Source organism: Pristiophorus japonicus, chromosome 10 (genome assembly GCF_044704955.1).
Source record: "Pristiophorus japonicus isolate sPriJap1 chromosome 10, sPriJap1.hap1, whole genome shotgun sequence".
Taxonomy (NCBI): Eukaryota; Metazoa; Chordata; class Chondrichthyes; family Pristiophoridae; genus Pristiophorus; species Pristiophorus japonicus.
In genome coordinates this window covers 220,169,335-220,241,155 of record NC_091986.1, presented here as the reverse complement: position 1 = coordinate 220,241,155, position 71,821 = coordinate 220,169,335, and the positions used below count along the sequence as shown (strand labels likewise).

Sequence of the window (71,821 nt, the reverse complement as noted above, 5' to 3'; positions counted from 1 at the left end):
GGACTTCCTCCAGGTTTTGTAGGTGCTCGACGGTGTCCCGACCCGTGACCAATATGTCGTCCTGAAAAACCACCGGGCGTGGTATCGACTTGAGTAGGCTCTCCATGTTTCTCTGGAAGATCGCTGCAGCCGACCGAATTCCAAACGGGCATCTGTGGTAGATGAACAGTCCCTTGTGCGTGTTGATTCAGGTGAGGTCCTTCGAAGACTCCTCCAGCTCCTGCGTCATGTAGGCTGAAGTCAGGTCTAGCTTGGTGAACGTCTTGCCTCCTGCCAGCATCGCAAATAGGTCGTCTGTCTTAGGTAGCGGGTATTGGTCCTGTAGTGAGAAACGATTAATAGTTACTTTATAATCGCCGCAAATCCTGACCGTGCCATCCCTTTTGAGTACTGAAACAATCGGGCTGACCCACTCGCTGAGTTCCACTGGGGAGATGATGCCCTCGCGTTGCAGCCTGTCCAGCTCGATTTCCACTCTCTCACTCATCATGTGAGGTACCACTCGCGCCTTGTGGTGAATGGATCGTGCCTCTGGGACCAAGTGGATCCACACCTTCGCCCCGGAAAAGTTTCCAATGCCTGGCTCATAAAGGGAAGGAAATTTGTTAAGAACCTGGGTACATGAGGTCTCATCGACATGTGATAGTGCTCTGATGTCATCCCAGTTCCAGCGGATTTTGCCCAGCCAGCTCCTTCCAAGCAGTGTGGGGCCATCACCCGAGACAATCCAGAGTGGCAGTTTGTGCACCGTGCCCTTGTAGGTGACCTTGACCATGGCTCTGTCCAGGACAGTGATGAACTCTTTGGTGTATGTCCTCAGTTTCGTGTGGATGGGGCTCAGGGCTGGTCTGAGTGCCTTGTTGCACCACAGTCTCTCAATCATCTTTTTACTCATGATGGATTGACTAGCGCCAGTGTCCAGTTCCATGGCTATGGGTAAGCCATTCAATTTTACATTTAGCATTATAGGTAGACATTTCGTCGGAAATGTGTGCACCCCGTGTACTTCAGCATCTGCCTCCTCTCTCTGAGGCTCGAAATTGCTTTGATACACCATGGACCGATCTTCCTCTGCCACGTGTTGGTTAGCAGGTTTTGCAGAGCTTGCAGCTCATCTGCAAGCTCGTTGGAGGTGCCCCATTGTTCCACAGCTCTTGGAAACATACCCTTTGAAGCGGCATGAATAAGCCTCCACAACGCCAACAAGGTGTGAATTGCCTTGCATTCATCCTTTGTTGGGAGCTCTGAGTCATCTGGGTCACCTGAGACCTGCTGGCAGTTGCAGACTCGTGGTTTCTGCCCTGTACATTTCTGCTTGCAAATACAGTTCCAGTTAATGTATGAACATTGCTAGCATTTGTGTGCTAAGAGATTTGTTTGGTATTATCACTGATGGATCGCAATGGCCTTACTGAGGGTCGGTGTCTCTACAGTCAAAAGTTTTCGTCGGATGGTCTCGTGGCCAATGCCCAGTACAAAAAAGTCTCTGAGCATTTGCTCCAGGTAGCCACCAAACTCACATTGTCCTGCAAGTCGCCTTAGCTCGGCGACGTAGCTCGCCACTTCCTGACCTTCAGATCGCTGACACGTGTAGAACCGATACCTCGCCATCAGCACGCTCTCCCTCCAGTTAAGATGCTCCCGAACCGGTGTACACAGCTTCTCATACGACTTATCTGTGGGTTTCACCGGAGCCAGAATATTCTTCATGAGGCTGTAGGTCGGTGCCCCGCAGACCATGAGGAGGACCGCTCTCCTTTTTGCAGCGCTTCCTTCTCCGTCCAGCTCGTTGGCTACAAAGTACTGGTCTAGCCATTCGACATAGGCTTCCCAGTCCTCACCCTCCGAGAACTTCTCCAGGATGCCCACAGTTTGCTGCATCTTTGCGTTGGATTCGTATACTCGTCGCCAGTTATTGTGTTCCTAACACAGATGAGACTGCACACAGGGAGGTTAAAGTAACAGTGACCTCAGTCTTTATTAAGACACTCCAGAGTGAGGAACAGGCCATAGGGGCCAGCTTATATACAGTGCTCCCAAGGGATGCTGGGACTTCAGGGGATGCACTCCCTAGTGGCGGAACATGGGAGTGCATGCTTTACAGATACACAACACCCATCACCCGCAGCAGCCCAGCAGGACTCACCACCACCAGGCAGCCCAGCAAGGCCAGCTGCACAGTAGCCCAGCGAGAGCCCAACAAACTATTCACCAAAACCAGCATTTGCACCGAGTCGATTAACCAGGGAAAGAAAGGTGCCAGATCGACTCACCTTGTAAATAGTTACACCATTGACTTCGTATTTCGTATGCGGACAACCTGAGCGCGCATCTTTGGATGCGGGCCGATGCATTCGTATTCATCCCCTTACTTTGAGAAAAAAGGGATATCGGCGGCTTATGGTTGGTTTCCAATTAAAATTTGAGCCCAAACAGATATTGATGCATTTTCTTTACCCCATAAACACACGCTAACGCTTCTTTATCGATCATACTGTAGGCCCTCTCGGCCTTAGACAGACTTCTGGATGCATAAGCAACCGGTTGCAATTTCCCAAATTCATTAGCTTGTTGCAATACACATCCGACCCCATACGACAACGCATCACATGCTATTATCAAACGTTTACATGGATCGTACAACCCAAGCAATTTGTTTGAACATGACAGCTTCCTAGCTTTCTCAAAGGCATTTTCTTGGCTTTTACCCCATACCCATTCATCTCCTTTACGCAGGACAGAGTGCAGGGGTTCTCACAATGTGCTAAGACCCAGTAAGAAGTTACCAAAATAGTTCAGGAGACCTCGAAACGACCGCAGCTCCGTCACGTGCTGTGGTCTCGGTGCGTTTTTGATTGCCTCCGTCTTCGAATCCGTGGGCCTGATGCCTTCCGTCGCGATTCTTCTCCCCAGGAACTCCACTTCAGCTGCCAGGAAGACGTACTTCGAGCGTTTTAGCCAGAGCCCCACACGATTAAGCCGACTAAGAACCTCTTCCGTTCTGCAGGTGCTCGACGGTGTCCCGACCTGTAACCAAGATGTCGTCCTGGAAGACCATGGTGCGCAGGACCGACTTCAGCAAGCTTTCCATGTTCCTCTGGAATATCGCCGTGGCCGATCGAATCCCAAACGGGCATCTGTTGTAAATGAAGAGACCTTTGTGCGTGTTGATGCAGGTGAGGCCTTTCGATGATTCCTCCAGCTCCTTCGCCATGTAGGCCGAGGTCAAGTCCTGCTTTGTGAACGTTTTCCCTCCCGCCAGTGTCGCAAATAGGTCGTCTGCCTTTGGTAGCGGATATTGATCCTGTCGTGAGAAACGATTGATAGTTACTTTGTAATCACCACAGATTCTGACGGTGCCATCTCCCTTGAGGACTGGAACTATCGGACTGGCCCACTCATTGAATTCGATCGGCAAAATGATGCCCTCTCGTTGCAGCCTGTCCAGCTCGATCTCCACCCTCTCTCTCATCATGTAAGGTATTCCCCTTGCCCTGTGATGGATAGGTCGCGCCCCTGGAATCAAATGGATCTGCACTTTTGCTCCTTGGAACTTCCCGATGCCTGGTTCGAACAGCGAGGGGAACTTGTTTAGGACCTGGGCACATGAGGTGTCGTTGACAGACGACAGCGCTCGGATGTCGTCCCAGGTCCACCGTATCTTTCCCAGCCAGCTCCTGCCGAACAGCGTGGGGCCATCGCCCTGTACCACCCAGAGTGGTAAATCGTGCACCTTTACAGTAGCACTGCCAATTACAGGAATCAGTTCCTTTGTGTATGTTCTAAGTTTGGTACGAATGGGAGTCAGGACTGGCCTTGAAGCCTTGTTGCACCACAACTTATCGAAAGTTTTTTTACTCATTATGGACTGGCTTGCCCCCGTGTCTAGCTCCATGGACACCGGGAGTCCATTTAATTCAACCTTCAGCATTATCGGGGGACACTTGTGTTAAACGTGTGCACCCCATATACCTCTGCCTCCTCGGTCTGAGGCTCTGGTTCGTCATGATCCACCATGGATCTGTCCTCATCTGCAACATGATGGTTTGCAGGATTAGCAGGGTTTGCAGCTCGCCTGCACATAAGTTGGAGGTGTCCACAGCCCTTGCAAATGTATCCTTTGAAACGGCATGAATGGAATCGATGATCACCACCGCAGTGCGAACAAGGTGTTAATTGCCTTGTATTCACCGCCCTTGATGGCGCACTCTGAGTCATCTGCGGACATGCAGCTACAGGCCATGTAAGTCCTGCCCTGTACATTTCAATTAAAAAACAACGTTACTTTGTTCACAGTACTTGCAGCAGCACTAGTGTGCTGGGAAATTTGTTTGGTATTGTCACTGGTGGAGATAAACGCCTGGGCTATCGCTATGGCTTTACTCAAGGTTGGGGTCTCTACAGTCAAAAGTTTGCGAAATATTACTTCATGGCCAATGCCAAGTAAAAAAAGTCCCTGAGCATGTACTTCAAGTGTCCTTAGAATTCGGGTTTAGATGCTCCCAGACCAGTGTGCACAACTCATCGTACGACTTGTCTGTGGGTTTCGCTGGAGCGAGCAGGTTTTTCATGTGGCCATACGTTGGTGCCCCGTAAGCAGTGAGGAGGATCGCCTTTCGTTTGGCAGTGTTGCCTTCTCCTTCCAGCTCGTTGGCCACGAAGTATTGGTCGAGTCGCTCCACGAAGGTTTCCCAATCATCTCCCTCCGAAAATTTCTCCAGGATGCCCACAGTTCTCTGCATTGTTCCGTTAGGGTTCATCATCTGTATCTTGTCGGCAGTTGTTATGTGTTGGATAAGGAGTCAGACTAGATACTGCAAGGTGAAAATAAGGTGTGACCGCAGTCCTTTATTACAGATCTCAGAGTGCCTCTCCAGCCTGTGAGGCCTCCTTATATACAGGTGCTCCCAAGGGATTGTGGGATACCTTGGGACTCCAGGGGATAAGCCCTCTGGTGGTTAGACATGGTATTTACAGGTTTACATACATAACAACATGCCCCCTCCTGCCCCCACCCCTCCACCCCACCCCCAAAGTCAATAGTGTAACTATTTACAATGTGAGTCGATGTGTGGGGCCTTCCTTTCCCTGGTTGATCGTCTCGGTGCAAATGCTGGTGTTGGTGAGTCGTTTGTTGGGCCTTCGCTGGGCTGCTGTGCAGCTGGCCTTGCTGGGCTGCTGGGGGTGGTGAGTCCTGCTGGGCTGCTGGGGGTGATGGGTTCTGCTTTGTGGTCAACCGCTGGGCCGGTTGACACTTGTGTGTGTGTGTTGCAGGGTCGAAAAAGGTAGAGTCTATTGTGGGTTGTTCTGGATAGTCTGTAAATCCGAGTTTGGTTTGGTCCAAGTGTTTCCTGCAGGTGAGTCCATTTGCAAGTTTGACCACAAACACCCTACTCCCCTCTTTGACCAAAACAGTGGCAGCAATCCACTTGGGACCTTGTCCATAGTTCAACACAAATACAGGATCATTTATTTCAATTTCGCGTGACAAATTTGCGCGATCATGATATGTATTCTGTTGAAGCCACCTGCTCTCTACCTGTTCGTGTAGATCGGGCTGGACTAACGAGAGCCTTGTCTTAAGTTCCCTTTTCATGAGCAGTTCAGCGGGAGGGACCCCGGTGAGTAAGTGGGGTCTTGTGCGGTAACTAAGCAGGTCTCGGGATAAGCAAGTCTGCAGTGAGCCTTCAGTTACCCGTTTCAAGCTCTGCTTGATTGTTTGAACTGCTCGTTCTGCCTGACCGTTGGACGCTGGCTTAAACGGGGCAGATGTGACATGTTTGACCCCATTGCGGGTCATGAATTCCTTGAATTCGGCACTGGTAAAGCACAGCCCATTGTCACTCACAAGGACATCAGGCAGGCCGTACATGGCAAACATGGCCCGCAGGCTTTCAATGGTGGCAGCGGACGTGCTTGCCGACATTATCACATATTCAATCCACTTGGAGTACACATCTACAACCACTAAAAACATTTTTCCCAAGAATGGGCCTGCATAGTCGACATGAACCCTAGACCACAGTTTGGAGGGCCAGGACCATAAACTTAGTGGCACCTCCAAGGGTGCATTCCTTAACTGGGAACATGTATTACATTTGTGCACACAGGTCTGCATCGATACCGAGCCACCACACGTGGGATCTGGCTCTCGCTTTCATCATTACAATGCTTGGGTGGGTGCTATGGAGATCACTAATGAAAGTGTCCCTGCCCTTTTTTTGGCACAACTGCCCGATTACCCCATAGGAGGCAGTCTGCCTGTATGGACATTTCATCTATGCGCCGCTGATACGGCTTTATTTCTTCCTGCATCTCTAACGGGACACTAGACCAACTCCCGTGGAGTACACAGTTTTTTACTAAGGACAGTAAGGGGTCCTGGGTCGTCCAGGTTCTAATCTGTCGGGCGGTAACAGGTGATTGCTCACTCTCGAATGCTTCCATTACCATAACTAAATCTGCGGGCTGTGCCATCTCCACCCCAATGGCCTTCTGAGAGCATTGGCACAGTTTTCTGTGCCTGGCCTGTGGAGGATGGCGTAGTTGTATGTGGACAACTTGAGCGCCCATCTCTGGATGCGATACCCGATGCATTCGTATTTCTCCCCTTATTTTCAGAAAAGAGGGATATAAGTGGCTTATGGTCAGTTTCCAATTCAAATTTGAGCCCAAACAGATATTGATGCATTTTCCTTACCCTGTAAACAAACGCTAACGCTTCTTTTTCGATCATACTATAGGCCCTCTCGGCCTTAGACAGACTTCTGTATGCATAAGCAACCGGTTGCAATTTCCCAAATTCATTAGCTTGTTGCAACACACACCCAACGCCATACGACGATACATAACATGCTAGTACCAAACGTTTACATGGATCATACAACACAAGCAATTTGTTTGAACATAACAGCTTCCTAGCTTTCTTAAAGGCATTTTCTTGGCTTTTACCCCATACCCATTCATCTCCTTTACGCAGGACAGAGTGCAGGGGTTCTAACAATGTGCTAAGACCCAGTAAGAAGTTACCAAAGTAGTTCTGGAGTCCTAGAAATGACCGCAGCTCCATCACGTTCTGTGGTCTTGGTGCATTTTTGATTGCCTCCGTCTTCGAATCGGTGGGCCTGATGCCGTCCGTCGCGATTCTTCTCCCCAGGAACTCCAGTTCAGGCGCCAGGAAATCGCACTTTGAGTGTTTTAGCCAGAGCCCCACATGATTAAGCCGACTAAGAACCTCCTCCAGGTTCTGCAGGTGCTTGATGGTTTTCTGACCTGTAACCAAGATGTCGTCCTGGAAGACCATGGTGTGCGTAACCAACTTCAGTAAGCTTTCCATGTTCCTTTGGAATATCGCCGCGGCTGATTGAATCCCAAACAGGCATCTGTTGTAAACGAAAAGACCTTTGTGCGTGATGATGCAGGTGAGGCCTTTCGAAGATTCCTCCAGCTCCTGCGTCATGTAGGCCGAGGTCAAGTCCAGCTTCGTGAACATTTTCCCTCCCGCCAGCGTCGCAAATAGGTCGTCTGCCTTTGGTAGCGGGTATTGATCCTGCAGTGAGAAATGATTGATAGTTACTTTATAATCACCACAGATTCTGACGGTGCCGTCTCCCTTGGGGACTGGAACAATCGGACTGGCCCACTCATTGAATTCGATCGGCGAAATGATGCCCTCTCGTTGCAGCCTGTCCAGCTCGATCTCCACCCTTTCTCTCATCATATACAGTACCGCTCTCGCCTTGTGATGGATGGGTCGTGCCCCTGGAATCAAGTGGATCTGCACTTTTGCTCCTTGGAACTTCCCGATGCCTGGTTTGAATAGTGCGGGGAACTTGCTTAGGACCTGGGCACATGAGGTGTCGTCGACGGATGTCGTCCCAGTTCCAGCCAGCTCCTGCCGAACAGCGTGGGGCCATCGCCTGGTACCACTCAGAGTGGTAACTCGTGCACCACTTCATCGTAGGAGACCTTTACGGTAGCACTGCCACTTATGGGAATCAGTTCCTTTGTGTTCGTTTTAAGTTTGGTACGAATGGGAGTCAGGACTGGCCTTGAAGCCTTGCTGCACTACAACTTATCGAAAGTTTTTTTACTCATTATGGACTGGCTTGCCCCCGTGTCTAGCTCCATGGACACCGGGAGTCCATTTAATTCAACCTTCAGCATTATCGGGGGACATTTTGTGTTAAACGTGTGCACCCCATATACCTCTGCCTCCTCGGTCTGAGGCTCTGGTTCATCATGATCCACCATGGATCTGTCCTCCTCTGCTACATGGAGGTTTACAGGATTAGCAGGGTTTGCAGCTCGCCTGCACATGCGCTGGAAGTGTCCCATTGTTCCACAGCCCTTGCAAACGTTTCCTTTGAAGCGGCATGAATGGAATCGATGATCACCCCCGCAGCGCCAACAAGGTTTTAATTGCCTTGTATTCACCACCCTTGATGGTGGATTCTGAGTCATCTGCAGACATGCAGCTACAGGCCGTGTAAGTCCTGCCCTGTACATTTCGATTCGAAAACAGCGATACTTTGTTCACAGTACTTGCAGCAGTACTAGTGTGCTGGGAAATTTGTTTGGTATTGTCACTGGTGGCAATGAACCCCTTGGGCTATCGTTATGGCTTTACTCAAGGTTGGGGTCTCTACAGTCAAAAGTTTGAGAAGTATTACTTCATGGCCAATGCCAAATACAAAGAAGTCCCTGAGCATATGCTCCAACTGTCCTTCAAATTCGCAATGTCCTGCAAGGCACTTTAGCTCGGTGATGTAGCTCGCCTTCAGACCTCTTGTACGCGTAGAAACGATACCTCACCATCAGAACGCTTTCCTTAGGGTTTAGATGCTCCCGGACAGTGTGCAGAACTCATCGTACGACTTGTCTGTGGGTTTTGCTGGAGCGAACAGGTTTTTCATGAGGCCATACGTTGGTACCCCGCAAACGGTGAGGAGAATCGGCCTTCGTTTGGCAGCGTTCCCTTCTCCTTCCAGCTCGTTGGCCACGAGGTATTGGTCAAGTCGCTCCACGAAGGTTTCCCAATCATCTCTCTCCAAATATTTCTCCAGGATGCCCACAGTTCTCTGCATTGTTGTGTTAGGGTTCGTCATCTGTATCTTGTCGGCAGTTGTTATGTCTTGAATAAAGAGTCAGATCTCAGAGAGCCTCTCCACCCTGTGAGGCCTCCTTATATACAGGTGCTCCCAAGGGATTGTGGGATCCCTTGGGACTCCAGGGTATAAGCCCTCTGGTGGTTAGACATGGTAATTACAGGTTTACATACATAACACTGTGTAAGTCACGTATGAACGTTTCTCTGCCTTTCTTGGCGAGGACTACGCGATTACCCCACAAAAGACAGTCCGCCTGTAAGGACATTTCGTCTTTGCACCTGTGGAACGGCCTAATCTCTTCCTGCATCTCTGCTGGGACGCTGGACCAGCTCCCATGGAGGACACAATTTTCTTTTACCAGGGACAGTAAAGGATCCTGGCTGGTCCAGGTCCTGATCTGGCGGGCTGTAACGGGTGACTTTTCGTTTTCGAACACATCCATCACCATGAGCAAGTCTGCCGGCTGTGCCATTTTCACCCCGGTGGTGGGCAATGGTAGCCGACTGAGAGCATCAGCAAAGTCCTCTGTGCCCGGTCTGTGGCGGATTACATAGTTGTATGTCGAGCGCCCATTTTTGGATGCAGGCAGAGGCATTGGTGTTAATCCCTTAGCTCTCTGAGAATAGCGATATGAGCGGCTTATGGTCAGTTTCAAGCTTAAACTTGAGACCAAACAAATACTGGTGCATTTTTTTCACCCCGTAAACGCACGCCAGAGCTTCTTTTTCAATCATGCTGTAGGCCCTTTCGGCCTTGGACAGACTCCTGGACGCATAAGCGACCGGTTGCAAAATTCACGATTTGTTTGCCTGTTGTAACACACACCCGACCCCGCATGAAGACGCATCGCAAGCTAACACTTATCGTTTACATGGGTTATACAGAACAAACAGTTTGTTTGAACATAACAGATTTCTGGCTTTCTCAAAGGCAGCCTCTTGTGAATTCCCCCACAGCCAGTCATCTCCCTTGTGCAGTAGCACGTGCAGGGTTCTAGCAAGGTGCTTAAACTGGGTAGGAAATTACCCAAATAGTTGAGGAGTCCCAGGAACGACTGCAGCTCCGTCATGTTCTGTGGTCTCGGCACGTTCTTGATGGCCTCCGTCTTGGCATCGGTGGATCTGATGCCGTCTGCCGCGATTCTTCTTCCCAAGAACTCAACCTCTGGCGCCAGGAAAACACACTTCGAGCATTTCAACCTGAGTCCCACGCGATCTAGCCGACTTAGAACCTCTTCCAGATTCTTCGAGTGTTCGATGGTGTTCCGACCTGTGACCAGTATGTCGTCCTGGAAAACCACGGTGTGTGGAACCGACTTTAGCAGGCTCTCCATATTCCGTTGGAAAACTGCTGGGGCCAAACGGACATCTGTTGTAGATGAACAGACCTTTGTGCGTGTTGATGCAGGTGAGGCCTTTCAAAGATTCCTCCAGCTCCTACGTCATGTAGGCCAAGGTCAGGTCCAACTTGGTGAATGTCTTCCCTCCAGCCAGGGTCGTAAATAGGCCGTCGGTCTTGGGTAGAGGGTACTGGTCCTGTAGCGAAAAACGGTTAATCGTTACTTTATAGTCCCCACAAATTCTGACCGTGCCATCACCTTTGAGTACCGGGGCAATCGGACTGGCCCACTTGTTGAATTCCGATGATGCCTTCTCGCTGCAGCCTGTCCAGCTCAATTTCCACTTTCTCTCGCATCATGTACGATATCACCCGTGCCTTGTGGTGGATGGGTCATGTAGCAGGAACCAAGTGGATCTGCACTTTCGCCCCGGAAAAACTTCCAATGCCCGGCTCGAACAAGGATGGAAATCTGCTCAGAATCTGGGCACATGAGGCGTCGTCAACGGACGAAAGCGCTCGGATGTCGTCCCAGTTCCAGCGGATTTTTCCCAGCCAGTTTCTGCCGAACAATGTGGGGCCATCCCCTGGCACGATCCATAGTGAGAGTTCGTGCACTGCTCCACCATAGGAGACTTTTACTGCTGCACTGCCAATTACTGGGATCAGCTCTTTAGTGTAAGTTCTCAGCTTGGTGTGAATGGGGCTGAGCTTGGGCCTGTGGGCCTTGAAGCACCACAGCCTGTCGAAGGCCTTTTTGCTCATTATTGACTGACTCGCACCCGTGTCCAGTTCCATGGATACTGGAATTCCGTTCAGTTCAACTTTTAACATTATTCCCTTCAGTACTCGAGTCTCTAGTTCAGCCTGATCCACCATGGATCAATCTTTCCTCTAAAACGTGGTGGTTTGCAGGGTTTGCAGCTCGCCTGCACATTCGCTGGAGGTGTCCCATTGTTCTGCAGCTGTTGCACGCATAGAAACATAGAAACATTGAAAATAGGTGCAGAAGTAGGCCATTCGGCCCTTCGAGCCTGCACCTCCATTCAATAAGATCATGGCTGGTCATTCAACCTCAGTACCCCTTTCCTGCTTTCCCTCCATACCCCTTGATCCCTTTGGCCTTAAGCACCATATCTAACTCCCTTTTGAATATATCTACGAACTGGCCTCAACAACTCTCTGCGGTAGGGAATTCCACAGGTTAACCACTCTCTGAGTGAAGAAGTTTCTCTTCATCTCAGCCCTAAATGGCTTACCCCTTATTCTTAGACTGTGACCCCTGGTTCTGGAACTCCCCAGCAACAGGAACATTCTTCCTGCCTCTAACCTGTCCAATCCCATCAGAATTTTATATGTTTGTGTGAGATCCCCTCTCATTCTTCTAAATTCCAGTGGATACAAGCCAAGTTGATCCAGTCTCTCCTCATATGTCAGTCCTGCCATCCTGGGAATCAGTCTGGTGAACCTTCGCTGCACTCCCTCAATAGCAAGAACGTCCTTCCTCAGATTAGGAGACCAAAACTGAACACAATATTCCAGGTGTGGCCTCACCAAGGCTCTGTACAACTGCAGTAAGGGCTCCCTGCTCCTATATTCAAATCCTCTCGCTATGAAGGCCAACATGCCATTTGCCTTCTTCACCGCCTGCTGTACCTGCATGCCAACCTTCAATGACTGATGTACCATGACGCCCAGGTCTCGTTGCACCTCCCCTTTTCCTAATCTGTCACCATTCAGATAATATTCTGTCTTCCTGTTTTTGCCACCAAAGTGGATAGCCTCACATTTATCCAAATTATACTGCATCTGCCATGCATTTGCCCACTCACCTAACCTGTCCAGTCACCCTGCAGCGTCTTAGCGTCCTCCTCACAGCTCACACTGCCACCCAGCTTAGTGTCATCTGAAAACTTGGAGATATTACACTCAATTTCTTCATCTAAATCATTGATGTATCTTGCAAATATCTGTGGTCCCAGCACTGAGCCCTGCGGCATCCCACTAGTCACTGCCTGCCATTCTGAAAAGGACCCGTTTATACCAACTCTCCGCTTCCTGTCTGCCAACCAGTTCTCTATCCACATCAATACATTACCCCCAATACCATGTGCTTTAATTTTGCACACCAATCTCTTGTGTGTGACCTTGTCAAAATCCTTTTGAAAGTCCAAATACACCACATCCACTGGTTCTCCCTTGTCCACTCTATTAGTTACATCCTCAAAGAATTCTAGAAGATTTGTCAAGCATGATTTGCCTTTCATAAATCCATGCTGACTTGGATCGATTCTGTCACTGCTTTTCAAATGCGCTGCTATTTCATCTTTAATAATTGATTCCAACATTTTCCTCAACTGATGTCAGGCTAACTGGTCTATAATTCCCCGTTTTCTCCCTCCTTCCTTTTTCTAAAAGTGGTGTTACATTAGCTACCCTCCAGTCCATAGGAACTGATCCAGAGTCAATAGAATGTTGGAAAATGATCACCACTATTTCTAGGGCCACTTGCTTAAGTATTCTGGGATGCAGCCTATCAGGCCCTGAGGATTTATTGGCCCTCAATCCCATCAATTACCCAAACATAATTTCCTGATTAATAAGGATTTCCTTCAGTTCCTCCTTTTCGCTAGATCCTCGAATCCCTAGTATTTCCGGAAGGTTATTTGTGTCTTCCTTAATGAAGACAGAGCCAAAGTATTTGTTCAATTGGTCTGCCATTTCTTTGTTCCCCATTATAAATTCACCTGATTCTGACTGCATTGTCTTCACTAATCTTTTTCTCTTCACATATCTATAGAAGCTTTTGCAGTCAGTTTTTACGTTCCCTGCAAGCTTCCTCTCGTACTCTATTTTCCCCCTCCTAATTAAACCCTTTGTCCTCCTCGACTGAATTCTAAATTTCTCCCAGTCCTCAGGTTTGCTGCTTTTTCTGGCCAATTTATATGTCTCTTCCTTGGATTTAACACTATCCCTAATTTCCCTTGTTAGCCACGGTTGAGCCACCTTTCCTGTTTTATTTTTACTCCAGACAGGGATGTACAATTGTTGAAGTTCATCCATGTAATCTATAAATGTCTGCCATTGCCTATCCACTGTCAACCCTTTAAGTATCATTTGCCAATCTATCCGAGAAGTTACCTCATACCATCGAAGTTACCTTTCCTTAAGTTCAGGACCCTAGTCTCTGAATTAACTGTGTCACTCTCCATCTTAATAAAGAATTCTACCATATTATGGTCACTCTTCCCCAGGGAGCCTCGCACAACAAGATTGCTAATTAGTCCTCTCTCAGTACATAACACCCAGTCTAAGATGGCCAGCTCTCTAGTTGGTTCCTCGACATATTGGTCTAGAAAGCCATCCCTAATACACTCCAAAAAATCCTCCTCCACTGCATTGCTACCAGTTTGGTTAGCCCAATCTATATGTAGATTAAAGTCGCCCATGATAACTGCTGTACCTTTATTGCACACATCCCTAATTTCTTGTTTGATGCTATCCCCAACCTCACTACTACTGTTTGGTGGTCTGTACACAATTCCACTAGCGTTTTCTGCAGCTCTACCATACAGATTCCACATCATCTAAGCTAATGTCCTTTCTTAATATTGTGTTCATTTCCTCTTTAACCAGCAATGCTACCCCACCTCCTTTTCCTTTCTGTCTATCCTTCCTGAATGTTGAATAACCCTGGATGTTGAGTTCCCAGCCTTGGCCACCCTAGAACCATGTCTCCGTAATCCCAATTATATCATAATCGTTAATAGCTGCCTGTGCAGTTGATTCATCCACCTTATTATGAATACTCCTCGCATTGAGGCACAGAGCCTTCAGGCTTGTCTTTTTAACACTCTTTGTCCCTTTAGAATTTTGCTGTAATGTGGCCCTTTTTGATTTTTGTCTTGGGTTTCTCTGCCCTCCACTTTTACTATTCACCTTTCTATCTTTTGCTTCTGCCCCCATTTTATTTCCCTCTGTCTCCCTGCATCGGTTTCCATCCCCCTGCCATATTAGTTTAACCCCTCCACAACAGCACTAGCAAACACTCCCCCTAGGACATTGGTTCCTGTCCTGCCCAGGTGCAGACTGTCCGGTTTGTACTGGTCCCACCTCCTCTAGAACTAGTTCCAATGTCCCAGGAATTTGAATCCCTCCCTGCTGCACCACTCCTCAAGCCACGTATTCATCTGAGCTATTCTGCGATTCCTACTCTGACTAGCATGTGGCACTGGTAGCAATTCTGAGATTACTACCTTTGAGGTCCTACTTTTTAATTTAACTCCTAGCTCCCTAAATTCAGCTTGTAGGACCTCATCCCGCTTTTTACCTATATCATTGGTATCTATATGCACCACGATAACTGGCTGTTCACCCTCCCCCTCAAGAATGCCCTGCAGCCGCTCCGAGACATCCTTGACCCTTGCACCAGGGAGGCAACATATCATCCTGGAGTCTTGGTTGCTACCGCAGAAACGCCTATCTATTCCCCTTACAATAGAATCCCCTATCACTACAGCTCTCCCACTCTTTTTCCTGCCCTCCTGTGCAGCAGAGTCACCCACGGTGCCATGAACTTGGCTGCTGCTGCCCTCCCCTGGTGAGCCATCTCCCCCAACAATATCCAAAGCGGTGTATCTGTTTTGGAGGGAGATGACCGCAGGGGACTCCTGCACTACCTTCCTACTCCTGCTCTGCCTGATGGTCACCCATCCTCTATCTGCCTTTGTAACCTTTACCTGCGGTGTGAACAACTCACTGAACGTGCTATCCGCGACATCCTCAGCATCGCGCATGCTCCAGAGTGAATCCATCCGCAGCTCCAGTGCCGTCATGCGGTCTAACAGGAGCTGCAGCTGGATACACTTCCTGTGCACATAGTCTTCAGGGACACTGGAAGCATCCCTGATTTCCCACATGGCACAGGAGGAGCATGACACGAGTCTAGGCTCTGCTGCCATGACTTAACCCTTAAAATAACCTAATTTGGCAACAATGCCAAATGTTTCTTACTGACAAGATAAGGAAAAAAGAAAAACTAGTGCATAGTGCTTGAAGCGGCATTGATGGACCCGATGATCACCTCCACAACGCCAACAAAGTGTTAACTGCCTCGCATTAACAATTGATGGCGGACTCTGGGTCATCTGAGGTCGTTCAGCAGCCGGCATGTACGTTCTGCCATGCATATTCCTGCTCAAAAACGATGTTACTTTGTGCATAGTATTGATCGAAACCTCTTTATGCTGCAAAATTTGTTTGGTGTTATCGCTGGTGGACATAAATGGCTGGGCTATCGTTATGGCTTTGCTCAGGTTCGGTGTTTAAACAGTCAATAGTTTGCGAAGGATAACCTCATGGCCAATGCCAAGCACAAAAATGTCTCTCAGCATTTGTTCAAGAAATCCATCAAATTCGCAATGTCCTGCAAGGCGCCTTAGTTCGGCGACGTAGCTCGCCACTTCCTGGCCCTCCGACTGTTAACACGTGTAGAACCGATAACTCGCCGTCAAACCGCTTTCCTTAGGATTTAGGCATTCCCGGACCAGCGTACACAATTCTTCATAGGATTTGGTTGTTGGTTTTACTGGAGCTCGAAGATTCTTCATAAGGCCATAGGTTGTTGCCCCACAGACGGTGAGGAAGATCGCCCTTCGTTTGGCAGCGTTCTCGTCCCCTTCCAGCTCGTTGGCCACGAAGTATTGGTCGAGTCTCTCCACGAAGTCCTCCCAATCATCCCCCTCTGAGAACTTCTCCAGAATACCAACTGTTCTTTGCATTTTCACGCGGTTGTTCGTTACCTCGTCGCCAATTATTACGCTTATAATAAAGAATGAAACTGAGTACTGTGAGCAATGAGTAAGTATGACCTTACCTCCTTTTATTAGACTTCAGAGTGCAGGTACCGCGTGGGAGGCCTGCTTATATACAGTGCTCCCAAGGGATGCTGGGATCCCTTGGGACTCCAACAGGTAGGCCCTCTGGTGGTGATTTGATGGTGGTGGTGCCGAGAGTTAAATACATAACAGAAGTCATGTTTGACAAATTTGCTGGAATTATTTGAGGATGTAACGAACAGGGTGGATAAAAGGGAACCAGTGGATGTGGTGTATTTGGATTTCCAGAAGGCATTTGACAAGGTGCCACATAAAAGATTACTGCACAAGATAAATGTTCACGGGATTGGGGGTAATATATTAGCATGGATAGAGGATTGACTAACTAACAGAAAACAGAGAGTTGGGATAAATGGTTCATTCTCGGGTTGGTAATCAGTAACTAGTGGGGTGTCGCAGGGATCAGTGCTGGGACCCCAACTATTTACAATCTATATTAATGACTTGGGGGAAGGGACTGAGTGTAATGTAGCCAAGTTTGCTGATGATACAAAGATGGGAGGAAAAGCAATGTGTGAGGAGGACACAAAAAATCTGCAAAGGGACACAGACAGGCTAAGTGAGTGGGCAAAAATTTGGCAGATGGAGTATAGCGTTAGAAAGTGTGAGGTCATGCACTTTGGCAGAAAAAAAATCAAAGAGCAAGTTATTATTTAAATGGCGAAAAATTGCAAAGTGCTGCAGTACAGCAGGATCTGGGTACCTGTGCATGAAACACAAAAGGTTAGTATGCAGGTACAGCAAGTGATCAGGAAGGCCAATGGAATCTTGGCCTTTATTGCAAAGGGGATGGAATATAAAAGCAGGGAAGTCTTGCTACAGTTATACAGGGTATTGGTGAGGCCATACCTGGAATACTGCGTACAATTTTGTTTTCCATATTTACGAAAGGATATACTTGCTTTGGAGGCAGTTCAGAGAAGGTTCACTTGGTTGATTCCAGAGATAAGGGGGTTGACTTATGAGGAAAGGTTGAGTAGGTTGGGCCTCTACTCATTGGAATTCAGAAGAATGAGAGGTGATCTTATCGAAACGTATAAGATTATGAGGGGGCTTGACAAGGTGGATGCAGAGAGGATGTTTCCACTGATGGGGGAGACTAGAACTAGAGGGCATGATCTTAGAATAAGGGGCCGCCCATTTAAAACTGAGATGAGGAGGAATTTCTTCTCTCAGTGAGTTGTGGATCTGTGGAATTCGCTGCCTCAGAGAGTTGTGGAAGCCGGGACATTGAATAAATTTAAGACAAAGATAGACAGTTTTTTAATCAATAAGGGATTAAGGGGTTATGGGGAGTGGGCAGGGAAGTGGACCTGAGTCCATGATCAGATCAGCCATGATCATATTAAATGGCGGAGCAGGCTCAAGGGGCCGTATGGCCTACCCCTGCTCCTATTTCTTATGTTTTTATGTAGAGTACTGCACGCAATTCTGGTCACATTACAGGAAAGATGTGATTGCACTGGAGAGGGTTCAGATGAGATTTACAAGGATGTTGCCTGGACTGGAGAATGTTAGCTATGAGGAAAGATTGGATAGGCTGGGTTTGTTTTCTTTGGAACAGAGGAGGCTGAGGTGAGTCCTTATTGAGGCGTATACAATTATGAGGGGCCTAGAGTGGATAGGATAGACCTATTTTCCCTTAGCAAAGTGGTCAATAACCAGGGGGCATAGATTTAAAGTAATTGGTAGGATGGGACTTGAAGAGAAATGTTTTCACCCAGAGGGTGGTGGGGGTCTGGAACTCACTGCCTGAAAGGGTGGGAGAGGCAGAAACCCTCACCACATTTAAAAAGTACTTGGATGTGCACCTGAAGTGCTGTAACCTACAGGGCTACGGACCAAGAGCTGGAAAGTGGGATTAGGCTGGGTAGCTCTTTGTCGGCTGGCTTGGACCCGATGGACCGAATGGCCTCCCTCTGTGCTGTAAATTTCTATGATTCTAAGAACCTGTTTGCCTCTCTCTCCTGTTTAAAACCTATCCCTTCGCCCAAGCTTTTGGTTATCTGCCCTAATACCTACTTATGTGGCTTGGTGTCAAATTTTTTGTCTGAAATCGTTCCTGTGAAGAGCCTGGGCTTGTTTTACTCGGCTAAAAGTGTTGTAACATAGAAGATAGGTGCAGGAGTAGGCCATTTGGCCCTTCAAGCCTGCACCATCATTCAATATGATTATGGCTGATCATTCAACCTCAGTACCCCACCCCAGGCTTCTCTCCATACCCACTGATCCCTTTAGCCGTAACGGCCACATCTAACTCCCTTTTAAATATATCCAACGAACTGGACTCAACAACGTTCTGTGGTAGAGAATTCCACAGGTTCACAACTCTCTGGGTGAAAAAGTTTCTCCTCATCTCAGTCCTATGTGGCTTACCCCTTATCCTTAGTCTGTGTTCCCTAGTTCTGAACTTCCCCAACATCGGGAACATTCTTCCTGCACCTAACCTGTCCAGTCCCGTCAGAATTTTATACGTTTCTATGAGATCCCCTCTCATTCTTCTAAATTCCAGTGAGTATAAGCCTAGCCGATCCAGTCTTTCCTCATATGTCAGTCCTGCCATCCCGGGAATCAGTCTGGTGAACCTTCGCTACGCTCCTTCAAGAGCAAGCACGTCCTTCCTCAGATTAGGAGACCAAAACTGCACACAATACTCAAGGTGTGGCCTCACCAAGGCCCTGTACAACTGCAGTAAGACCTCCCTACTCCTATACTCAAATCCCCTCGCTATGAAGGCCAACATGCCATTTGCTTTCTTTACTGCCTGCTGTACCTGCATGCCGACCTTCAATGACTGAGTACCATGACACCCAGGTCTCGTTGCACCTCCCCATTTAATAATCTGTCACCATTCAGATAATAATCTGCCTTCCTGGTTTTGCCACCAAAGTGGATACCCTCACATTTATCTACATTATACTGTATCTGCCATGCATTTGCCCACTCACCTAACCTGTCTTAGCATCCTCCTCGTAGTTCGCACTGCCACCCAGCTTAGTGTCATCTGCAAACTTGGAGATATTACATTCAATTCCTTCGTCTAAATCATTATTGTATATTGTAAATAGCTGGGGTCCCAACACTGAACCCTGCGGCACCCCACTAGTCACTGTCTGCCATTCTGAAAAGGACCCGTTTATTCCCACTCTTTGCTTCCTGTCTGCCAACCATTTCTTTATCCATGTCAATACATTACCCCCAATACCATGTGCCTTAATTTTGCACACTAATCTCTTCTGTGGGACCTTGTCAAAAGCCTTTTGAAAGTCCAAATACACCACATCCACTGGTTCTCCCTTGTCCACTCTGCTAGTTACATCTTCAAAAAATTCTAGAAGATTTGTCAAGCATGATTTCCCTTTCATAAATCCATGCTGGCTTGGACCGATCTTGTCACTGTTTTCCAAATGTGCTGCTATTACATCTTTAATAATTGACTCCAGCATGTTCTCCATCACCGATGTCAGGCTAACTGGTCTATAATTCCCTGTTTTCTCTCTCCCTCCTTTTTTAAAAAGTGGGGTTACATTAGCTACCCTCCAATCCATAGGAGCTGATCCAGAGTCCATGGAATGTTGGAAAATGGCCACCATTGCATCCGCTATTTCTAGGGCCACTTGCTTAAGTACTCTGGGATGCAGACTATCAGGCCCTGGGGATTTATCGGCCTTCAGTCCCTTCAATTTCCCTAACACAATTTTCTGACTAATAAGGATTTCCCTTAGTTCCCCCTTCTTGCTAGACCCTCGGTCCCCTAGTATTTTCTGGAGGTTATTCGTGTCTTCCTGAGTGAAGACAGAACCAAAGTATTTGTTCAATTGGTCTGCCATTTCTTTGTTCCCCATTATAAATTTACCTGATTCTGACTGCAAGGGACCTACATTAGCCTTCACTAATCTTTTTCTCTTCACATATCTTTAGAAGCTTTTGCAGTCAGTTTTTATGTTCCCTGCAAGCTTACTCTCATACTCTATTTTCCCCCTCCTAATTAAACCCTTAGTCCTCTTCTGCTGAATTGTAAATTTCTCCCAGTCCTCAGGTTTGCTGCTTTTTCTAGCCAATTTATATGCCTCTTCCTTGGATTTAACACTTTTCCTAATTTCCCTTGTTAGCCACGGTTGAGCCACCTTCCTTTTTTATTTTTATGCTACACAGGGATGTACAATTGTTGTAGTTCATCCATGTGATCTTTAAATGTCTGCCATTGCCTATCCACCATCAACCCTCTATCCTAGCCAATTCACGTCTCATACCATCGAAGTTACCTTTCTTTAAGTTCAGGACCCTAATCTCTGAATTAACTGTGTCACTCTCCAGCTTAATGGAGAATTTTACCATATTATGGTCACTCTTCCCCAAGGGGCCTCGCACGACCAGATTGCTAATGAATCCTCTCTTACACAAGACCCAGTCTAGGATGGCCTCTAGTTGGTTCCTCGACATATTGGTGAGAAAACCACCCTTATACACTCCAAGAACTCCTCCTCCACAGTATTGCTACCAGTTTGGTTAGCCGAATCAATATGTAGATTAATGTCGCCCATGATAACTGCTGTACCTTTATTGCACTTATCCATAATTTCCTGTTTGATACCATCCCCAACCTCACTACTGTTTGGTGGTCTGTACACAACTCCCACTAACGTTTTGGCAGCTCTACCCATAAAGATTCCACATCATCCATGCTAATGCCCTTCCTTACTATTACGTGAATCTCCTCTTTAACCAGTAACGCTACCCCAACTCCTTTTCCTTCCTGTCTATCCTTCCTGAATATTGAGTACCGCTGGATGTTGAGGTCCCAGCCTTGGTTACCCTGGAGCCATATTCCGTAATCCCAATTACCTCATATTCTTTAACAGCTATCTGCGCGGTTAATTCATCCACCTTATTACGAATGCCCCTCGCATTGAGATACAGAGCCTTCAGGCTTGTATTTTTAACACTCGTTGTCCTTTTAGAATTATGTTGCTGTAAAGTCCTGTCCCCTCAGTACAGATTCACACGAGGCATGTAATGAAGTCAAGGTCACTCTGGACCTGCACCTTTATTACACAGCTCTGGAATACTGCACTTGCCTGAGACCTGTCCTTATATACCTGTCTCCTGCAAGTGCACCCCTGGTGGTAAGGAATGCTGGTGGTTACAGGTCATATCTTATTACAGTCATGTATAGCATGTTAGGATACAGTTATATATAATAATGTAAGATACATGACATCACCCTCGCCCAAGGTCTTATTGTCTTTATAGGTTCAGTCTCTCAGGTGGTCTACGCTCTCGCGCGGAGCATCTGAGTTGTGGTTCAGTTGTTTGCCTTGATGTCTGTTTTTCTTTGGGTGTGATTGTTGTTGACTCGCCTGGGCTGTCTGTTGGGATTGCCCTTTCCTCAAGTTGTTCCCTCTGTCTGTCCACCAGGTGTGGTTCGAGTTCCACATTGTAGTCTGCCTCTGGTTCCGCAGTGTTGTTGATAAATCTGCTTTTGACTTGGTCTACATGCCTCCGGCAGGTTTGGCCATTGTCCATTTGTACCACCAGTAGCCTGTTTCCTTCCTTGCCCGTTACTGTCCCTGCAAGCCATTTGGGACCCCTGCCATAGTTTAGTACAAACACTTTGTCCCCTATCTCATTCCATCTTCCCCCTCGAATTTCTGTCATGGTACTCAGTCAGCTTACGGCGCTTTGCCTCAACGATTTCGTGCATGTCTGGGAGGATTAATGAGAGCCTTGTTTTTAAAGTCCTTTTCATCAACAGTTGCGCGGGGGGAGTCCCAGTCAATGAGTGCGGACGAGATCTGTATGCCAGCAGCAGTCGTGACAGGCGACCCTGCAGTGTGGGACCTTGGATCTTAAGCATGCCTTGTTTAATGATTTGCACTGCTCTCTCCGCCTGGCCGTTGGAGGCCGGCTTAAACGGCGCCATCTTGACGTGATTTATGCCGTGGTCAATTATAAAGTCTTGGAATTCTGCGCTGGTGAAGCACAGACCATTGTTGCTGACCAATATGTCAGGGATTCCGTGCATTGCAAACATGGTTGCGAAGCTCTCCACAGTGGTGGAGGTTGTGCTCGAGTTTAAAATGGTGCATTCGATCCTTTTTGAAAATGCATCTACAACTACGAGGAACATTTTGCCCATGAATGGGCCCGCATAGTCTATGTGCACTCGTGACCACAGTTTGGTAGGCCAGGGCCAGGGGTTCAGGGGAGCCTCCCTGGGGGCATTGCTGAGTTGGGCACAAATGGTGCACCGTCGGACGCAGAGCTCCAAGTCCGCGTCAATACCAGGCCACCAGACGTGGGATCTGGCTATGGCCTTCATGAGAACGATCCCCGGGTGCTCGCGGTGGAGCTTCCGGACAAATGCCTCTCTACCTCGCAGAGGCATGGCTACTCGGCTGCCCCACATTCACAGATACACTACATTAATTTGCTCTGTCAATTCATAGTCACAGATCCTATGTGAACATGCACGTACTTACACTGAGAACTGAACATTAACAGTTTATAGTAACACACAAGCATTCGGACTGGATATCCCTCTTTCAATCCTTGTAGAGTTGGGGTGGGATTGCCTGCTGACCTGGCCCTGCCATGACCCTGGCTCAGTCTTAGATGAGACCTTCAGTGGGATATTTGTTGAGCCTTCAGAGCTCTTCTACCCTATTAATGCGATCAGCATCACTTCTAGTTCTACAACAGCAGCCTGGGGATAGGGGAAAGGTTTTAATTCCTCGGGGCAGGTATCGCGAGCCTCTGCCCAGTCACCGGTTAGGACACATCTTTTTACTAAGGATAACGTGGGGTCGCTGGCCGTCCAGGCTCTGATTTGGTGAGCCGTCATGGGCGAACCTGTGGACTCAAAGGCATTGATTTCCATGACTATCTCACAGTCCTGTTTGTCAGACCCTTCCGTGGTCGCCAGGGGTAGCCTGCTGAGCGCGTCGGCACAGTTGTCTGTGCTTGGTCTGTGCCTTATGGTATAGTTGTAGGACGCCAGCATGAATGCCCACCGTTGAATTCGCGCCGAGGCGTTGCCGTTTATTGCCTTGCTCTCGGATAGGAGGGACGTGAGGGGCTTGTGGTCGGTTTCTAACGCGAACTTGGCCCCAAAAAGGTATTGGTGCATCTTTTTGACACTGTACACGCACGCGAGCGCCTCCTTCTCTACCATTCCGTACCCGCGCTCCTCCCGCGAAAGTGACCTGGAGGCATAAGCTATGGGTTGTAATTTGCCCGCACTATTGGCATGTTGTAAAATGCACCTGACCCCATACACTGACGCATCACATGTGAGAACTAGCTTTTTACCTGGATCAAAGAAAGTCAAAACACTGTTGGAACACAGAAGGTTGCGTGCCTTATTGAAGGCGCGTTCCTGGGCGTCCCCCCAAAACCAATCGCACCCCTTCCTGAGTAGCACATGGAGAGGCTCCAGCAGCGTGCTTAAGTTCTGCATAAAGTTCCCAAAGTAATTGAGTAGCCTGAGAAAGGCGCGCAGTTCTGAGACATTCCGGAGCCTGGATGCTAGGCGAATTGCTTCTGTTTTGGACTCTGTTGGGCGGATTCCATCAGCGGCAATCCTTCTGCCCAAAAATTCAACCTCGGGTGTGAGAAACAGGCACTTGGATTTCTTAACTCGTAGGCCTACCTGATCCAACCGCTTTAGTACTTCCTCCAAATTATGGAGATGGGAGTCGGTGTCCCTGCCTGTGATAAGTATGTCGTCTTGAAATACAACTGTCCCCGGGATGGACTTGAGCAGACTCTCCATGTTGTGCTGGAATATGGCAGCTGCCGACCTGATGCCGAATGGGCATCGATTGTACATGAAAAGACCTCGATGTGTGTTGATGGTGGTGAGTAGCTTGGATTCCTCGGTCAATTCTTGCATCATATATGCAGATTGAGGTCTGGTTTTGAGAAAAGTTTACCTCCAGCCAATGTGGCAAATAAATCCTCCGCTCTGGGCAGCGGGTACTGGTCCTGTAGGGAGACTCTGTTTATGGTAGATTTGTAGTCCCCACAGATTTGTACGGATCCATCAGGCTTCATGACTGGGGCAATGGGACTTGCCTAGTCGCTAAATTCCACAGGTGATATAATGCCTTCCCGCAGAAGCCTGTCTAGTTTGTGTTCAATCTTTTCCCTCATCACATAGGGTACAGCTCTGGCCTTGTGATGGACCGGTCTCGCATCCTGTGTGACGTAGATTTTGACTTTGGCCCCTTTGAAAGTGCCCACACCTGGCTGAAAGAGATGTTCAAATCAATTTATAACTGTTGAGCAGGAGGTCCGTTCCTCTAATGACATGGCATGGACATCATCCCATTTCCAGTTTAGTTTTGCCAGCCAGCTTCTCCCCAGCAGTGCTGGGGGGTCTCCGGGGACAATCCACAGGGGAAGTCGGTTCACTGTCCCTTTGTGTGTGACAGAGAGCATGGCGCTGCCGAGGACTGGTACGATTTCTTTGGTATAGGTCCTTAGTTTGGTGTCGACCCTTGTGAGTTTTGATCTGTCTCTTTTATGCGGCCACAGTTGTTCAAATTGTTGAGCGCCCATGAGAGATTGACTCGCTCCCATATCCAGCTCCATGTTGACAGGTATCCCGTTGAGTAGGACCCTCATCATTATAGGAGGCATCTTGTTGTAGGAGCAGCGGCCATTGATCGTGTTGACCCGCTGTACATCGGTGTCCCGGGTACTGTCCCCACCATTTTCTGGTCCGCTTTCCGACCCATCCGATTCATATACCAGCTGAGCTGCCGTTTTTTTGCACATGCAGGCCAGATGTCCTGTATATTCACAGTTTCTGCAAACAGCCTGCTGAAATTGACATCCCCTTGACGAGTGCCCACCCCCACACCTCCAGCACAGACCGCTTCCATTGTTTCCAAAGAATGAGCTGCGTCTGGCCGATCTCTCTTGAGCTTCTCTCAGTTTGTAGTTGATTGCTCGCATTGTGGGTTGATGAGGTGTGAACGGCCGTTCCTGTGGCCCTTGATGGCTTCTGGCGCCACTGCCTGCTGTCGAGAGCCTGTTCTCCCGGTTTTGTCTGTGTGTGGGGGTAGCAGCTTGTTTCACGCTGTGAACTCCTTGTTCCGATATTTCGTTAGTTGTCGTACCTGCATTGTAAATCAACCTCGTTTCTTCTTTCCCTGCCAAGAATGTCTGTGCAACCAGTGCTGCTGTCTCTAAGGTCAGGTTCTTGGTCTCTATGAGCTTTCGGAATATGCCTGCGTGGCCTATTCCTTCAATGAAAAAGTCTCTCAGCATTTCTCTCCTCAGTTCATCGGAGAACTCACATAAACTAGCCAACCTCCGAAGTTCCGCCACGAAGTCGGGTATGCTCTGGCCCACACAGCGTCTGCAGTTGTGGAACCTGTGTCTGGCCATGTGTAGACTGCTCGCTGGCTTCAGGTGGTCTCTTACCAGTGTGCTCAACTCTTCAAACGACTTGCTTGCTGGTTTCTCGGGTGCCAGCAGATCCTTCATTAAAGCGTATGTTTTCGAGCCACAGCTAGTCAAGAGATGGGCTCTTCTGCTTTGTCGTCTCCTAACCAGTCTTTGGTTACAAAGCTTTGCTGGAGCCTTTCTGTAAAGTCCTCCCAATTGTCTCCAGCATTGTACTTTTCATCTGACCCGTTGTTCGCCATTCTGTGGATTCTGTAATCCCGTAACTCGTCGCCACTGTAAAGTCCTGTCCCCTCAGTACAGATTCACACGAGGCATGTCGTGAAGTCAAGGTCACTCTGGACCTGCACCTTTATAAGTGCAGCTCTGGAATGCTGCACTTTGCCTGAGACCTGCCCTTATATACCTGTCTGGGACAGGTATCCAGTGTCTCCTGCAAGTGCACCCCCTGGTGGTAAGGTATGCTGGTGGTTACAGGTCATCTCTAGTTACAGTCATATATAATAATGTAAGCTACATGACAGTTGCAATGTGTAGAAATAGAACATTTTTTTTTGTTTGGTGGGGGGGGGGGGGATCTTATAATACAAATTATTGTTGGTGTGCAGCCCCGCAGTGTAGCGAAGGCGTTTAGTGTGGCAAAAGCTGACGCAAGCGCATGTGGCTGGGGCCATGGGGGGCCTTTGGGGGAGGGGCGGGGGACGAATGTGTTGCGCTAGTTGGAGCTGGAGCTGGTCGGGGCCACCAGGGCTCAGGTGAGAGGATCCCGGTGACCATGCGGGGCAACCCTGGCCGCACCGGTGTGTGTGTGTGACTGGGACTGGGATTGCACGGCTCTGTGTGTGTGTGACTGAGAGACAGCATAATAGATGCGGGGCAGCTTTAGCAGCAAGCAGCGGAAGAACGTGGCTGGGGGCTGGATTTGCAAGGACAGCTGTGTCCTGCAATCTTGAGAAATATTATATATTTTTTGGATTGCTTGACACTCTCCCCCGAAAAAAAAAGCCCCAAAAATGCTTTTACAAGCACAGGTTTTTGCTGTTTGCAGACTGTCTGTAAAGTGGCAGCACGAGGATGAATGGTTGTCAGCAGCCTTTAATTGTGTTTTAAAAATAGATCGGCAGGCTGGCAATGTGCGCAGACCTGCATTTCTATAGCGCTTCTCACAATCTCAGGACGTCCCAGAGCACTCTACAGTCAATTCAGCACTTTTTTTTGGAAGTCCAGTCACTCGTGAAGTCACTGTAGGGATCTCAGCATTCAATCTGGGCACAGCATGCGTCCACAACAGCGATGTGACAATGAGCAGATAATCTGATTTTAGTGATGTCTTTAGTGCTGATAAATATTGGTCAGGACACCGGGGAGAACTCCCCTGCTCTTCAAAATAGTGGCCGTGGGATCTTTTATGTCCACCTGAGAGAGAGCAGACGGGGCCTCAGTTTAGCATCTCGTCTGAAAGACGGCACTTTCGACAGTGCAGCGTTCCCTCAGTGCTCATCATCATCATCACGGGCAGTCCCTCGGAATCGAGGGAGACTTGCTTCCACTCTAAAAGTGAGTTCTCAGGTGGCTGAACAGTCCAATACGGGAATTACAGTCTCTGTCACAGGTGGGACAGACAGTGGTTGGAGGAAAGGGAGGGTGGGGAGTCTGGTTTGCCGCACGCTCCTTCCGCTGCCTGCGCTTGCTTTCTGCATGCTCTCGGCGACGAGACTCGAGGTGCTCAGCGCCCTCCCGGATGCTCTTCCTCCACTTAGGGCGGTCTTTGGCCAGGGACTCCCAGGTGTCGGTGGGGATGTTGCATGTATCCAGGAGGCTTTGAAGGTGTCCTTGAAATGTTTCCTCTGCCCACCTGGGGCTCGCTTGCCATGTAGGAGTTCCGAGTAGAGCGCTTGCTTTGGAAGTCTTGTGTCAGGCATGCGAACAATGTGGCCTGCCCAATGGAGATAGTCGAGTGTGGTCAGTGCTTCGATACTGAGGATGTTGGCCTGATCGAGAACAGGAATGTTGGTGCGTCCATCCTTCCAGGGAATTTGTAGGATCTTGCGGAGACAGCATTGGTAGTATTTCTCCAGCGATTTGAGGTGTCTACTGTATATGGTCCACGTCTCTGAACTATACAGGATGGCGGGTGTCACTACTGCCCTGTAGATCATGAGCTTGGTGCAAGATTTGAGGGCCGAACACTCTCTTCCTCAGGCGGCACACTGGAGGCGGTGTTGGACCTCGTCGTCGATGTCTGCCCTTGCTGATGGTAGGCTCCCGAGGTATGGAAAGTGGTCCACGTTGTCCAAGGCCACGCCATGGATTTTGATGAACGGGGGCAGTGCAGTATGGCGGGGTCAGGTTGGTGGAGGACCTTTGTCTTACGCATGTTTAGTGTAAGGCCCATGCCTGTGTGAAGATGTTGATGATGGCTTGGAGTTCAGCTTCTGAATGTGCGCAGACACAAGCATCATCCGTGTACTGTGGTTCGATGACAGAGGATGGGAAGTGTTATGTATGTAAACCTGTAAATACTATGTCCAACCACCAGAGGACTTATCCCCTGGAGTCCCAAGGGATCCCAATCCCTTGGGAGCACCTGTATAGAAGGAAGCCTCACTGTAATAAAGGACTACGGTCACACCTTACTTTGAGCTTGCAGTATCTAGTCTGACTCCTTATTCAAGACATAACATGAAAGTCTTGGATCTGGCCTGGAAGCGATGAAGGTTGAACAGGTTCCCACTGGTTCTATAGTTTAGTTCCACTCCATTATGTATGAATATCAACAAATATGATGTGATTGAGATTACGGAGACGTGGCTCCAGGATAATCAGGGCTGGGAACTCAACATCCAGGGGTATTCAACATTCAGGAAGGATAGAATAAAAGGAGAAGGAGATGGGGTAGCATTGCTGGTTAAAGAGGAGATTAATGCAATAGTTAGGAAAGACATTAGCTTGGATGATGTGGAATCTATATGGGTAGAGCTGCAGAACACTAAAGGGCAAAAAACGTTAGTGGGAGTTGTGTACAGACCTCCAAACAGTAGTAGTGATGTTGGGGAGGGCATCAACCAGGAAATTAGGGGTGCATGCAGTAAAGGTGCAGCAGTTATAATGGGTGACTTTAATATGCACATAGATTGGGCTAGCCAAACTGGAACCATACGGTGGAGGAGGATTTCCTGGAGTGCATAAGGGATGGTTTTTTCTAGACCAATATGTCGAAGAACCAACTAGGGGGGAGGCCATCTTAGACTGGGTGTTGTGTAATGAGAGAGGATTAATTAGCAATCTCATTGTGCGAGGCCCCTTGGGGAAGAGTGACCATAATATGGTGGAATTCTGCATTAGGATGGAGAATGAAACAGTTAATTCAGAGACCATGGTCCAGAACTTAAAGAAGGGTAACTTTGAAGGTATGAGGCGTGAATTGGCTAGGATAGATTGCCGAATGATACTTAAGGGGTTGACTGTGAATGGGCAATGGCAGACATTTAGAGACCGCATGGATGAACTACAACAATTGTACATTCCTGTCTGGCGTAAAAATAAAAAAGGGAAGGTGGCTATCAAGGGAAATCAGGGATAGTATTAAAGCCAAGGAAGTGGCATACAAATTGGCCAGAAATAGTAGCGAACCCGGGGACTGGGAGAAATTTAGAACTCAGCAGAGGAGGACAAAGGGTTTGATTAGGGCAGGGAAAATGGAGTACGAGAAGAAGCTTGCAGGGAACATTAAGGCGGATTGCAAAAGTTTCTATAGATATGTAAAGAGAAAAAGGTTAGTAAAGACAAACGTAGGTCCCCTGCAGTCAGAATCAGAGGAAGTCATAACGGGGAACAAAGAAATGGCAGACCAATTGAACAAGTACTTTGGTTCGGTATTCACTAAGGAGGACACAAACAACCTTCCGGATATAAAAGGGGCCAGAGAGTCTAGTAAGGAGGAGGAACTGAGGGAAATCCTTATTAGTCTGGAAATTGTGTTGGGAAAATTGATGGGATTGAAGGCCGATAAATCCCCAGGGCCTGATGGACTGCATCCCAGAGTACTTAAGGAGGTGGCCTTGGAAATAGCGGATGCATTGACAGTCATTTTCCAACATTCCATTGACTCTGGATCAGTTTCTATGGAGTGGAGGGTAGCCAATGTAACCCCACTTTTTAAAAAAGGAGGGAGAGAGAAAACAGGGAATTATAGACCGGTCAGCCTGACCTCAGTAGTGGGTAAAATGATGGAATCAATTATTAAGGATGTCGCAGCAGTGCATCTGGAAAAAGGTGACATGATAGGTCCAAGTCAGCATGGATTTGTGAAAGGGAAATCATGCTTGACAAATCTTCTGGAATTTTTTGAGGATGTTTCTAGTAAAGTGGACAAGGGAGAATCAGTTGATGTGGTATATTTGGACTTTCAGAAGGCTTTCATAGAAACATAGAAACATAGAAAATAGGTGCAGGAGTAGGCCATTCAGCCCTTCTAGCCTGCACCGCCATTCAATGAGTCCATGGCTGAACATGAAACTTCAGTGCCCCCTTCCTGCTTTCTCGCCATACCCCTTGATCCCCGAGTAGTAAGGACTTCATCTAACTCCCTTTTGAATATATTTAGTGAATTGGCCTCAACTACTTTCTGTGGTAGAGAATTCCACAGGTTCACCACTCTCTGGGTGAAGAAGTTTCTCCTCATCTCGGTCCTAAATGGCTTACCCCTTATCCTTAGACTGTGACCCCTGGTTCTGGACTTCCCCAACATTGGGAACATTCTTCCTGCATCTAACCTGTCTAAACTCGTCTGAATTTTAAACGTTTCTATGAGGTCCCCTCTCATTCTTCTGAACTCCAGTGATCCAGTCTTTCTTGATAGGTCAGTCCCACCATCCCGGGAATCAGTCTGGTGAATCTTCGCTGCACTCCCTCAATAGAAAGAATGTCCTTCCTCAAGTTAGGAGACCAAAACTGTACACAATACTCCAGGTGTGGCCTCACCAAGGCCCTGTACAACTGTAGCAAGCAGTGACTAATGGGGTGCCGCAAGGTTCTGTGCTGGGGCCCCAGCTGTTTACATTGTACATTAATGATTTAGACGAGGGGATTAAATGTAGTATCTCCAAATTTGCGGATGACACTAAGTTGGGTGGCAGTGTGAGCTGCGAGGAGGATGCTATGAGGCTGCAGAGTGACTTGGATAGGTTAGGTGAGTGGGCAAATGCATGGCAGATGAAGTATAATGTGGATAAATGTGAGGTTATCCACTTTGGTGGTAAAAACAGAGAGACAGACTATTATCTGAATGGTGACAGATTAGGAAAAGGGGAGGTGCAACGAGACCTGGGTGTCGTGGTACATCAGTCATTGAAGGTTGGCATGCAGGTACAGCAGGCGGTTAAGAAAGCAAATAGCATGTTGGCCTTCATAGCGAGGGGATTTGAGTACAGGGGCAGGGAGGTGTTGCTACAGTTGTACAGGGCCTTGGTGAGGCCACACCTGGAGTATTGTGTACAGTTTTGGTCTCCTAACTTGAGGAATGACATTCTTGCTATTGAGGGAGTGCAGCGAAGGTTCACCAGACTGATTCCCGGGATGGTGGGACTGACCTATCAAGAAAGACTGGATCAACTGGGCTTGTATTCACTGGAGTTCAGAAGAATGAGAGGGGACCTCATAGAAACGTTTAAAATTCAGACGGGTTTAGACAGGTTAGATGCAGGAAGAATGTTCCCAATGTTGGGGAAGTCCAGAACCAGGGGTCACAGTCTAAAGGATAAGGGGTAAGCCATTTAGGACCGAGATGAGGAGAAACTTCTTCACCCAGAGAGTGGTGAACCTGTGGAATTCTCTACCACAGAAAGTTGTTGAGGCCAATTCACTAAATATATTCAAAAGGGAGTTAGATGAAGTCCTTACTACTAGGGGGATCAAGGGGTATGGCGAGAAAGCAGGAAGGGAGTACTGAAGTTGCATGTTCAGCCATGAACTCATTGAATGGTGGTGCAGGCTAGAAGGGCTGAATGGCCTACTCCTGCACCTATTTTCTATGTTTCTATGTCTATGTTAATAAAGAGTCAGACTGGATACTGTGAGCTCAAAGTAAAGTGTGACCGTAATCTTTTATTGCAGGTCTCCCTAGTGCCCCTCCAGCCTGTGAGGCCTCCTTAAGTACCTGTGCTCCCAAGGGATTGTGGGATACCTTGGGACTCCAGGGGATGAGCCCTCTGGTGGCTATACAAGGTAAATACAAGTTTACATATATAACACACTCCAGCGGGGAGTTTGTTGAGCGTGAGATGGAGCATTGCAGCGAGGAAGATCGAGAAGAGGGTTGGCACGATGACGCGGCCCTGCTTGACCCCATGGATTGGGTCTGTGGTGGATCCGTTGGTCAGGATCACGGCCTGCATGTCATCGTGGAGCAGGCGGAGGATGGCGACAAATTTTTGGGGGCAGCCGAAACGGAGGAGGATGCTCCGTAATCCCTCGTGGTTTACAGTGTCAAAGGCCTTTGTGAGGTCAAAGGCGGCCAAGTACAAGCTGTTCCCTGCATTTCTCTTGCAGCTGTCACGCTGTGAAGATCATGTCCATTGTACCCCGTAGTGGACGGAATCTGCATTGTGACTCTGGGAGGAGCTCTTCAGCCACAGGGAGAAGACGGTTGAGGAGGATTCTAGCGAAGACTTTCCCAGTGGCCGCCAACAGAGAGATTCCTCTGGAGTTGCCGCAGTCGGACTTGTCCCGTTTTTTTAAAGATGGTCACGATTATGGTGTAAGGGATAAATTGTAAGAGTTGCAAATTGTAGGGGATAAATTGTAGGAGTTGCAAATAGCTGGTCAGAACAATGCTGAAGATAGTGAACTAATCAGTATTAGGTCTGAGAAATTGCCAATGTATGTAACACTTGCTTATGTAGGTATAGCACAAAGCAATAACGCATTGAACTGTATCCTTAACCTTAGTAACACTTAAACAGCCGAAGTCAGCAGTTTTTGATTAGAAGTCTCTGAGGAAGAGATAAGGAAGCCAGTATTTTGGTACAGTTACTCTCGGCGACACAAAGGCTGGGGTAGAGGGCAAATAATGGAACAACACAATGATGGGAGATGGACAGTTGCATATACCACTCGGAGCCAGTCTGATAAGAGTCGGCAAATCAATGTAACTTTGCTGCTAGCAATAGACCTATCGATGATTTTGTAGGAGGGTAGCTCGTCTCCAAAACCTGTATAAATTATATTTATATTTCGAAGGTTTAGACTGAACCTTCCCATGCATTGCTTGAAATAAAGCTGGTAAATCTGAGGTTTTGATTATTTACTTCCATGGTCGTTATACAGTGGGAGCTGGGCGAGGTGTCGATTATCTATATCAGATAGTCCGCTCCCGAGGGAGAGAAGCCTCCTTTTTACCCCTACAACGGCATCTCTCAGATCTCCAGGCGTGCACTTCTTCCAAAGGGAGATGAGCTCATGCATTCGAGCCGATAATGCCTCTCCGCCATACTTTAGTGCCTCAGCGGGGATTCCATCTACTCCCGATGCCTTGTTCTTGAGCTGACAGTCTTTTCTACCTCGTGCAGGACTTGGGTTTTGCTGAGATGGTGGCGGGTACCATGCTGCGGGATGGAGTCGAGAACACTCGTGTCAAAGGCAGAATCTCGATTGAGGAGATCTTCGAAGTTCCCCTTCCAGCGGGTCCTGACTGCCTCGGTGTCCTTGACGAGTGTCTCCCTGTTCTTGGCCAGCAGTGGGGTGGGGCCTTGGGTGCTTGGGCCGTAGATGGACTTGACTGTGGTGAAGAATCCTCCCACATCATGGCTGTCGGCCAGCTGCTGAATCTGTGCTTTCTCCACCCACCATCTATTCTTTAGGTCGCGGAATTTTTGTTGGACCTCGGCCGTCAGCTGTCGAGCTGCTTTGCTGCTCCCGAATTGGGTTGTTGCTTTAGGTTCAGAAATGACCTTGCGGTTTATTCGCTCCTGGATCTCCTGGTCATTCTCATCAAACCATTCCCAGTGTCTCCTGGTTGAGTGATCGAGCGTCTCTTCGCAGGCACTGGCTATGTGGCCTGGAGGGCAGACCAAGCGCTGTGGGCATTCTGCGTCTCGGGGTTATCGAGGGTCGCCAGGTTGGCAGTGAGATGCTGGCTGTATAGGGCTCTCTTAGCTGGGTCTTTGAGTGCCCCGGCGTTGCTTCTGTTGCCGTCGTCGATTTGGGGCTATATTGATGTTGATGACTGAACGGATTAGCCGGTCTCCTCAGCACTGCACTAGAAGTGTCAGCTTAGATTTTGTGCTCGAGTCTCGGGCGTGGGACTTGAACCCACAACCTGACTCGGAGGTGAGGGCAACGTGTGCAGAGAGGGCATTGCGCGGAGCGAGGAGCAATGGATGCATTGAGGACTCTGCTGCCCAGAACGTTCGAATGGGCTCCAGTCTTTAAACCAAACTCCTGGTGTGTCCCTGTAAATGAGAGACACAGATCTGTGACTGATGGTGGGGGGGTCCAATCTGTCTGGTTTCAAAGTTGGTCTAATTTGGGGAATAATTGGCCTCCTCTGATTGTTACCATTGGTTGGAAAAATTCTGGTTTCCTAAGTTTTAATTAAATAGTTAAAAATATTGTACAATTTCAAAGGCTGGCATCTGTATGAAAGTAGGAAGCGAGTGGTTTTGTGATTTGTTGAAATCATAGTGTGGGTGTGTGAAAGAAAGAAAGAAAAGAATGACTTGGATTTATATAGCGCCTTTCACAACCACTGGACATCTCAAACCGCTTTACAGCCAATGAAGTAGTTTTGTAGTGTAGTCACTGTTGTAATGTAAGATAAATAAGAGAGGAAGCGAGAAATGATAGTGCGTGCGTATAGTGACAGGTCAGAGGGGCTCGGGGCTGTGACAGGTACCTGAGGACAGGTGAGAGGGGCTCGGGGCTGTGACAGGTACCTGAGGACAGGTGAGAGGGGCTCGGGGCTGTGACAGGTACCTGAGGACAGGTGAGAGGGGCTCGGGGCTGTGACAGGTACCTGAGGACAGATGAGAGGGGCTCGGGGCTGTGACAGGTACCTGAGGACAGGTGAAAGGGGCTCGGGGCTGTGATGGGTACCTGAGGACAGGTGAGAGGAGCTCGGGGCTGTGACAGGTACCTGAGGACAGGTGAGAGGGGCTCGGGGCTGTGACAGGTACCTGAGGACAGGTGAGAGGAGCTCGGGGCTGTGTCAGGACTGGATGGAAGAAAAAAGTTGAGGATAAATAAGAGCAACAGGAAAGTTAAGATTTAATCTTTAATTCCAGCAGCCTTTGTGCGTGACAGATAATCGTATATTTAACATGTAAGCATTGCCGTAGAAACCACTCAAGCAAACGAGACAACGAGACCCAGACTGACCTTTTAAAACTATGTTGTATTTGCAGTCATAGTGACCACTTCAGAACTGAGGGTTTAGCAAAGAAGGTCGGCATTGTTCTCCCCACACCCTCTCGCTGTCTCTCCCTCCCCCTCCCCTCGCTGTCTCTCCCCCCTCCCCTCGCTGTCTCTCCTCCCCCTCGCCCCCCCTCGCTCCTCCCCCATTGTCCCCCTCGCCCCCCCCGTTGACCCCCCCCTCGCTGTCTGTCTCCTCCCCCCCTCGCTGTATCCCCCCTCTCGCTGTCTCTCCCCCTCGCTGTCTCTCTCTGCCCCCCCGTCACTCGGTCCCCCCTCTCACCATCTCTCTCCCCCGCCCCCACCCCCCCCCCACCGTCCTCGCTGTCCCTCTCTCTCTCTCCCCCGCCCTCGCCGTCTCTCTCTCTCCCCCCGCCCTCGCCGTCTCTCTCTCTCTCTCCCCCCGCCCTCGCCGTCTCTCTCTCTCTCTCTCTCCCCCGCCCTCGCCGTCTCTCTCTCTCCCCCCGCCCTCGCAGTCTCTCTCTCTCTCCCCCCGCCCTCGCCGTCTCTCTCTCTCTCTCTCCCCGCCCTCGCAGTCTCTCTCTCTCCCCCCGCCCTCGCCGTCTCTCTCTCTCTCTCCCCCCGCCCTCGCAGTCTCTCTCTCTCTCTCTCTCTCCCCCCGCCCTCGCAGTCTCTCTCTCTCTCTCTCCCCCCGCCCTCGCAGTCTCTCTCTCTCTCTCTCTCTCCCCCCGCCCTCGCAGTCTCTCTCTCTCTCCCCCCGCCCTCGCCGTCTCTCTCTCTCTCTCTCCCCGCCCTCGCAGTCTCTCTCTCTCCCCCCGCCCTCGCAGTCTCTCTCTCTCTCCCCCCGCCCTCGCAGTCTCTCTCTCTCTCTCCCCCCGCCCTCGCAGTCTCTCTCTTTCTCTCTCTCCCCCCGCCCTCGCAGTCTCTCTCTCTCTCTCTCCCCCCGCCCTCGCCGTCTCTCTCTCTCTCTCCCCCCGCCCTCGCAGTCTCTCTCTCTCTCTCTCCCCCCGCCCTCGCCGTCTCTCTCTCTCTCCCCGCCCTCGCAGTCTCTCTCTCTCTCTCTCCCCCCGCCCTCGCAGTCTCTCTCTCTCTCTCTCCCCGCCCTCGCAGTCTCTCTCTCTCTCTCTCCCCCCGCCCTCGCCGTCTCTCTCTCTCTCCCCGCCCTCGCAGTCTCTCTCTCTCTCTCTCCCCCCGCCCTCGCAGTCTCTCTCTCTCTCTCCCCCCGCCCTCGCCGTCTCTCTCTCTCTCTCTCCCCCCGCCCTCGCAGTCTCTCTCTCTCTCTCCCCCCGCCCTCGCAGTCTCTCTCTCTCTCTCTCCCCCCGCCCTCGCAGTCTCTCTCTCTCTCCCCCTGCCCTCGCAGTCTCTCTCTCTCTCTCACCCCCCGCCCTCGCAGTCTCTCTCTCTCTCTCTCCCCGCCCTCGTCGTCTCTCTCTCTCTCTCTCCCCCCGCCCTCGTCGTCTCTCTCTCTCTCTCTCCCCCCGCCCTCGCAGTCTCTCTCTCTCTCTCTCCCCCCGCCCTCGCAGTCTCTCTCTCTCTCTCCCCCCGCCCTCGCAGTCTCTCTCTCTCTCTCCCCCCGCCCTCGCAGTCTCTCTCTCTCTCTCCCCCCGCCCTCACAGTCTCTCTCTCTCTCTCTCCCCCCGCCCTCGCAGTCTCTCTCTCTCTCTCCCCCCGCCCTCGCAGTCTCTCTCTCTCTCTCTCCCCCTGCCCTCCAGTCTCTCTCTCTCTCTCTCCCCCCGCCCTCACCGTCTCTCTCTCTCTCCCCCCGCCCTCGCCGTCTCTCTCTCTCTCTCTCCCCCCGCCCTCGCAGTCTCTCTCTCTCTCCCCCCGCCCTCACCGTCTCTCTCTCTCTCCCCCCGCCCTCGCAGTCTCTCTCTCTCTCTCTCTCTCCCCCCGCCCTCGCAGTCTCTCTCTCTCTCTCCCCCCGCCCTCGCAGTCTCTCTCTCTCCCCCCGCCCTCGCCGTCTCTCTCTCTCTCCCCCCGCCCTCGCCGTCTCTCTCTCTCTCTCCCCCCGCCCTCGCCGTCTCTCTCTCTCCCCTCGCCCTCGCTCTCGCCGTCTCCCCCTCGCCCCCTCTCCTTCGCGCCTCGCCCCCTTTCCCTCGCGCCCCCCCTTTCCCTCGCGCCCCCTCTCGCACGCGCCCCCCTCACCTCCTCTCTCGCGCGCGCCCCCCTCGACCCCTCTCTCGCTGTTCCCCCGCCCCACTCTCTCGCTCCAGAGCTTAGGGCCTGAGTTTGTTGTGCCCAAATTGCCTGCCCCGTTTCCCACATTACAACAGTGACTGCACTTCAGGATTACTTCATTGGCTGTAAAGCGCTTTGAGATGCTTGGTCGTCGTGAAAGACGCTATATAAATCCAAGTGTTCCTTATGTGGCTCGGTGTTAATTTTGGCTGTTTACGCTCCGGTGAAATACCTTGAGATGTCGACTATGTTAAAGACGCTCTATTGTTGTTAAAGACAGAGCGCATTGGATTTAAAATATTCATCAAACTGCTCAGTGATTATTCTGAAAAATAAACATGGTTTGATGTTTATTCCAGGTTGTGGAGGAGGCCAGTGTCTGATTTACTGGCATGGGAGATAGATTTAGTAATAGGTTAAATAGAAGGAAAGTTTAATGGCTTGTGCACTTTGGATCCAAGTGAGTGATTGGAAGTGACCCTATGTTGAGATAATAAGCTATTACCAGGCGCTGGTTTCCGGGGAGGAGAGGAGCGGTGTTGAGGGACGGCAGGGCAGAGATCGCTGCTCTCTGGGACGGGAACACTCTCTCTCCAGTAGCTGCTGCCTCTCGCCCCGAGTGTCAAGCGAGGGAGGGTGTCAGGAGCTTGGGTCAAAACTTCTCGAGGAACTGATGACAGTGCCAGGTCTGTTTGCTCACTTGTAACCGTGCTCTTTCTTTTCTGTCAGTTTGTTTTCCGTCAAACACCTTTGAATCTCGACTCTCTCCCTCTTGGGAGCTTTCCCGCACAGCATCTGCCCCTCTCATTCTTCCGCTTCCGTCAAATATCTAAAGTCCATGTCGAGGGAGCTTTACTCTGTATCTAACCCGTGCTGTACCTGCCCTGGGAGTGTTTGATGGGACAGTGTAGAGGGAGCTTTACTCTGTATCTAACCCCCTGTACCTGCCCTGGGAGTGTTTGATGGGACAGTGTAGAGGGAGCTTTACTCTGTATCTAACCCCCTGTACCTGCCCTGGGAGTGTTTGATGGGACAGTGTAGAGGGAGCTTTACTCTGTATCTAACCCCGTGCTGTACCTGCCCTGGGAGTGTTTGATGGGACAGTGTAGAGGGAGCTTTACTCTGTATCTAACCCCGTGCTGTACCTGTCCTGGGAGTGTTTGATGGGCAGTGTAGAGGGAGCTTTACTCTGTATCTAACCCGTGCTGTACCTGTCCTGGGAGTGTTTGATGGGACAGTGTAGAGGGAGCTTTACTCTGTATCTAACCCCGTGCTGTACCTGTCCCGGGAGTGTGTGATGGGACAGTGTAGAGGGAGCTTTACTCTGTATCTAACCCCGTGCTGTACCTGTCCTGGGAGTGTTTGATGGGACAGCGTAGAGGGAGCTTTACTCTGTATCTAACCCCGTGCTGTACCTGCCCTGGGAGTGTTTGATGGGACAGTGTAGAGGGAGCTTTACTCTGTATCTAACCCCGTGCTGTACCTGCCCTGGGAGTGTTTGATGGGACAGTGTAGAGGGAGCTTTACTCTGTATCTAACCCGTGCTGTACCTGCCCTGGGAGTGTTTGATGGGACAGTGTAGAGGGAGCTTTACTCTGTATCTAACCCCCCTGTACCTGCCCTGGGAGTGTTTAATGGGACAGTGTAGAGGGAGCTTTACTCTGTATCTAACTCGTGCTGTATCTGCCCTGGGAGTGTTTGATGGGACAGTGTAGAGGGAGCTTTACTCTGTATCTAACCCCATGCTGTACCTGCTGTTGGAGTGTGTGATGGGATAGTGTAGAGGGAGCTTTACTCTGTCTCTAACCCCGTGCTGTACCTGCCCTGGGAGTGTTTGACGGGACAGTGTAGAGGGAGCTTTACTCTGTATCTAACCCCATGCTGTACCTGCCCTGGGAGTGTTTGATGGGATAGTGTATAGCGAGCTTTATTCTGTCTCTAACCCTGTGCTGTACTCATTGCTAATGGATCAAAATGAAAGTGTTTACCCACCATGGATAACAGTCACCTTGATGAACAGAAATGCTTCCAGGAACAAATTCCTGGAGAGATAGCGCTGTTGTGGATTTCTGTCTCATTCCTTACAAAGATTTGATTCTCCAAGGCCTGCGTGGAGCAGACACAACACAGGGCGACCAGGAGATAGGGAGACGATCACAGCTTTATCATCTCGCTGTGTTTTTTGTCTTGACCTCTTGTGAACAAAGGAGCGGATTTAAAATCAGAAAATACCTGAAATATACATCATCCTTATCAGCATCTGGCGGAGGGTAGATGATGAACCATGAACTCTTAGCCAGAACTGACTGGCAAAATCCTGTTACGCGAGGTCTCATTGAGGTATTTAAGATGATTAAAGGATTCAATAGGATGGATAGAGGGAAAATATTTGCTCTGGTGGAGCCATGATCTTGTTGAATGGCGGAGCAGGCTCGAGGGGCTAGATGGCCTACTCCTGTTCCTAATTCTTATGTTCTTATGTTCTTATGTAGTCCAGAACAAAGGGGCATAACTTTAAAATTAGACCCAGATCTTTCAGAATTAGGAAACACTTCTACACACAAAGGGTGGTAGTAGTTTGGAATTCTCTTCCTCAAACGGCAATTGATGCCAGATCAATTATTAATTTTAAATCTGAGATTGTTATCTTTTTGTCAATCAAAGGTATTAAGGGATACAGGCCCTGTACAACTGCAGCAAGACCTCCCTGCTCCTACATTCAAATCCTCTCGCTATCAAGGCCAACATGCCATTTGCCTTCTTCACCGCCTGCTGTACCTGCATGCCAACTTTCAATGACTGATGTACCATGACACCCAGGTCTCATTGCACCTCCCCTTTTACTAATCTGTCACCATTCAGATAATAATCAGTTCTCCTGTTTTCACCACCAAAATGGATAACCTCACATTTATCCACATTATACTGCATCTGCCATGCATTTGCCCACTCACCTAACCTGTCCAAGTCATCCTGCAGCCTCTTAGCATCCTCCTCACAGCTCAAACCGCCACCCAGTTTAGTGTCATCTGCAAACTTGGAGATATTACACTCAATTCCTTTTTCTAAATCATTAATGTACATTGTAAATATCTGGGGTCCCAGCACTGAACCTTGCGGTGCCCCACTAGCCACTGCCTGCCATTCTGAAAAGGACCCGTTTATTCCTAGAGCTGCGCATGGTGCTGCAGGAGAGCAATGGCTGCGAAGCCCCATCGCTGATTGCAGTACGGGCAGGCACAGCAGGAGGGGGTGAAGGAGCGGCAAGAGTCCGTAGAGGGAAGTAACTGGGGCCCAGGAGAGGCGTGAATCGGGGGCCCAGAAGAGGCGAGGGCCCAGGGGCAGCACGGGCCAGTCCACACTGCGATATGTGTGGGCGCTCGGTCTGTGCAACAGAGCTGGTCCCCAGTTAGTCTTGGTTAACCCTTGTCTCTGGACCAAACCTGTATGGTGGCTGGTGTGCAACAGCCACCACACATTGAAAAAAAATCCAAGCACAGGCATCTTCCACCCTTCACGATATAGTTCGAGACCTGGAATGTCAGGTCCTTCATTGAAACACCTGTGAACTCATTCCTTTTTGGCGTGGAAGCAAGTCATCCTCGATTCGAGGGACTGCCTATGATGATGATGAAACGAGCTTGGCAGGGGGATGGGAACCTGAAAATAGATTCAGTAGGGAGAGGAGTAAAGCTGGAATTAGAAAGCAAAAATAAAGAAAGTGAGTTTGAAGGAGAGAGGAAACAAGCAGGAAAAAAGGGTAAAAAAAACAAATTTAAAGGCAATTTGTCTAAATGCACGTAACATTTGTAACAAAATAGATGAGTTGACGGCACAAATTGAGACAAATGGGTATGATCTGATAGTCGTTACAGAGACGTGGTTGCAAGTTGACGAGGACTGGGAATTAAATATTTGACAATCCGGAAGGACAGACAAAAAGGAAAAGGAGGTGGGGTAGCTCTATTGATAAGGGATGGAATTACTGCAATAGTGAGGAACGATATTGGCTCAAATGATCAGGATGTTGAAACAGTTTGGGTGGAGATAAGGAATAATAAGGGGAAAAAGTCACTGGTGGGTGTAGTCTATAGGCCCCCTAACAGGAGCAACTCTGTTGGTCGGAGCATAAACCAGGAAATAGTGGGGGCTTGTAAAAAGGGAACAGCAATAATCGTGGGTGATTTCAACCTCAATATTGATTGGACAAATCAAATTGGTCAGGGTAGCCTTGAGGAAGAGTTCATAGAATGCATAAGGGACAGGTTCCTTGAGCAGTATAGAAACATAGAAAATAGGTGCAGGAATTGGCCATTCGGCCCTTCGAGCCTGCACCGGCATTCAATAAGATCATGGCTGATCATTCATCTCAGTACCCCTTTCCTGCTTTCTCTCCATACCCCTTGATCCCTTTAGCCGTAAGGGCCATATCTAACTCCCTCTTGAATATATCCAATGAACTGGCCTCAACAACTCTCTGTGGCAGGGAATTCCACAGGTTAACAACTCTCTGAGTGAAGAAGTTTCTCCTCATCTTGGTCCTAAATGGCCTACCCCTTATCCTAAGACTATGCTCCCTGGTTCTGGACCTCCCAACATTGGGAACATTCTTCCCGCATCTAACCTGTCCAGCCCCGTCAGAATCTTATATATTTCTATGAGATCCCCTCTCATCCATCTAAACTCCAGTGAATAAAGGCCCAGTTGATCCAGTCTCTCCTCATATGACAGTCCAGCCATCCCTGGAATCAGTCTGGTGAACCTTCGCTGCACTCCCTCAATAGCAAGAACGTCCTTCCTCAGATTAGGAGACCAAAACTGAACACTGTATTCCAGGTGAGGCCTCACTAAGGCCCTGTACAACTGCAGTAAGACCTCCCTGCTCCTATACTCAAATCCCCTAGCTATGAAGGCCAACATACCATTTGCCTACTGTATCTGCATGCCAACTTTCAATGACTAATGAACCATGACACCCAGGTCTCGTTGCACCTCCCCTTTTCCTAATCTGCCGCCATTCAGATAATAATCTGCCTTCATGTTTTTGCCCCCAAAATGGAAAACCTCACATTTATCCACATTATACTGCATCTGTTATGCATTTGCCCACTCACCTAACCTGTCCAAGTCACCCTGCAGCCTCTTAGCGTCCCCCTCACAGCTCACACCGCCACCCAGTTTAGTGTCATCTGCAAACTTGGAGATATTACACTCAATTCCTTCATCTAAATCATTAATGTATATTGTAAAGAGCTGGGGTCCCAGCACTGAGCCCTGCGGCACCCCACTAGTCACTGCCTGCCATTCTGAAAAGGACCCATTTATCCCGACTCTCTGCTTCCTGTCTGCCAACCAGTTCTCTATCCACGTCAGTGCATTACCCCCAATACCATGCGCTTTGACTTATCTTGGCAAAGGTCTTTTGAAAGTCCAAATACACCACATCCACTGGTTCTCCATTGTCCACTCTGCTAGCTACATCCTCAAAAAATTCCAGAAGATTTGTCAAGCATGATTTCCCTTTCATAAATCCATGCTGACTTGGACCGATCTTGTCACTGCTTTCCAAATGCACTGCTATTTCATCCTTAATGATTGATTCCAACATTTTCCCCACTACTGATGTCAGACTAACTGGTCTATAATTACCCGTTTTCTCTCTCCCTCCTTTTTTAAAAAGTGGTGTTACATTAGCTACCCTCCAGTCTATAGGAACTGATCCAGAGTCGATAGACTGTTGGAAAATGATCACAAATGCATCCACTATTTTTAGGGCCACTTCCTTAAGTTCTCTGTGATGGAGACTATCAGGCCCCGGGGATTTATCAGCCTTCAATCCCATCAATTTCCCTAACACAATTTCCCACCTAATAAGGATATCCCTCAGTTCTTCCTTCTCACTCGACCCACTGTCCCCTAGTATATTCAGAAGGTTACCTGTGTCTTCCTTCGTGAAAACAGAACCGAAGTATTTGTTCAATTGGTCTGCCATTTCTTTGTTCCCCATTACAAATATGTAACGGAACCAACCAGGGGGCAGGCTATCTTCAATCTGGTCCTGTGTAATGATTTTCCAGCGTTCACGATATTTTGTTTTTATTTTAAAATGTTAGAAACCCTTGTGAACGGTGCTCTTTTTAAAAAAAAAAAATCTCTCTCTCATTCACTCACTCGCGCTCTCCTTTTGTGCAGGAAGATGTTCCGGCTGTTGGTTTTGGGCCTTACACTGACTGTGACAGCAGCCAACGATATCCTCAACATCTGCATGGATGGCAAACACCACAAGACACAGCCAGGATACGAGGGAAAACTCTACAGACAGGTAAAGCGGGGAGGGGGCGAGAGGACAGGCCAGTCTCTGCTTTTATTCCCCCCCCTGCCAACCGCAGTTATGCTCCGTTTCCCTACTGACGGCCCACTGTTGCAGTGTTCTTGGTCTGGCAATAGCCGGTGTGAGAGAGTGGCAGTGTAGGGATGTGAGCCCCACTTTATTGTTCTTTGGTCCGCTCCTCAACAACAACAGCTTGCATTTATGTAGCGCCTTTAACATAGTAAAACGTCCAAAGGCGGTTTATAGGAGCGATTATAAAACACAATTTGACAACGAACCACATAAGGAGACTTTAGGACAGATGACCCAAAGCTTGGTCAAAGAAGCAGGTTTCAAGGAGAGTCTTGAAGGAGGAGAGAGTGGCGGGGAGGTTTAGGCAGCGAGTTGCAGAGCAGGGTCATTGGCAAGAGGCCAGAATACATGGAGCGTGGAGATCTCGGAGGGTTGTCGAGCTGGATGGCATTACAGAGACAGAGGGGCGAGGCCATGGAGGGATTTGAAAACAAGGGTGAGAGTTTTAAAATCGAGGCATTGTCTGATCGGCAGCTAATGTTGTCTCACTCCCTGGAGGACAGTTCCACCAGCCACTGGTAGCCCCTCCCAAGTGCCCGATCTTTGTGTGTGAGTCTGGACGGTGGAGTGCTATTTGACTCTGGAGGGCATCACTGTTGACTCCGAACCTAACCCCACATGTATGTTTTTCAGCAGGGCATTAGTTTGTAATGACCTGGAGCACGAACTTCTGTTTTTCCTCTTGCATAGGAACAGGAGGAAGCCATTCAGCCCCTCCAGCCTGTTCTGCCATTCTATTAGATCACGGCTGATCTGTATCTTAACTCCATCTAGCCGCCTTGGTTCTGTAACCCTTAATACCCTTACGTAACAAAATCTATTGATCTCAGTCTTTGAATTTTCAATTAACTCCCATCCTCAACAGCTTTTTGCGGGGGGAGAGAGTTCCAGATTCCCAGCACCCTTTGTGTGAGGTGCTCCCTGACATCACCCCTGAACGGCCTGGCTCTAATTTTAAGGTTCTGCCTCTTGTTCTGGACTCCCCCCACCAGAAGAAATAGTTTCTCTCTGTCTACCCTATCAAATCCTTTAATCATCTTAAACACCTCGATTAGATCACCCCTTTAATTACATCGCATTACTTGATATTTACAGCACAGAAACAGACCATTTGGCCCAGCTGGTCCGTGCCGGTGTTTATGCTCCACACCAGCCTCCTCCCATCCCTCTTCATCTCACCCTATCGGCATATCCCTCAATTCCTTTCTCCCTCATGTGTTTATCTTCCCCTTAAATGCATCTATGCTATTCACCAAAACCACTCCCTGTAATAGCGAGTTCCACATTCTCACCACTCTCTGGGTAAAGAAGTTTCCCCTGAATTCCCTATTTACCGGTGATGATCTTATATTGATGGCGCCCCTAGTTTTAGTCTTCCCCACAAGTCTTCATTGCTGCTTCAGCTGTGATCGGCTAAACCAAAACACAGTACAGTTTGAACTTGCGATCTTGTTCGTGTGTGTGTGTGTGTGTGGGGGGACGTGCGGCTCAGTTTCACACTCCTGACCCCTGCCCTCTTGGGCAGGAACGGAAGATAATGGGAACTGCCTGAGCCATTGGTCCGTTGAACCACTTTTCTCCCCTTTCATCGATCCTCCTACCCGCACCCCCCCTTTTTATTCCGTGCTTGGCCCTTGGTGCCTGTATATTTCATTGAAGGTGACTTAACAAGCTGATAAGATAGCTGACGGTGACCTTGTTGTCAGTATATTTCCTGGATATTGCGAAGCAATTTATTTACAATCTGGATTGGGTGCAGCACATTCCTGATAATTGGTTCAACCTTGATGCTGACGAGTCTTCGTTTCTGGGCACAGTGGGTTAATCTTCAACTATTGGAGCAGGACTCCATTCTAGCAAGTGCTGTATTCGGTTAATATTAAATTAGCGGAGGGAAGACTCCATTCTAGCGAATGCTGTATTCTTTTCAAGTACGTTCCTTAATCCTTCCGGCTTTTCAGGACAGTTTTAACTGGCATTTCTCTTCCAAATGGGAGGCCCTCGCTATCCTGTCAGCTCGTGATCTTGTTAGATGAATAAAGCCCCAAGCCCCATCGAGTTTGCCTTTTACCAATCTTGTTAGTCAGACGATATAGCAATAATGGAGTTGTTGAATCATCATAGAATTCAACAACAACTTGCATTTATATAGCGCCTTTAATGTAGTAAAACGACACAAGGCGCTTCACAGGAGTGTTATCAGGCAAAATTTGATACTGAGCCACATAAGGAGATATTAAGAACAGAAGAAATACATAGAAAATAGGTGCAGGAGTAGGCCATTTGGCCCTTCGAGCCTGCACCGCCATTCAATAAGATCATGGCTGATCATTCCCTCAGTACCCCTTTCCTGCTTTTTCTCCATACCCCTTGATCCTTTTAGCTGTAAGGGCCATATCTAATTCCCTCTTGAATATATCCAATGAACTGGCATCAACAACTCTCTGCGGCAGGGAATTCCACAGGTTAACAACTCTGAGTGAAGACGTTTCTCCTCATCTCAGTCCTAAATGGCCTACCCCTTATCCTAAGACTATGTCCCCTGGTTCTGGACTTCTCCAACATCGGGAACATTCTTCCCGCATCTAACCTGTCCAGTCCCATCAGAATCTTATACGTTTCTATGAGATCCCCTCTCATCCTTCTAAACTCCAGTGAATACAGGCCCAGTTGATCCAGTCTCTCCTCATATGACAGTCCAGCCATCCCTGGAATCAGTCTGGTGAACCTTTGCTGCACTCCCTCAATAGCAAGAATGTCCTTCCTCAGATTAAGAGACCAAAACTGAACACAATATTCCAGGTGAGGCCTCACTAAGGCCCTGTACAACTGCAGTAAGACCGCCCTGCTCCTATACTCAAATCCCCTAGCTATGAAGGCCAACATACCATTTGTCTTCTTCACCGCCTGCTGTACTTGCATGCCCACTTTCAGTGACTGATGAACCATGGCACCCAGGTCTCGTTGCACCTCTCCTTTTCCTAACCCTGCAGCCTCTTAGCGTGCTCCTCACAGCTCACACCGCCACCCAGTTTAGTGTCATCCGCAAACTTGGAGATATTACACTCAATTCCTTCATCTAAGTCGTTAATGTATATTGTAAATAGCTGGGGCCCCAGCACTGAGCCCTGTGGCACTCCACTCATCACTGTCTCCCATTCTGAAAAGGACCCGTTTATCCCGACTCTCTGCTTCCTGTCTGCCAACCAGTTCTCTATCCACGTCAGTACATTACCCCCAATACCATGCGCTTTGATTTTGCACACCAATCTCTTGTACGGGACCTTGTCAAAAGCCTTTTGAAAGTCCAAATACACCACATCCACTGGTTCTCTATTGTCCACTCTGCTAGTTACATCCTCAAAAAATTCCAGAAGATTCGTCAAGCATGATTTCCCTTTCATAAATCCATGCTGACTTAGTCCGATCCTGTTACTGCTTTCCAAATGCGCTGCCATTTCATCCTTAATGATTGATTCCACATTTTCCCCACTACTGATGTCAGGATAATTACCCGTTTTCTCTCTTCCCTCCTTTTTTAAAAAGTGGTGTTACATTAGCTACCCTCCAGTCCATAGGAAATGATCCAGAGTCGATAGGCTGTTGGAAAATAATCACCAATGCATCCACTATTTCTAGGGCCACTTCCTTAAGTACTCTGGGATGCAGACTATCAGGCCCCGGGGATTTATCGGCCTTCAATCCCATCAATTTCCATAACACAATTTCCTGCCTAATAAGGATATCCTTCAGTTCCTCCTTCTCACTAGACCCACTGTCCCCTAGTACATTCGGAAGGTTATTTGTGTCTTCCTTTGTGAAGACAGAACCAAAGTATTTGTTCAATTAGTCTGCCATTTCTTTGCTCCCCATTATAAATTCACCTGAATCCAACTGCAAGGGATCTACATTTGTCTTCACCAATCTTTTTCTCTTCACATATTTACAGAAGCTTTTGCAGTCAGTTTTTATGTTCCCTGCAAGCTTCCTCTCGTACTCTTAATTAAACCCTTAGTCCTCCTATGTTGAATTCTATATTTCTCCTAGTCCTCAGGTTTGTTGCTTTTTCTAGCCAATTTATATGCCTCTTCCTTGGCTTTAACACTATCCTTAATTTCCCTTGTTAGCCATGGTTGAACCACCTTCCCCATTTTATTTTTACTCCAGACAGGGATATACAATTGCTGAAGTTCATCCATGTGATCTTTAAATGTTTGCCATTGCCTATCCACCGTCAACCCTTTAAGTATCCTTTGCCAGTCTATTCTAGTCAATTCACGCCTCATACCGTCGAAGTTACCTTTCCTTAAGTTCAGGACCCTAGTTTCCGAATTAACTGTGTCACTCTCCATCTTAATAAAGAATTCTACCATACTATGGTCACTCTTCCCCAAGGGGCCTCGCACAACAAGATTGCTAATTAGTCCCTTTGCATTACACATCACCCAGTCTAGGATGGCCAGCTCTCTAGTTGGTTCCTCGACAAATTGGTCGAGAAAACCATCCCGAATACACGCCAGGAAATCCTCCTCCACCGCATTGCTACCAGTTTGGTTAGCCCAATCTATATGTAGATTAAAGTCGCCCATGATAACTGCTGTACCTTTATTGCACACATCCCTTATTTCTTGTTTGATGCTGTCCCCAACTTCACTACTACTGTTTGGTGGTCTGTCCACAACTCCCTAAATGTTTTCTGCCCTTTGGAATTCCGCAGCTCCACCCATACCGATTCCACATCATCCAAGCTAATGTCCTTCCTTACTATTGCATTAATTTCCTCTTTAACCAGCAACACCACCCCGCCTCCTTTTCCTCTCTGCCTATCCTTCCTAAATGCTGAATACCCCTGGATGTTGAGTTCCCAGCCTTGGTCACCCTGGAGCCATGTCTCCATGATGCCAATTATATCATACCCATTAACTGCTATCTGCGCAGTTAATTCGTCCACCTTATTCCGAATACTCCTCGCATTGAGGCACAGAGCCTTCAGGCTTGTCTTTTTAACACACTTTTCCCCTTTAGAATTTTTCTGTAATGTGGCCCTTTTTGTTTTTGCCTTTGCCTTGGGTTTATCTGCCCTCCACTTTTACTATTCTCCTTTCTATCTTATGCTTCTGCCTCCATTTTATTTCCCTCTGTCTCCCTGCATAGGTTCTCATCCCCCTGCCATATTAGTTTAACTCCTCCCCAACAGCACTAGCAAACACTCCCCCAAGGACATTGGTTCCGGTCCTGCCCAGGTGCAGACCGCCCGGTTTGTACTGGTCCCACCTCCCCCAGAACCGGTTCCAATGTCCCAGGAATTTGAATCCCTCCCTTTTGTACCACTCCTCAAGCCACGTATTCATCTGAGCTATCCTGCGATTCCTACTCTGACCAGCACGTGGCACTGGTAGCAATCCTGAGATTACTACTTTTGAGGTCCTACTTTTTAAACTTAGCTCCTAGCTCCCTAAATTCGTCTTGTAGGACCTCATCCCGTTTTTTGCCTATATCGTTGGTACCAATGTGCACCACGAGAAGTGGCTGTTCACCCTCCCTTTTCAGAATGTCCTGCACCCGCTCCGAGACATCTTTGACCCTTGCACCAGGGAGGCAACATGACATCCTGGAGTCTCGGTTGCGGCCGCAGAAACGCCTATCTATTCCCCTTACAATCGAATCCCCGATCACTATAGCTCTCCCACTCTTTTTCCTGCCCTCCTGTGCAGCAGAGCCACCCACGGTGTCATGAACTTGGCTGCTGCTGCCCTCCCCTGATGAGTCATCCCCCTCAACAGTACCCAAAGTGGTGTATTTTTTTTGCAGGGGGATGACCACAGGGGACCCCTGCACTACCTTCCTTGCACTGCTCTTCCTGCTGGTCACCCATTTACTATCTGACTGTGTAACCTTTACCTGCGGTAAGACCAACTCACTAAACGTGCTATTCACGTCATTCTCAGCATCGTGGATGCTCCAGAGTGAATCCACCCGCAGCTCCAGTGCCGCAATGTGGTCTGTCAGGAGCTGCAGGCGGATACACTTCCCGCACACGTAGTCGTCAGGGACGCCTGGAGTTCCCACATAGTACAGGAGGAGCATATCACATGTCCGAGCTGTCCTGCCATGACTTAACCCTTAGATAAACTTAATTTGGCAACAACAATGTTAAATGTTACTTACTGATATCGAAAAGAAAAAGAAAAACTACTTACCAATCACCAGCCAATCACATACCCCCTTGGCTGTGACGTCACCTTTCAATTTCTTTGTACTTTTTTGCCTTCGCAACCTGCTGCAGCTGCACCGGCTAGGCCTCTCGCCGACTCACCGACGCTGGGCCTTTTTATAGGCCTCCCCACGCTGCCTCACCGACGCAGCTCGATCTCCCGCTGCCTCTCGCCGAACTCACCAACGCTGGGCCTTTTTATGGGCCTCCCCACGCAGACAGACAAAAGAATGAGAGGTGATCTTATTGAAACTTAAAAGATAATGAGGGGGCTCGACAAGGTGGATGCAGAGAGGATATTTCCACTCATAGGGGAAACTAAAACTAGGGGACATAGTCTCAGAATAAGGGGCCGCTCATTTAAAACTGAGATGAGGAGGAATTTCTTCTCTCGGAGGGTTGTAAATCTGTGGAATTCTCTGCCCCAGAGAGCTGTGGAGGCTGGGACATTGAATAAATTTAAGGTGGAGATAGACAGATTTTTGAGCGATAAGGGAGTAAAGGGTTATGGGGAGCGGGCGGGGAAGTGGACCTGAGCAGGAGCAGGAGTATGCCATACGGCCCCTCGAGCCTGCTCCGCCATTTAATACGATCATGGCTGATCTGATCATGGACTCAGCTCCACTTCCCTGCCCACTCCCCATAACCCTTTATTCCCTTATCGCTCAAAAATCTGTCTATCTCCGCCTTAAATATATTCAATGACCCAGCCTCCACAGCTCTCTGGGGCAGAGAATTCCACAGATTTACAACCCTCTGAGAGAAAGTCCTCCTCATCTCAGTTTTAAATGGGCTGAGACTATGTCCCCTAGTTTTAGTTTCCCCTATGAGTGGAAATATCCTCTCTGCATCCACCTTGTCGAGTCCCCTCATTATCTTATGTTTCGATAAGATCACCTCTCATTCTTCTGTCTGTCTCCGCCTTAAATATATTCAGTGACCCAGTTTCCACCGCTCTCTGGGGCAGAGAATTCCATAGATTTACAACCCTCTGAGAGAAGATGAGTATAGACTCAACCTATCTTCATAAGTCAGGGAACCTCCTCATCTCTGGAATGAACCAAGTGAACCTTCTCTGAACAGCCTCCAATGCAAGTATATCCTTTCTGAAGTACAGAGACCAAAACTGTACGCAGTACTCTAGGTGTGGCCTCACCAATACCCTGTACAGTTGTAGCAGGACCTCTCTGCTTTTATACTCTATCCCCCTTGCAATAAAGGCCAACATTCCATTTGCCTTCCTGATTACTTGCTGTACCTGCATACTAACCTGTAGGACCCAAGGTCTCACTGTACTGCAGCACTTTACAATTTTTCTCCATTTAAATTATAATTTGCTTTTCTGCTTTTTCTGCCAAATGGATAACCTCACATTTTCACACATTATACTCCATCGGCCAAATTTTTTGTCCACTCACTGAGTCTGTCTATATCCCTTTGCAGATTTTCTTGTGTCCTCCTCACAATTTGTTTTCCCACCCATTTTTGTATCATCAGCAAACTTGGCTACATTACACTCGGTCCCTTCATCCAAATCATTAATATAGATTGTAAATAGTTGAGGCCCCAGCACCAATCTCTGCGGCACCCCACTAGTTATTGTTTGTCAATCTGAAAATGACCCATTAATCCCGACTCTCTGTTTTCCGTTAGTTAGCCAATACTCTATCCATACTAATATATTACCCCCAACTCTGTGAACTTTTATTTTACACAGTAACCTTTTATGTGGCACCTCATCGAATGCCTTCTGGAAATCCAAATACACCACATCCACCGGTTCCCCCTTACTCACCCTAGGACAGTTTGGTCACAGAGGTAAGTTTTAAGGAGCGCCTTCATGCAGGAGAGAGAGGCGGAGAGGTTTAGGGAGGGAATTCCAGAGCTTAGGGCCCAGGTAGCTGAAGGCACGACCGCCGATGGTGGAACGATTAAAATTGGGGATGCACAAGAGGCTGGAATTGGAGGGGCGCAGAGATCTCGGAGGGTTGCAGGGCTGGAGGAGGTCGCAGAGATACGGAGGTATTGGGACAGGTGACCAAAAACTTGGGTCAGTCAATCTCTATCATTGAGTCTACAACTGACCCAGACAGGAGGCGAGGAAAACCCCCAGTGGTGTGGCGCTTTGGGAACCAAAGGTTCAAGGTCACCTATTCCTCCCAAGCACGCTACGCTCACCAAATGTTATGTCTCAAATTACTGTATCCCAAAATACTATTCTCTTCGTACCTGCTTTGCTGGTCTTCATTTAAAGATTGCTCTCCAGTGGTACAGCTTGGAGCCATGGGTGCACATTTGTCCCCGCTCTTTCGCTGCCTCCTCTATAGAAACATAGAAAAATGGTGCAGGAGTAGGCCATTCGGCCCTTCGAGCCTGCACCACCATTCAATAAGATCATGGCTGATCATTCCCTCAGTACCCCTTTCCTGCTTTCTCTCCATACCCCTTGATCCCTTTAGCCGTAAGGGCCATATCTAACTCCCTCTTGAATATATCCAACGACCTGGCCTCAACAACTCTCTGCGGCAGGGAATTCCACAGGTTCACAACTCTCTGAGTGAAGAAGTTTCTCCTCATCTCAGTCCTAAATGGCTTACCCCTTATCCCTATCCCTGCAGCTGACTCACCCAGAGTCCAGGCATTTCCCAGACAGCCGCTCCGCAGTATTTGTGCGCGTGTCCGCGCGTCTGGGTCAAGTCTGAACCAACCAGGAGGAAAGTGAGAGTTACTCTCTGGGGGCTACACCTCCCTGCCCCTCCTACTGACCGCATCAAACACAGTGTTGCAGCAAGTGAAGCGAGACAGAAATAGGATCAGTGTTTTTTAAAAAATCTCTTCATTCCTGGGATGTGGGCGTCGCTGGCAAGGCCGGCATTTATTGCCCGTCCCTAATTGCCCCTTGAGAAGGTGGTGGTGAGCCGCCTTCTTGAACCGCTGCAGTCCGTGTGGTGAAGGTGCTCCCACAGTGCTGTTAGGGAGGAAGTTCCAGGATTGTGACCCAGCGGCGATGAAGGAACGACCGATATATTCCCAAGTCAGGATGGGAACGTGGAGGTGGTGGTGTTCCCATGCACCTGCTGCCCTTGTCCTTCTAGGCGGTAGAGGTTGTGTGTAAAGGTATATAATAGCTAAGTGTGTAATAGATTAGAACCTTGAGCTTACAACCTCTGTTCCTATTCAGCTTTCATCATTCTAGCAGAATCCAGGAGAATGGGAGTTCAATTCCCACCTCAGCAATTTGAGAATTTTAATTCAGTTTTAACAAAGAATCTGGAAATAAAAAGGTGGTGTCAGTAAAAGTGATCACGAAGCTGTCGGATTGTCATATAAAAACCCAACTGGTTCACGAATGTCCTTTAAGGAAGGAAATCTGCCGTCCTTACCTGTTGTGGGCCTATAAGAACACAGGAAATAGGAGCAGGAGCCCCTCAAGCCTGGCTGATCTTTGACCTCAACTCCACCTTCCCCCCGCCACCCCCCCCCGATCACCATATCTCTTGATTCCCCGCGATTCTGTCCCCATCCCAAAAGAAAGACTTACATTTCTACAGCTCCTTTCATGACCTTCGGACGTTCCAAAGTGCTTTACAGCCAATGAAATACTTTGAAATGTAGTGACTGTTATAATGTAGGAAATGCAGCAGCCAATTTGTACACAGCAAGCTCCCACAAACAACAATGTGATAATGACCAGATAATCTGTTTTGATGATGTTGCGGGATAAATATTGGCCAGGACACCGGGGGAGAACTCCCCTGCTCTTCTTCGAAATAATGACCGTGGGATCTTTTACGCCCACCCGAGGGGCACAGGTATACCTTGATGAGATGCCTCCCTTAAGCATGTTGTGGAAAGCCTGGGTGTCTTTGATCTGTTCTGATGACTTGCCCTGCTTGCTTTTCTTTGACATGTGCAGTGTGAGCCGTGGAGAGAAAATGCCTGCTGTAAGGCCAACACCAGTGAGGAGGCGCACAAGGACGTGTCCAACCTTTACAATTTCAACTGGAATCACTGTGGCATCATGACGGGACAGTGCAAGAGACACTTTATCCAGGACACTTGCCTGTATGAGTGTTCCCCCAACTTGGGTCCCTGGATCGAAAAGGTAAGCAGCACGGTCCTGCACTTTGATTGTTCAGAAGTCAAATAAATGAGATTTATAGAGGGAGCATTCCTCTGTATCTAACCCGTGCTGTACCTGCCCTGGGAGTGTTTGATGGGACAGTGTAGAGGGAGCTTTACTCTGTATCTAACCTCGTGCTGTACCTGCCCTGGGAGTGTTTGATGGGACAGTGTAGAGGGAGCTTTACTCTGTATCTAACCCGTGCTGTACCTGCCCTGGGAGTGTTTGATGGGACAGTATAGAGGGAGCTTTACTCTGTATCTAACCCCGTGCTGTACCTGCCCTGGGAGTGTTTGATGGGACATTGTAGAGGGAGCTTTACTCTGTATCTAACCCGTGCTGTACCTGCCCTGGGAGTGTTTGATGGGACAGTGTAGAGGGAGCTTTACTCTGTATCTAACCCCGTGCTGTACCTGCCCTGGGAGTGTTTGATGGGACAGTGTATAAGAGCTATCTAACTTAAGTGTACCCATTTTGTAGTGTGAATGGATGACAAGAGTGGAACGTTATGATTTATACCTGTTTGGCCTAGACGGCATTTTGAGTTACTTTGTTATTTTGTTGATATATGATCAAGATCAGATTACAAAGAGATAATTGCCAGTTAATTTCGAGTCATCTAAGAATGTTGATTAAGACATTATGTTGGAATATATAAGAACATAAGAAATCGGAGCAGGAGTAAGCCAAAGGTTACTCCACAAGATAAAAGTTCACGGGGTAATATATTAGCATGGATAGAGGATTGGCTAACTAACAGAAAACAGAGAATCAGGATAAACGGTTCGTTCTCTGGTTGGCAATCAGTAACTAGTGGGGTGCCGCAGGGATCAGTGCTGGGACCCCAACTATTTACAATCTATATTAACAACTTGGAAGAAGGGACTGAGTGTAACGTAGCCAAGTTTGCTGACGATACAAAGATGGGAGGAAAAGCAATGTGTGAGGAGGACACACAAAATCTGCAAAAGGACAAGTGAATGGGCAAAAATTTGGCAGATGGAGTAGAATGTTGGAAAGTGTGGGGTCATGCACTTTGGCAGAAAAAAGTCAAAGAGCAAGTTATTATTTAAATGGAGAAAGATTGCACAGTGCTGCAGTACAGCGGGACCTGGGGGTACTTGTGCATGAAATACAAAAGGATAGTATGCAGGTGCAGCAAGTGATCAGGAAGGCCAATGGAATCTTGGCCTTTATTGCAAGGGGATGGAGTATAAAAGCAGGGAAATCTTGCTACAGCAGGGTATTGATGAGGCCACACCTGGAATATTGCGTGCAGTTTTGGTTTCCATATTTATGAAAGGATATACTTGCTTTGGAGAAGGTTCACTAGGTTGATTCCGGAGATGAGGGGGTTGACTTATGAGGAAAGTTTGAGCAGGTTGGGCCTCTGGAATTCAGAAACATAGAAACATCGAAAATAGGTACAGGAGTAGGCCATTTGGCCCTTCGAGCCTGCACCACCATTCAATATGATCATGGCTGATCATGCATTTCATTACCCCATTCCTGCTTTCTCTCCATATCCCTTGATGCCTTTAGCCGTGAGGGCCACATCTAACTCCCTTTTGAATATATCTAACGAACTGGCCCCAACAACTTTCTGTGGTAGAGAATTCCACATGCCCACAACTCTCTGAGTGAAGAAGTTTCTCCTCATCTTGGTCCTAAATGGCTTACCCCTTATCCTTAGACTGTGACCCCTGGTTCTGGATTTCCCCAACATCGGGAACATTCTTCCTGCATCTAACCTCTCCAATCCCGTCAGAATTTTATGTTTCTGTGAGATCCCCTCTCATCTAAATTCCATTGAATACAAGTCTAGTCGATCCAGTCTTTCTTCATATGTCAGTCCTGTCATCCCGGGAATCAGTCTGGTGAACCTTCGCTGCACTCCCTCAATAGCAAGAATGTCCTTCCTCAGATTAGGAGACCAAAACTGTACACAATATTCAAGGTGTGGCCTCACCAAGGCCCTGTACAACTGTAGTAAGACCTCCCTGCTCCTATACTCGAGTCCTCTCGTTATGAAGGCCAACATGCCATTTGCTTTCTTTCCTGCCTGCTGCACTTGTATGCCAACCTTCAATGACTGATGTACTATGACACCCAGGTCTCGTTGCATTTCTCCCTTAACCAATCTGTCACCATTCAGATAATAATCAGTCCTCCTGTTTTTACCACTAAAGTGGATAACCTCACATTTATCCACATTATACTGCATCTGCCATGTAATTGCCCACTCACCTAACCTGTCCAAGTCACCCTGCAGCCTCTTAGCATCCTTCTCACAGCTCACACTGCCACCCAGCTTAGTGTCATCTGCAAACTTGGAGATATTACATTTAATTCCTTTGTCTAAATCATTAATGTATATTGTAAATAGCTGAAGTCCCAGCACTGAACCTTGCGGTACCCCACTTGTCACTGCCTGCCATTCTGAAAAGGACCCATTTATTCCTACTCTTGGCTTCCTGTCTGCCAACCAGTTCTCTATCCATGTCAATACATTACCCCGAATACCATGTGCTTTAATTTTGCACACTAATCTCTTATGTCATCATCATCATAGGCAGTCCCTCAGAATCGAGGAAGACTTGCTTCCATTCTAAGCGTGAGTTCTTGGGTGGCTGTACAGTCCAATACGAGAACCACAGTCTCTGTCACAGGTGGGACAGATAGTTGTTGAAGGAAAGGGTGGGTGGGGAGTCTGGTTTGCCGCACGCTCCTTCCGCTGCCTGCGCTTGATTTCTGCATGCTCTCGGCGACAATACTCGAGGAGCTCAGCGCCCTCCCGAATGCACTTCCTCCACTTAGGGCGGTCTGTGACTAGGGTCAATAGCCTTTTGAAAGTGTAAATACACCACATCCACTGGCTCCCCCTTGTCCACTCTACTAGTTACATTCTCAAAAAATTCTAGAAAATTTGTCAAGCATGATTTCCCTTTCATAAATCCATGCTGACTTGGACCGATCCTGTCACTGCTTTCCAAATGCGCTGCTATTACATCTTTAATAATTGATTCCAACATTTTCCCCACCATCGATGTCAAGCTAACCGGTCTATAATTCCCTGTTTTCTCTCTCCCTCCTTTTTAAAAAAGTGGGGTTACATTAGCTACCCTCCAGTCCATAGGAACTGATCCAGAGTCTATAGAATGTTGGAAAATGATCACCAATGCTTCCATTATTTCTAGGGCCACTTCCATAAGTACTCTGGGATGCAGACTATCAGGCCCTGGGGATTTATCGGCCTTCAATCCCATCAATTTCCCTAACACAATTTGCTGACTAATAAGGATTTCCTTTGGTTCCTCCTTCTCGCTAGACTCTCGTTCCGCTAGTATTTCTAGAAGGTTATTTATGTCTTCCTTAGTGAAGACAGAATCAAATTATTTGTTCAATTGGTCTGCCATTTTTTTGTTCCCCATTATGACTTCACCTGACTCTGACTATAAGGGACCTACATTTGTCTTCAGTAATCTTTTTCTCTTCATGTAGCTGTAGAAGCTTTGCAGTCAGTTGTTCTTATCGAAACGTATAAGGGGCTTGACAAGATCGATGCAGAGAGGATGTTTCCACTGCTGGGGGAGACTAGAACTAGAGGGCATGATCTTAGAATAAGGGGCCGCCCATTTAAAACTGAGATGAGGAGGAATTTCTTCTCTGAGGGTTGCAAATCTGTGGAATTCGCTGCCTCAGAGAGCTATGGAAGCCGGGACATTGAATAAATTTAAGACAAAAATAGGCAGCTTCTTAAACGATAAGGGGTTATGGGGAGCGGGCAGGGAAGTGGAGCATGATCAGATCAGCCATGATCTTATTGAGTGGCGTAGCAGGCTCGAGGGGCCGTATGGCCTATTCCTGCACCTATTTCTTATGTTCGTAAGTTTTTATACTGCATACAGATTTGGTTTCCATATTTACGAAAGGATATACTTGCTTTGGAGGCATTTCAGAGAAGGTTCACTAGGTTGATCCCGGAGATGAGGGGGTTGATTTATGAGGAAAGGTTGAGGAGGTTGGGCCTCTGCTCATTGGAATTCAGAAGAATGAGAGGTGATCTTACCGAAACGTATAAGATTATGAGGGGGCTTGACAAGGTGGATGCAGAGAGGATGTTTCCACTGATGGGGGAGACTAGAACTAGGGGGCATAATCTTAGAATAAGGAGCCGCCCATTTAAAACTGAGATGAGGAGGAAGTTCTTCTCTGAGAGTTGTAAATCTGTGGAATTCGCTGCTTGAGAGCTGTGGAAACCGGGACATTGAATAAATTTAACACAGAGACAGTTTCTTAGCCTATAAGGGGTTATGGGGAGCGGGCAGGGAAGTGGACCTGAGTCCATGATTGGATCAGCCATGATCGTATTAAATGGCGGAGCAGGCTCGAGGGGCCGTTTGGCCTATTCCTGCTCCTATTTCTTATGTTCTTATACGGCCCCTCGAGCCTGTTCTGCCATTCAATACGATCATGGCTGATCTTTGACCTCAACTTCACTTTCCCGCCCGATCCCCATATCCTTTGATTCCCCTAGAGTTCAAAAAATCGATCTCAGCCTTGAATATACTTGATGACTGAGCATCCACAGCCCTCTGGGGTAGAGAATTTCAAAGATTCACAACCCTCTGAGTGAAGAAATTCCTCCTTATCTCAGTCCTAAATGGACGACTCCTTATCCTGAGACATCCTCCCTGCATCTACCCTGTCAAGCCCTGTAAAAAAATTTAGATGTTTCAATGAGATACCAAACAAATTGGCGATCTAGGGTGTGTACTCTCACTTCATCCTTATCATAGGCAGTCCCTCGGAATCGAGGAAGACTTGCTTCCACTCTTTAAAATGAGTCCTTAGGTGGCTGAACAGTCCAACACGAGAACCACAGACTCTAACACTGGTGGGACAGACAGTGGTTGGGGGAAAGGGTGGGTGGGACTGGTTTGCCGCACGCTCCTTCCGCTGCCTGCGCTTGATTTCTGCATGCTCTCGGCGATGAGACTCGAGGTGCTCAGCGCCCTCCCAGATGCACTTCCTCCACTTAGGGCGTTCTTTGGCCTCCTAGGTGTCAGTGGGGATGTTGCACTTTATCAGGGAGGTTTTGAGGGTGTCCATTTAATGTTTCCTCTGCCCACCTCTGGCTCGTTTGCCGTGAAGGAGTTCTGAGTAGAGCGCTTGCTTTGGAGTCTTGTGTCAGGCATGCGAACAGTGTGGCCTGCCCAGTGGAGCTGATCAAGTGTGGTCAGTGCTTCAATGCTGGGGATATTGGCCTGGTTGAGGACGCTAATGCTGGTGCGTCTGTCCTCCCAGGGGATTTGTAGGATCTTGCAGAGACGTTATTGCTGGTATTTCTACAGCGATTTGAGGTGTCTACTGTACATGGTCCATGCCTCTGAGCATACAGGAGGGCGGGTGTTACTATAGCCCTGTAGACCATGAGCTTGGTGGCAGTTTTGAGGGCCTGGTCTTCAAACATTCTTCCTTAGGGGGCCAACGGCTGCACTGGCCTGCTGGAGGCGGCGTTGGATCTCATCATCAATGTCTGCACTTGTTGATAAGGGGCTCCCGAGGTATGGGAAATGGTCCACGTTGTCCAGGGCCGCGCCACTTACCACTTGATTGTGAGATTATAGTATGTTATTTATAGTGAAGTTGCACTCCAGTTCATAGGGGAAGCCTGTTACTGGTGATGTGGAACCCAAGGGAATATTGAGTGAGAACATGAAATTCAAAACAGTGCTTGGTCCCCGAGCATCGAGTTCCCCCTCGGGGAACAGTGCCAATTTTCAAGATTCCTCCCGATGCCGAACTCGTTTTTAGGTTGATGCGTATTTACCCCAGTCTGGGCGGGCTTGGTTTTTGAAAAATGACTTGTCATTTGCCTGTCTGTGTGGCAGGTTGATCAATCTTGGAGGAAGGAACGGATCATAAAAGTCCCGCTCTGCAAGACAGACTGCGAGGAATGGTGGGACGACTGTCAGAAGGACTACACATGCAAGGACAACTGGCACAAGGGGTGGGATTGGAGCACGGGTGAGTGTCAGGCTCTGGCCCCTGGGGTCTGTATCCTTCCTTCCTCCAACTCTCAGTTTGGGTTCGTGGCAGAAAATATCGGAAACTCGTAGCTGTGTGGCAGGTCTGAATGGGAAAAGAACGCAAGAATATAAGAAATAAAAACAGAAAACGCTGGAAATACTCAGCAGGTGTGGAAACAGTTCTGATGAAAGAAACTTTAACTGTTTCTCTCTCCACAGATGCTGCCTGACCTGCTGAGTATTTCCAGCGTTTTCTGTTGTTATTTCCGATTTCCAGCATCCGCAGTATTTTGCTTTTGTATAAGAAAAGAAATCGGAGCAGGTGTCGGCCAAGTGACCCTTCGATCCTCCTCCATCATTCAATAATATCATGGCTGATCTTCTACCTCAACTCCACTCACTCGCCAAAAATTCATCTATCTCAGCCTTGAATATATGATTCAGCATCCACAGCCCTCTGGGGCAGAGAATTCCAAAGATTCACATCCCTCGGAGTGAAGAAATTCCTCCTCATAATCCTAAATGGCCGACCCCTTATCCTGAGACTGTGACCTCTGGTTCTAGACTCTCCAGCTCGGGGGGGGGAAACAGCCTCCCTGCATCTACCCTGTGAAGCCCATTAAGAATGTTATATGTTTCAATGAGATAGAAAAGTTAATATCTTGATTTCCCATCTTCTTCAAATCAACCCATCTTTGGGCTCAATTTTCCCCCAAACCCTTTTTTTGGCGCACTTACCCGAGATGCGCTGACTTTGTGCGCTGGAAACGCCGCGAAAAAAATGTGCCCCCATCCTGGCCGCTCTGCCAAATGTCCCGGGTCCTAGTACGGCGTATATAGAGCAGTGTGGAGCGGAGCTACAGCCATGTGCCGAAAACAGTGCCGGCAGCTGCCTACATGCGCAGTATTGTCGGGTCCGATGTGTGCGCATGCTCTGTAGCGACGAAACTTGGCACTTGGGCAGTATCTCTCTCTTCTCCCTCCCCCGCCCCCAACCCACCCCCCCCTCCAACGATGCCGTGTTCGGTCGCTCTGCTTCCGCAACCCCCACCGTTCATTTGCAGCCACCCCTATCTCTGGACGGCTGGACTCCTGGTACGTGTCTTGCCGACCCTATCCCAGGCCGAATGGCCTCACGCACAGGCCGGCCCGCTGCATTCCCGGGCCAACTTCCCTCCCCTATCCCTGACTTTTCAGTTAAAACTTACTCCAAATCGACTTAGGTCAGCGTATGTGGCCAGCTCTGTGAAAGCTTGCGGGCAGTTTAGAAAGTGGCGCACATTAGTACATCGGCATAAATGGCCAAAACTGCCGTAAGTGTCTGGGAACGCCCCCTTTTGGAAAAAAAATCAACTAAAAAGAATCGTACCTAACTGATTTACTCTGGAGCAAGTTTACTGGGGAAAGTCATGGCCAAAATTGAGCCCTTTATCGTTAAAGATACTGACACTCCTTCTGTACCGTTCTGTTTTCAATCCGGATCTCCAGCATTTGCATCTCTTTTTATCTCTGTCCTATCCTGAAAGTGCTGGCACTTGGGAGTGGTTTTCACACTTGGCAATTGCCTTTTGATAGCTGGAGGGCGAGCCTAGCAAGTGAATGTCTTTACAGGCCATTTGGCTATTGATGGGTCCATCCGAGCTGGGCCTAGTCATGCTCCCACCCAATATCCACACACGATCTATTACAACAAGGATCGTTGCTTCACATTCAGGAATGCCGGGGCTACGAACGTCACAAGTGGAACTCTCTCCGTCACCTGTGCAGTGATCGGCTAACCCGCTTTGGATCCAGCTGCGAACCTGGGCAATTCCGATCTGTGTGGCCCTGTGTCAGCTGTGGCTCAGTGGGCAGCACCCTCGCCTCTTGAATTTAGAAGGTCATGGGTTCGAGTCCCACTGCAGAGACTTGAGTCCATAATCAAGGCTGACATTCCAGTGCAGCGCTGAGGGAGCGCTGCACTGTCGGAGGTGCCGTCTTTTGGATGAGATGTTAAACCGAGACCTCGTCTGCTCTCTCAGGTGGACGTAAAAGATCCCATGGCACTATTTTGGAGAAGAGCAGGGGAGTTCTCCCCGGTGTCCTGGGGCCAATATTTATCCCTCAATCAACGTCACTAAAACAGATGATCTGGTCATTATCACATTGCTATTTGTGGGAGCTTGCTGTGTGCAAATTGCATTCCGTATTTCCTACATTACATAATAGGAGCAGGAGTAGGCCATTTGGTCCCTTGAGCCTGCTCTACTTACAATTGTGACTATACTTCAAAAAGGTATTTAATTGGCTGTAAAGTGCTTTGGGATATCCTGAGTTCTTGAAAGGTGCTTTCTATCCTTCCTGCCTGCTCTCCACTCCCGCACCCCCCCTCCTTGATAATGGTCAGTTGGGACGCTTGCTTTTTGACTTGCAATGATTTGTGGGCCCTTTTCATTACTGTGATTCTGTATTTTTTTTTAAATTCTCCCCTTTAGGAATAAACCGCTGTCCAACTGGTTCAGAATGCCGAAAGTTTTCGGAAGTATTCCCAACTCCAAAGGCCCTTTGCGAGAAAGTGTGGAGCTACTCCTTCCAGTACACTCAGTACGATCGGGGCAGCGGGAGGTGCATCAGCATGTGGTTCAAGGCGGGCTCGAAGCCCAACCCCAATGTGGAGGTGGCGCGGTATTACGCCATCCAAAAGGGCCTGATTGCATCTTCCTCCATCGTCAAACTGTCTGTCCCGCTGGTGCTGACCGGACTCCTGGTCTCCACTTTGTCCTAGCTTCACGGGCGAAGCCAGGAAGGAGTGGACTGATGAAACACAACGCCTCCCTTCTTGTGAATTTCCTTCAGCACTTCTGCTTTTAAAGTATTACTGATTTAACCAGCCTTTGATACCAAATGTAATCATTTGCTTCTCTCATCGAGCAGCTGAGCCGATTTCTTAATTTCAAGGTCATCTGGCCACCGCACAGGCACAGAAACCCACAAGTGGGGAGGGGTGAAAAGAAATAAAGAACTTGCATTTCTGTAGTGCCTTTCAGAGCATCCCAAAGCACTTTACAGTCAAAGACGAACTTTTTAAATAACAGGTTATCTCTGCAACCTCCTTCAGTCCTACAACCCTGCGAGATCTCTGTGCTCCTCCAATTCTGGCCTCTTATCCATCCTTGATTTTAATCGCTCCACCATTGGTGGCTGTGCAGCTGCCTGGTAACTAAGCTCTGGAATTCCCTCCTTAAACCTCACCATCTCTCTACCAACGTTCTTTTTAAGCTCCTTAAAGAGCTGCGCACCCCCCAAAAGTGAAAGGGAACATTGTTCTCTGCCTCTCTGCTCCTTTAAGACACTCATTAAAACCTACCTCTTTGACCAAGCTTTTGGTCACTTGGCCTAATATCTCCTTGTGTGGCTCGGTGTCAAAGTATGTTTGATAAAGCTCCCGTGTAACTCCTTGGGACGTTTTAACTACCTGTAAACGAAGCCTCCCTGCCTGGCTATACCTTCCACCACTTACCACGCCCAGATCGCCGTGGTGGTGTGACTCTCATCACCAAATCATACTTTGATCTGTCCCCCTGCTCCTCTGGCATGTTCTCATCCTTTGAACATCTCACCGTATTGCATCCCTTTCACCTCTCATTTAAAATTCTCGTTCTTTACTGCCCCACCCCAAGTACCATAACATTTTTATCACTGAGATATCTTCACTGTTTTCTCCCTCAGCCTCAGCACTGAACAACTTCTCATCTTCTGTGATTTCAGCCTCCATCTCAATTCATCATGCTTTCTCTCCTTTGAGTTCACTAGCCTCTTATCCTCCCTTAATCTCTCCCTCCATGTAAATTCCTCAACCCATATTTACGGCCAGCCCCTTGACCTTGCCATCTCTCGTGGCCTCGCTATTCCTACCATGTCAATTGCAGATAAGGCCATCTCAGACCACTTCCTCGAATCGCTCTCCACCCACATTCCCCTTCCCTCACCCAACCCAACTTCCTTCTGTGACCGTCCCTGGAAAAAATTCTCTCCTGACTTTCTTACAACTGCACTTATCAACTCCCAACTGTCCAGCTTGTGGCCCTCCATTCACCGTGACGTTTCTGCACACCCTCACCACCACCTTTGATGCCCTAGTCCCTATTAAAACAATTACTCTCTCCCACCCTGGTCGTTCCCCCGGTACATCCTTCATCACTCCCTCAAGTCCAAGGGACACAGACTTGAACGTATGTGGCAAACAACTGGTTTAGCCATTCACCGCCAGATCGGGCTGGACCACATAAAGCACCATCGGGTCCTGCTCTTGTCTGCCAAAACTGCTCACTATTCCAGGATCATTCCGGAATGTAAAGATAACCCCCGGCTACTATTCTCCACTGCTTATCGTCTCCTTTAACCCCTCTCCCCTGTCTCCACCCTCACCTCCGACAATAAGTGTGAGGAGCACATGGACCTCTTTAAGATTGAGACCATCGATCAGCTGCCTCTGCCTCTTCCTTTCCTTCCCCGAGCCCACTGGGCCAAACTCCCTCTGAGGCTCCCCCCTGCCCTAGCCCTGAACTCTCATCTTTCTCAAGTTTTTCTCAGATCTCCCGTCTTGATCTCTCCAAGCTCGTCCTGTCCATGAGACCCACTTCCTGCTCCCTTGAGCCTATTCTCACTAAACTGCTGACCACACAACTTCCTTTTTTGGCTCCCATGTTAGCTGACACTATTAACGGTTATCTCTCCTCAGGTACTGTTCCCCTCTCATTCAAATCTGCCGTCATCACCGCTCTCCTCAAAAAGCCAACCCTTGACCCCACTGTGCTTGCAAGCCACTGCCCCATCTGCAAACTCCCTTTCCTCAAGTCCTTGAACGTGTTGTCACCTCCCAAATCTGTGCCCATCTTTCCCGGAACTCCATGTTTGACTCCCTTCAATCTGGTTTCTGCCCCTGCCACAGTATCGAAACGGCTCCCATTAAAGTCACAAATGGCATCCTTTGTGACAGTGACAAAGGTAAACTACCCCTCCTCGTCCTTCTCGACCTGTCTGCGGCCTTGGCCACTCCATCCTCCTCCAACGCCTCTCCACCATCGTCCAGCTGGGTGGGACTGCACTCGCCTGGTTCCATTCTTATCCATCTAATGGTAGCCCGAGAATCTCCTGCAACAGCTTCTCTTCCCGCCCCCACATCGTTACCTCTGGTGTTCCCCAAGGATCTATCCTTGGCCCCCTCCTATTTCTCATCTATATACTGTGCATTGGCGACATCATCCGAAAACATGCACGCTGACGACACCCAACACTACCTCACCATCACTTCTCTCCACCCCTCCTTGGTCTCTAAATTGATACAAAGATGGGTGGGAAAGCAAATAGTGAGGACACAAAACTTCTGCAAAGGGATATAGACAGGCTAAGTGAGTGGGCAAAAATTTGGCAGATGGAGTATAATGTGGGAAAATGTGAGGTTATCCACTTTGGCAGAAATAATAGAAAAGCAAATTATAATTTAAATGGAGAAAAATTGCAAAGTGCTGCAGTACAGAGAGACCTGAAGGTCTTCTGCATGAAACACAAAATGTTAGTGTGCAGGTACAGCAAGTAGTCAGGAAGGCAAATGGAATGTTGGCCTTTATTGCAAGGGGGATAGAGTATAAAAGCAGAGAAGTCCTGCTACAACTGTACAGGGTATTGGTGAGGCCACACCTGGAGTACTGCGTACAGTTTTGGTCTCCGTATTTAAGGAAGGATATACTTGCATTGGAGGCTGTTCAGAGAAGGTTCACTAGGCTGATTCTGGAGATGAGGGGGTTGACTTATGAAGATAGGTTGAGTAGGTTGGGCCAATACTCATTGGACTTTAGAAGAATGGGAGGTGATCTTATTGAAATATATAAGATAATGAGGGGGCTCGACAAGGTGGATGCAAAGGGGATATTTCCATTCATAGGGGAAATTAAAACTAGGGGACATAGTCTTAGAATAAGGGGCCGCTCATTTAACTGAGATGAGGAGGAATTTCTTCTCTTAGGGTTGTAAATCTATGGAATTCTCTGCCCCAGAGAGCTGTGGAGGCTGGGTCATTGAATATATTTAAGGTGGGGATCGACAGATTTTTGAGCGATAAGGGAGTAAAGGTTATGGGGACCGGGCAGGGAAGTGGAGCTGAGACATTGATCAGATCAGCCAGGATCTTATTGAATGGCGGAGCAGGCTCGAGGGGCCGAATGGCCGATTCCTGCTATTATTTCTTATGTTCTTAAATTGTCAGACTGCTTGTCCGACATCCAGTAATTGAATATTGGGAAGACCGAAGCCACTGCCGTTGGTCCCCGCCACAAACTGCATTTCCTAGCCACCGACTCCATCCCTCTCCCTAGCATCTGTCTGAGACTCAACCAGACTGCTCGCAACCCGGGTCCTATTTGACCCTGAAATGAGCTTCTGGCCACATATCCACAGTATAACTAAAACCGCCAATTTCCACCTCCGCAACATTGCTCGCCTCTGCCCCTGCCTCAGCTCATCTGCTGCTGAAGCCCTCATCCCATGCCTTTGTTACCTCTAGACTTGACTACAATGCACTCTTGGCTGGTCTCCCACATTCTATCCTACGTAAATCTGAGGTCATCAAAATCTCGGCAGCCCGTGTCCTAACTTGCACCAAGTCCCGCTCATCCATCACTCCTGTGCTCGCTGACCTACATTGACACCCGGTTAAGCAATGTCTCGATTTCAAAATTCTCATCCCTCCCTAATCTCTATTCTCCTTCAGCCTCACAACACCCCCCACCCCTCCCCCCGAGATGTCTAAGCTCCTCAAATTCTGTCCTCTTGAGCATCCCTGATTATAACGGCTCTACCATTGGTGGCCGTGCCTTCAGCTGCCTGGGCCCCAAGCTCTGAAACTCCCTCCCTAAACCTCTCCGCCTCTCTACCTCTCTTTCCTTCTTTATGACGCTCCTTAAAACCTACCTCTTTGACCAAGCTTTTGGTCATCTGCTGTAATTTCTTCGTATGTGGCTCGGTGTCAAATTTATTTGTTTTGTCTTGGAACACTGCTGGGAAGCGCCTTGGGACGTTTCACTACATTAAAGGCGCTACATAAATGCAAGTTGATGACAAGCCTATCAGATTTTTTTTTTGAAAACCTGACCAATAAGTGTGATTTACTTGTGCCTTGGTCAATAAAACATGCACAACAATTTCCTGTCTGTTGTAATTCAAATGTCACCCTTAACGTTCTACATCGAACTTCAAAGAAGATAGAGAACCTCACCAGGAGACACACCTTGTGTCAAAATGTTTGCAGTCTTCTAACTAAATTGGTATGAACTTAGCTACAGTTCGCTTAACACCAGCCTTTATCGTTGGTCTTTGCATCTACCGAGTGGTTACTTAACAGCAATTTGACTACGTAGCATCAAAGGGTTTAATACCTATACTTCAGCAGCAGAATAATACCTTGCGTTTTCCATTGTTTGACCCAAGGGTCAGGCTTGGCTCAGTGGGTATCGCTCTTGCCGGAAGGTGTGGGTTCAAGCCCCACAAGATTCGAGCCCATAAGCCAAGCTGACACTCCCAGTGCAGTGCTGAGGGAGTGCCGCACTGTCAGAGGGGCCATCTTTCGGGCGAGACTTTAAACCGACGCCCTGTCTGTTCTCTGAGGTGGACGTAAAAGATCCCATGGCCACTATTATGAAAAAGAGCAAAGGGGTTCTCTTTGTTCTCCTGGCCAACTTTTATCCCTCAACCAACACCTTTTCAAAAAATAAAATAAAACACAGATTAGCTCGTCATTTAGTTAATTGCTCTTTGTGGGAGCTTGCTGTGCACAAATTGGCTGCCGTGTTTCCTACATTACGACAGTGATTACACTTCAAAAAGTACTTCATTGGCTGAAAAGTGCTTTGGGACGTCCTATGGTTGTTATTGTGTAATATCTTGGAGGGCTGTAGAGCTGGAGGAGATTGGGAGGGGCGATAGGGAGGGGTGAGGCCAGGGGGGATTTGAAAACAAGGATAAGAATTTTCGAATCGAGATGTTGCTGGACCGGGAGCCAGTGTAGGTGATGGGTGAATAGGATATGGGTCACAAAGTTTTGGATGAGCTCAATTTTATTTGGCAAATTATAAAAACCTGTCATGATTTTGAACACCTTTATCAAATCTCCTCTTAACCTTCTGTGATCCAAGGCGAACAAACCCAGCTTCTCCAGTCTCTCCACATAACTGAAATCCCTCATTCCCGGTACCATTCTGGTAAATCTGCTCCGCGCCATCGCCAGGGTTTTGCCCAGAATTGAACACACTACTCCAGCTGGAGCCTAACCAGTGTTCTCTAAAGGTTTAACATAGCGTTCTTGCTTTTGCATTATATTCATCTCTTTAAGATGCATTTCATGTTGAATTTGAAGTATTAGTTCAAATTAAGTCAAGAGAAAGTGGAACATAAATTTGGTGAAACAACACTGGGACAAATTAAATTTGCGAATATACAGAATTGACAGCAGGATAAGACCAGGCCAGTTGGTCCATCAATCCTGCGCCACACCAGGATGATGGCTCAAGCATTGTGCCTAAACAATTTTACCCACCCATCCCATTCTTTCCCCCACCCACCCCACTCTCCCCCCAGCTCCCATACTCTTCCCACCCCTCCCCTCTCCCCACCCCCCTCCCTACTCTTTCCCCGTAGCTATGTAGCCTTCTGGTATGCAAAAAATCTCGGTGTCAATAATGGAAAAAATACTCTGGGAAATTCCTTTCTGACCCCCTCGGGCAATGGAAACCAGTCCTAGAGGTCACACGGACCAAGTGTTCTCTATAAATACACTTGCCTTCCATCACAACAACAACAACTTGTATTTATATATCGCTTTTAATGTAGTGAAACGTCTCTGGGCGCTTCACAGGAGTGTTATGAGACAAAAAATTTGACACCAAGCCATATAAGGAGAAATTAGGGCAGGTGACCAAAAGCTTGGTCAAAGAGGTAGGTTTTAAGGCGCGTCTTGAAGAAGGAAAGAGAGGCGGAGAGGTTTAGGCACGGAGCTCCAGAGATTGGGGCCTACGCAACAGACGGCCACCAATGGCTGAGCGATTATAATCAACGATGCTCAAGAAGGCAGAATTAGAGGAGCGCAGACATTTTGGCTGGGTTGTGGGGCTGGACGAAATGAGAGAGATAGGGAGGGGAAAGACCATGGAGGGGTTTGAAAACAAGGATGCGAATTTTGAAATCGATGCATTGCTTAACAGAGAGCCAATGTAGGTCAGCGAGCACAGGGGTGATGGATGAGCGGGACTTGGTGCGAGTTAGGACACAGGGCAGCTGAGTTTTGGATCACCTCTAGTTTACGCAGGGTAGAATGTGGGAGGCCAGCCAGGAGTGCGTTGGAATAGTCAAGTCGAGAGGTAACAAAGGCACGGATGAGGCAAGGGCAGAGAGGGGTGATGTTACGGAGATGGAAATAGGTGGTTTTAGTTACGCTGTGGAAAAGTGGTCGAAAGCTCATTTCATAGAAACATAGAAAATAGGTGCAGGAGTAGGCCATTCGGCTCTTCGAGCCTGCACCACCATTCAATGATCATGGCTGAACATGCAATTTCAGTACCCCATTCCTGCTTTCTCTCCATACCACTTGATCCCTTTAGGCATAAGGGCCACATCTAACTCCCTTTTAAATATATCTAACGAACTGGCCTCAACAACTTTCTGTGGTAGAGAATTCCACAGGTTCACAGTGAAGAAGTTTCTCCTCATCTCGGTCCTAAATGGCTTACCCCTGTCAGGAACCGATTCCGTTCCCTCTGGAGGCCTGAGAGTCAGCACCCACCACAACAGCCAGCAACACATTCCAGAGGCTCATTGCTCTCGAGGAAAAGAAGAACTGCCCGGCATCCAGTCTACTCCCACTGTTGCATAAGAACTGCCTTACTCCTGTGATAACTGGACTCCAAGGGTTAAATTATGAGGAGAGAATACACAAACTAGGGTTGTATTCCCTGGAATTTAGAAGGTTAAGGTGTGGTTTGAAGTTTTCAAGATATTATGGGGAACGGATAGGGTAGATAGAGAGAAACTATTTCTGCTAGTTGGAGAGTCGAGGACTCGGGGGCATTGTCTAACAATTAGAGCCAGACCTTTCAGGAGTGAAATTAGAAACTTTCTTAGGAACTTTCTTCCACAAATGGCAATTGGTGCGAGATCAATTGTTAATTTTAAATCTGAGATTGATAGATTTCTGTTAACTAGAGGCATTAAGGAATAAGGGGCAAATATGGGCATATGGAGTTTGATCACAGATCAGCCACAATGTCAATGAATGGTGGAACAGGCTCGAGGGACTAAATGGCCTCCTTCTGTTCCTATAAATGTTTGGAATATTCTGTCTGATGGTAGAGGCAAAAAGAATGCGGATATTCAAAATATATTGGGGGAGTCAAGGCATGGGGGGAATAAGCTTTAAGAACACAAGATATAGGAGCAGGAGTCGGCCATTTGTCCTCTCGAGACTGCTCCGCCATTCAATACGATCATGACTGATCCAATCATGGACTCTGGTCCACTTCCCCGCCCACTCCCCATAACCCTTGACTCCCTGTGATAGACCAGATGAACATTTCTGTTCTCTGTGATCTGTTTTATGTTATGCAACTCTGTTTAAATTTCAAAAACCAAAGGCCCATCTCACCCAGGGTGGCAGTCGGGGGCATCAGCAACTCTTGGGCCAGGGAGCGGGGAATTAGTCAGGATTCCTCCTCTTGAATTCTATCCGGTGACCTTTGCTTGCATGGAAGTCAGGAGCTCACAAACCCTGTCGAGACTAATGATCGTCACATGGGTGAGGTACTGAAGGATCGTCATTTCTCGGGATCTGGATCCGACGGTTTTAGGAGGGGTGAGGCAAACATAAATGGATGAAGAAAAAATATGAAAAGAGTTAAGTTTGTGTAAATTATCAGATCTAACATAGAAACTGCAATTGCTGTAATCAACTTACCTTTCTCGCAGAAGAATCATCATAACTCAGTGATAAAAAAGTGTCATAACTCAGTGTAATGGTCAGGATGGGAGCAGCAATACCGACACGACTGTTATACAATCGGTGTCATTACCAGATGGTTACAGTGCGGTGGGCCGATGCACTTTAAATGTGACTCCTACAATCATCATCATCATAGGCAGTCGCTCAGAATCGAGGAAGACTTGCTTCCACTCCAAAAGTGAGTTCTCAGGTAACTGAACAGTCCAATACGGGAATTATAGTCTCTGTCACAGGTGGGACAGACAGGTGGGAATTAGTCAGGATTCCTCCTCTTGAATTCTATCCGGTGACCTTTGCTTGCATGGAAGTCAGGTGAAAGCAGTCAAGGAGCTCATAAACCCTGTCGAGACATTGAGGGAAAGGGAGGGTGGGACTGGTTTGCCGCACGCTCCTTCCGCTGCCTGCGCTTGTTTTCTGCACGCTCTCGGTGATGAGACTCGAGGTGCTCAGCGCCCTCCCAGATGCACTTCTTCCACTTAAGACAGTCTTTGGCCAGGGACTCCCAGGTGCCAGTGGGGATGTTGCACCTTATCAAGGAGGCTTCGAGGGTGTCCTTGAAATGTTTCCTCTGTCCACTTGGGGATCGCTTGCCGTGTAGGAGTTCCGAGTCGAGCGCTTGCTTTGGGAGTTTTGTGTTGGGCATGCGGACAATGTGGCCCGCCCAATGGAGCTGATTGAGTGTGGTCAGTGTTTTGATGGTGGGGATGTTGGCCTGATCGA

The 71,821-nt window shown here is 48.3% G+C and overlaps 1 protein-coding gene across 3 annotated transcripts; it reads left to right on the top strand.

Moving 5' to 3' along the window:
* The first annotated feature begins 26,237 nt into the window (after nt 1-26,237).
* Nucleotides 26,238-67,256, top strand: folr (folate receptor). Of its 3 annotated transcripts, none has more exons than XM_070892584.1 (5): nt 26,238-26,267; nt 43,499-43,628; nt 53,840-54,028; nt 59,941-60,076; nt 62,553-67,256. In XM_070892584.1, coding segments are annotated over exons 1-5 (747 nt in total). In that variant the 5' UTR covers nt 26,238-26,265; the 3' UTR covers nt 62,843-67,256. The 3 variants fall into 3 exon arrangements, with proteins under 3 accessions (XP_070748685.1, XP_070748684.1, XP_070748686.1); XM_070892583.1 differs by lacking the exon at nt 26,238-26,267 and adding an exon at nt 26,457-26,514; XM_070892585.1 differs by lacking the exon at nt 26,238-26,267 and adding an exon at nt 37,849-37,992.
* Nucleotides 67,257-71,821: the final 4,565 nt, after the last annotated feature.

Excerpts from the sequence above, each read along its gene's own strand:
- folr (XM_070892583.1), top strand. The coding sequence starts at position 26,465 with ATGTGTTGCGCTAGTTGGAGCTGGAGCTGGTCGGGGCCACCAGGGCTC. Across the intron at positions 26,515-43,498 it reads TCGGGGCCACCAGGGCTCAG|GAAGATGTTCCGGCTGTTGG; the intron begins GTGAGAGGATCC and ends CCTTTTGTGCAG. Across the intron at positions 60,077-62,552 it reads GGGGTGGGATTGGAGCACGG|GAATAAACCGCTGTCCAACT; the intron begins GTGAGTGTCAGG and ends TCTCCCCTTTAG.